Here is a 57307-nt window from a genome sequence, read left to right as displayed (position 1 = left end):
CGAATTCCCGCCTTACATTAATCCCAGGTGATAATGTAATACCTTGGGTTACACCAGGTAATAATTTAGCAGGAATTAATCATCAGCTAGCCTTCTAACGATGAAAGCCACTGAGAACAAAACCACAATGATCAGATCACACGGCAGGAAGAGAATGAGATAGCTTGTAGATGAGTTTTCCAGAAATCTGTTTTTAAGAAAGGACACAGATGCAAGGCGATGGGGAGAGAGGGTCAGTGCCAGGGACCCCGCCACCTCCACTGTCACGGAGGGTGGCACCACCCCTTGTACTCACACCTGTGCTGTGATCCAACGCGTTCCTTTGTTTACAGGTTTTCTAACCCGGTAAGAAGTAGAAGCAAAAGAACCCCTGTAGCTGGAGTTTTCTCCAGTCCTGCCCAGCTCCACAGACCCTGCGACCACTTATAAAATAATCACTCAGAAACTTATATTAATTAAACTTCTCGGCCACTAGCTCAGACCTACCACTGACTAGCTCTTATACTTAACGCAGCCCATTTCTGTTAATCTGTATGTCGGCACGTGTTCCATGGCTTTACCTGTTGCCTTTACATGCTGCTCCCTGCACAGTGGGATGGGGTCTCCTCCCGGCTTCCACCTCCCAGCCTCTCTTCTCTGTTTGCCCCGCCTATCCCATACTTCCTGCCTGGCTACTGGCCAATCAGTGTTTTATTTATCAATCAATCATAGCAACATATATTCACAATATACATGACATCCCACAGCAACCCCCCTTGTAACTACACTGTGTGTCTAATAGGAAATGTTTAAAAAACAATATTTTACTATCTCAAAATATTCTGATCAGTGCAGATGGAAAGCAGAAATGAGATCCTAGAAACTAAAGTCCCCATGAACTGCTGCCCTGTGGTGCACAGAGAATTTAATTTCTATTAAAACTGGGTGTATTTTCACCTCTGTCTCCCATTGCTTGCAGTGGGAGGAGAGACCCAGGGTGTGCTCCTGTGTTCAAAAGGCCTTACAGCTGTGGGTAGAAGTCCTGCATGTTTGCAGGTAAATGGAGCCCTTCTTCAAAAAGCAAGAAGAATTTCAAATCAACAGAGCACTAAACAAGTTCAGGGACTTGCAAGCTGGAGACCCTCTGTAATCACCCATGTCACATGGCTCAGAAAGCCGGCGCTTGCCAAGGGTTGAGCCTGACTTTAAAGCATTGGTGTGACTGCCTTAAGATTTTTCTGTCCTTTGTTTTGTGGCCAAGAGGGACTCTAAAGGGCAGTGAGAGGAAAAAGGAGAGCCAGTGACACTAATGAGCCCATAACCACCCACACTGTGCTCGCCAGTGGAGCTCCTAAGGCTGCAGATCCATCTCACAGGCCTTACTTCACTCCCATTCCCTCAGAGCTAGTTCCCAGAACTGATCTGACCCGTGTGCTCTGACTCCATAGCCTTGGAACTTGCTCCCAAGATTACTCTACTGTGAAGAACAGCAGCTGCATCTCTGTGCATTGTAGAAATATGCTCCCCTCTTCAACGGTGGGGCAAAGGGAAGTTTGTGTGCTATCCTCAGGATGAGTGCAGGGTGTGTCAGGCTTACATTGCATACACCCAGAAGGGCAGAACCGAAAAAGAAGTCCCCCCATCTGTCCTTCCCTTTCAATCTGTGTCGAACCTTCTCTTGTGGTGGCTTATTCCCATAATCCCAGCACTTGAGAAGCTGAGGGAGGAGAAGCATAAGCCTGAGGCCAGCCTGGGCTACACAGTGAATTTCAAGCCAGCTTGGGCTATGGAGTGAGCTCTTGCCTACAAAACAACAACAATAACAACAACAACAACAACAACCACACACACACTCACACACACACACACACACACACACACACACACACACACACACACGGGGGAGGGGGGCCGCATTTGAGGGAAAAGCCACCACTACTTGGGGGATATAGCTCAGTGTTTGCCTAGCAAAGTCCTAAATTCAGTCTCTAGCTCAAAAAAAGCAAAAAAACAATGCTCCTGGCTTAGCTAAGAAAAGCCACAAGACAAATGAAACGCTACAAGAGATGAGGGTGTGAGAAGTTTGGTTTCAAGGACATACATCTTCATGTGGGATTAGACAGTGTTTTCTAATGGGCTTCGTGTTTCCATAGACTGTGAATTGCTTAAAATAGGAACCTTCAGCAGGTATAGTGGTGCATGCCCTTGTTTCCAGCACTCAGGAGGCAGAGGCAGAGGCAGGAAGAGATCTATGAGTTCAGGCCAGCCTGGTCTACAGAGCAAGTTCCAGGCCAGCCAGGGCTACACAGAGGGACCCTGTTTAAAACAAAGACAACAACAACAACAACAAAAACCCTCCAGAGATGAAGTTCAAAATTAATATTGTTTTTATAAAAGATAGTTTTAGTATATTCTAAGCCTAATCGATTCTATTTTTCATTCTACTAAAATGTTATACATGTGTAAGCACAATATAGGTTTAATGTGATAGACCAAAACCATATAGTTATGAAAAGATGCAGCAAGATTTTATCATCTACCATACCATTACCATTTAAATGACAGCCTGTATATATATATATCATCACGATCCAAGCATAATTTGAAGTTTTATTATCATGGTAACTTTGATTACCTTAAAAGCCTAATATCTATATTAAAGACTCACAGAGAACAGCAAAAGCATATGTAATTCCATTTGCTTGCTCCTTGGAAGACTCCCATATTATTTGAAGAGGTCAGAGGCTGTCTGGCGGCAAAGGGTAGCAGTTGAGCCTAATTCTTCTAGTCCTCCATTCTCCAGTTTCCCTGACTTAGAGAACATTAAAATGTCCCCAATCTGAATTGAAGAAAAAGTCAATGCCAAAATGCTAATTACACATCTTCTTAATTTGTCAGTGATTGCCGAGGAACGTTGGCCAACCAGGCGCCTTTCTACTAAATCAGCAGCCCAGCTAGCTCCAGCTCTAATCAGTCTGCAAGTAAAATGTGTAATCACGAAGAATGCTACGGATTTGGCCAGAATGAAGGAGCACAGCCAAGTTCTGTAAGTTTGGGGTGGTCTGTTTTTGCTCCAGATATTTCCGCAGCCCATGTGTGGTGTGTTTTCTAAGAAGCCTCCTTTGTCTCACGCATCAGCCTTGTGTGCCACCCATCACTCCCTTCGTAGAGAAAAATTCATTCAGTGTTTCTCGTGGTTCTCTTTCCTTCCTCTTCTCTGGAGTAACACTTCATGCTCAATACAATTTTGTAAGCTGGAGCTTTCTCAAAGAGAAGCTGGTGAGGGCTTCAAGACACAGCAGGGATTTTCAGTGTGTCGCAAGGGGTTTCCAGGGAACAGGATGTTACAGCGATGGAGCTGTTTCCCTTGAGGCAAAAGTTCAGCCAATGCACAGGCTTCACATCTATGCTCCTGAGAAAGAACCTCCTTTAATTTCCTCCCTGAGCCTCAGGGGAGCGGTACCTGGCACAGGACAGCAGCTTTGCCAACTATCTGTCTCACAGAAGAAAAGCAATTGTACCTGCTCTTGCATCAAATCCTTCCCCAATCAGATCTCAACTCAGCAGTACCACTGGCGGTTTCATCATTAAGTAAAATGGAAGGCCTGTGAAAATGCCATTTACACTCCTTCCCTCTCACCAATACTGTTGGTAGTTTGAACAATATTTATTCTGAATGCAGAGCCCCAAAGCAGTTCCTGCATTCCAAGTTAGAAAACCTGAATACTGATTTGCTAAGAGATGTTTTGTGCTGGAAATACTAAAAAATAAACGTAGGCACATTAAAATTTTTGAAGAGTATTTGAGCAACTCCAGACCATAAGCAGTCCAGCACTTCCCTGGGGGTGGGGCTGAGAGAGGTGGACCAGACAAATGGAAAGGGTACAGGGTTTGAGTGGTAAGTCCCTACTAGCTGTTAGCTGGCTGCATTGTGTATGTACAGTAGCCTTTGATTTGCCACTAAGGAACTCAGGATGCTGCTGGCATGTTCTCTGCCTAATGGCCTCCCAATTAATGTCTTCAAACAGAAACAGGCAATGGAGAATTATGCAAATTCTTCTGTTTTAAATGATAATTAGTGTAATTGCTTGTTGTTTTTTTTCCCTAAAAAATAAACAGTTTGGGGAACTCCTCTGACATCACATTAAACCAGTTTCTATGCTATTTCACTTATAAGCAAATTGTTCTGGCAAAACCTTACCCCTAATCTCGAGTCTGGTACAGAGCAAATGTTCACTAAATTCCTATTTTAAAAAGTGAACTGAGAAGCCACTAATCCACCGTGTGCCATGGGCAAGCGCCTTCCCCTAACCTGCCACTGACCTCATCCTGCAGTGATCTCACACCTCTCCCCAGTGAGGGCAGAAAACATTTCATCTTGCTACTTGAAAGAAGTTCCCAGCCAGGTGGTGGTGCATGCCTTTGATCCCAGCACTTGTGAGGTAGAGTCTCTGAGTTCGCGGTCAGCCTGGGCTACAAAACAAGTTCCAGAATAGCCGGGACTACACAGAGAAACCCTGTCTTGAAAAACCAAAAAAGGAGAAAAAGGAAGAAAGCAAAAGAAGCCTCCAGTTTCAACAATTGTTTGTAATGAATCCTGGTTTTGTGTTCCTCTTTGATCAAGGTGTTCAGGGTTGTCTATCTGTCCCTAGGTCCCCTTGGATCTGGTTTCTGGTCATCTGGACTGCAGCCCTGGAGTGTGGCATATGGCCCGGCTGTCGGCTCTGACATTCAGAGGTCTGCGTTCTTCCTCATCCGCAGACTGACCTTAGGCAGACCATTTCCTACCACATGACCACTCTGGGTGAATTAATGAATTACGAATAAATGAATGGGTTCTGGAGGAATCTCGGGTTATCACTTCTATCCCTTCACCATTCCTTCCTCCTTACACACCTTTCTCAAAGTGTTCCTGTTCTGCCATTAGTCACCTAGACAGGGGGTGTGGAGGCGAGGAGGGCGGGAGTGGAGAATACGGGGTGGGCAGAGGAGTGCGATGTCACTGTCAACAGGCAGGCACCATAATTCTAATAGAATGACCCAATGTGGGAGGATATTAAATGCCATTTGTTATTTATTCCTTGTATTAGAAAACAGTATGACTGCATCATCAACGAGTCGAATGGAAGAACATAAGGAGGCCATTCCACCATCGTAAGCCATTTCTATCGACATGTTGGGTTTTTTCTATTTTCTCATTCATAATAATTTAAGTTTTCAAACATAATTTTTTAAAAACTATGTGCTATTTCTTCAGTGGAAAAATGTGTATTATTTCTCCTGTTGCGAGTACACTCAATTTTTCAACCGCCTGACATTGTACCAGTTGTATATGAACCACACACTGGGCACACTAGACCTGAAAGTTAAACTAGGCACTGCCCTGGCCTCCAGTAACTTATGGTTAGAAGAAGAGACACTGGAACCCAAATCTGTAAAAGTAGCAAGTGGTTGAGGCCACCAGACACAGACAACTGTTCTGGTGCAACTTCTAAAAAGTTGAGGAAACACTTTAGGATGTAGGTTTAGGCAAGAACTTTTTGAAAAGGAGTCCAATTAAGAAATAATTCCTCACCGGGTGGTGGCGGTGGTGGCGCATGCCTTTAATCCCAGCACTTGGGAGGCAGAGCCAGGAGGATCTCTGTGAGTTTGAGTTCAGCCTGGTCTACAAAGTGAGATCCAGGACAGGCTACACAGAGAAACTCTGTCTTGGAAAAAACAAAAAGCCAAACCAAAACAAAAACAAGAAATAATTCCAAAAAACTGACCAATGGGACTTCGTGGATTAAAAGTCTTCTGCTTAGTAGAAGGGAAAGACAGGGTTTGGAAATAGGGATGGACGTATATTTGCCATCTTCACATTGGATGGGATTAATATCTGGAATCATAAAGAACTCCAAAAATTAAACACAAAAAAATAAATATATTAATAAGGAGGAAAAATGAACAGTCCTGAAAAGAAAATACAAATGACCAAAAAAACATCTGAACAATGTTCAATATCCTTAGCCACGTGCGAGAAGTACATGAAGACGACACTGATTCCACCTCACCCCAGTCTGACGGCGACAATCAAGGAAACCATGACAACAAACACGGATGAGAACAGGGCTGTGATACAGGACCCAGACACACTGCTGGCGGGAACCTGAACTGTGCACCCCACGGAAGTCCCAGGTCAGAGACACACTGCTGGCGGGAACCTGAACTGTACACCCCACAGAAGTCCCAGGTCAGAGACACACTGCTGGCGGGAACCTGAACTGTGCACCCCACAGAAGTCCCAGGTCAGAGACACACTGCTGGAGGGAACCTGAACTGTGCACCCCACGGAAGTCCCAGGTCAGAGACACACTGCTGGCGGGAACCTGAACTGTGCACCTCACGGAAGTCCCAGGACCCAGACACACTGCTGGCGGGAACCTGAACTGTGCACCCCACGGAAGTCCCAGGTCAGAGACACACTGCTGGCGGGAACCTGAACTGTGCACCCCACGGAAGTCCCAGGACCCAGACACACTGCTGGCGGGAACCTGAACTGTGCACCCCACGGAAGTCCCAGGACCCAGACACACTGCTGGCGGGAACCTGAACTGTGCACTCCACGGAAGTCCCAGGACCCAGACACACTGCTGGCGGGAACCTGAACTGTGCACCCCACGGAAGTCCCAGGACCCAGACACACTGCTGGCGGGAACCTGAACTGTGCACTCCACGGAAGTCCCAGGACCCAGACACACTGCTGGCGGGAACCTGAACTGCGCACTCCACGGAAATCCGTGTGGCGCGATTACCACATGATCCAGCTATACCACTCATGGAATCACAACAGCCGAGACATGGAACCAGCCAAGATGCTAATCAGTGCATGAATGGATAAAGAAAATGTAATACATAGAGACAAAGGTATTTTATTCCACCACAAATAAGAATGAAACTATGTCACTTGTGGGAAAATGAGTAGAACTGGAGACCATCGTGTTAGACCCAGAAAGACAAATATTACGAAGTCTCACATATACACAATATAGATTCAAATGTAAGTATATAAATGAGATGAAAAGGTGGGAGGGGCTATCGCGGGTGTTTTAGTTACTGTTGGGTTGCTGTGAGGAGACACCATAATGAAGGCCACATAGAAGAAAGCATTAAATTGTGGGCTGGCTTACACTGGCAGAGGGTGAGCCCATTATCATCGCAACAGGGAGCATGGCAGCAGACGGGTGCTGGAGCAATAGCTGAGAGCTCACGTCTGATCTACACGCAGCAGACAGACAGAGGCAGAGATGGGGCCAGGCACGGGCTTCCGAACCTCAGAGCCCACCCCCGGGGACACACTCCTCCAGTCCTAATCCTTCCTAAAAGTCCACCAAACAGGAACAAAACACTCAAATACATGAGCCTAAGGAGCCATTCTCATTGAGAACGCTACAAAGGGGAAAGACGGGGTATAAAGCGAGGGGGGAATATGATGCTTTTTCTTATTCATAATCTACATTCAAACACACATATGTGTACATATATGACATGAATGCAAAAGTGGGTCTGCCAGAGAGGAAGGGGTCACCAAGGGGTGAGGGAAGGTGAAGGAGAAGGAGAGCCTGGCCGGCAGAGATGCACAAATATATGCACATGTGCATATGGAATGAAAATGTCACAAGGAAATCCATTTTGTATGTTAACTAAAAGTTCTAAGATGTTAAAATATTAAAAAGACAACAACAAGTGGGAGACACATGTCAACATGCTGAGTCATTAGTAACGTAAGCACTGATGCCAAGTGGTTAACAGCCATGTTTTCTACTGAGTTTTCCCGTTCCCTAGCCCCATTTTCTAGGCATCCAAAGTGTTATTCTTTAAACCAAGTCATTTAAAAATGCCAGAACATCTGTGGGATTTCCTGGCATATTTAAATGCTCTGCTGCTTTTAGATGCCAGTTTCTTAACTCATAATACATTCATACACTTCTTGTGAGATAGAGTAAGTAGTGTAGCTGATAGAGAGAAGAACTTTAAAACTCACACTCGCAGGCAAAGTGCCCAAGAACAGCTTTGTCTGGGGCTAGAACTTTCCCAATATCGCCTCCCCACAGTCTAAACAGACTCCATTGCTCTCAGAGCTCCTGTGCAAACATATTCAGTCTTCTGTGGAAGTGCATGAGCTCTCCGTAGTCTGCAAACAAAATGTCATTGTAACCATTTTGTGCAGCTCTAAATTGGGCCAAATATGTTTGATCTGAGATTAAAGAAATGTTTCATTGCATTTGCCGTTTTTTAATGCTAAATGATAAAACTGCTGGTATGTGGCTCATAAATATTTTATCAGGCTTTATGTATGCATTAAGCTTGAGAGGTGTCTTATTTTCATGAATTTATCACAACAATTTAAGTAGTAATAATAATAAAAATTTGCATTTAAATAATTCATTTCCCTTGGGAACTGCGGTGCTCCGGCCCATCAGTCAGTGCTGGATGGCAGCACTGTCCCCTCCACCATTTCCCGTCCCTCCCATGTGCTGCTTTGGGATTTGTTTCTAGCCTTCCGTCAATTACTTGGCTGGCTATTATCAGGCTTCACATTTGCCTCCCAAATCATCTTCTGGGATAATTAATTCATGAGACAGGATGATATTATACAATAGAAGCCATATGTTTCAAAGTCCTGCCTTCACCAGACACAGATTAAGTCCTGAGTGTGGGCTCACTTCCAATTAAATACTTACCAATCCATCAAGTAAAGAATTGTTACTAAGAATTTCAAAGAAGTATTTTTCTACAATTAGCCATTTTCTTTGTTTCTTTTTTTTCTTTTGATTTATCGAGACAGGGTTTCTCCGTGTAGCTTTGCACCTTTCCTGGAACTCAGTCTGTAGACCAGGCTGGCCTCGTACTCACAGAGATCCGCCTGCCTCTGCCTCCCGAATACTGGGATCACCACCACCACCAGGCCATTTTCTTTATTTCTAACAACTAAATATCTTGTGTTCTTCATGAACATATTGTTTAATTGTTGGGTAAGAACAGTACCCTTAAAAGTGTCCTCCTAAGGGATTAAATGACTGTTTAATCTCTCTGTTCTCTGTACAGGTGCTTGGGATTCATCAGAGGGCCAAATGGCTTAAGGGTGTGCGTGTGCGTGTGCATGTGTGTGTGTGTCAGTCTGCGATTCCCTAGGACCCAGAGGAAGAGAATGAAAGACACAGAGGTTGTCACCAGTTTGTCTGGACCTTTGCACCTGTCCTTCTGGGAGGGTGTTAAGTGCCTGGCCCTCAGAGAAACTTTGTTTTTAAGATCTAACCTATCCCCCTGCCTCTGTACCTTGGAGTCTTCTTTGGGAGTGGAGTGAAATTCATAGCCACTTCTCTGATCTTCCTTTTAAAACTTGAAAAAGGAGGGATTCTGTTCTGCATGATTACTTATGATGAATTCCTTTCTTCTGAAATCACTTCCTAAAGGGTTAGGAAGCCCTACCCAAGGCTTCAACAGTTTTTTGCTATTAATATTTAAAACCTTAACTCACAACTATCCCTTCTGTTTTAGAAGGAAATGATGTGAGTACAGTGATAGGGATTATCATCCCTCTTACGATATTTTAGTTACTGTTACTGCCACACACTGCAAGACGGTGAATTACTGTAACTCTAAAAATCTGTACTGTTGTATATTTTATGAGTTTGTCTTTGAAGCCAGTATCTGATTTCTGGCTAATCCAAGGAAATCCCAAACCACTGGAAATTTTAGAATGCACCGAAGTCTTGCAGTTTATAAGAAGCGTCATTTGGCCTATCTGTGCATCCTATATCCTGCCTGTCTAAGACAGGCACACAGGTGGAGGATGCAACGCCCAGCAGCTAGTTCATGTGTTCACTGGGCAGTTTAGCTCTTCAGACTAGGGGATTTTGACCACTGTGAAGTGGGCAGGAGAGGGATTGGATAGATCACTGTCAAACAAAACCTAGATGTTAGACATCTTAAAAAACTGTCTCTGAAGTTCAAATAACCTAGTTAATTCATGTGCTTCTTCCCCCAGGTTTTACAGACAACGGAAATTCAAATTTTAAAATTATATTCAAATTTTAATTTCAAAATTCGGGGCTGCTAATTTGAAAGCCCCAAATCTCAGTTGCCTTCATAATTCACCATCCTTTAAGTTTCTCAGTTGCTTTTTAAACATTTAGTATGTGCCACGTGTCTTCAGAGATGGCGTCTCTCAGCAAAGCTGTCTAACGCACCAATTGTAGTTCAGCTTCCTTACAGGGCTTCTCCATGAATTTAATGTTAGAAATACTTGGCCATCGACTTGTCCATTTTTAGACTCTAGGGATTGGATCACAATAGCATAAATGTTTACATCCTTTGCTTTAAGGATTCTCTAAACACATCAAATAACATCTGTCCAGTACATATGCTACTTGGTCACCTTGAACAAAGCCACCAAACGAGTCCATTTGAAAAGCAGAAGAGACACCTATTGGATGGCTAAAATGTAAACAACAGGTGATAACAAACTAGCAAGGCAGTGAAGCAACATAAATAACCATTCGCTACCAGTGGGTTGGTCAAGTGGTACAACCATTTTGGAAGAAGTTTCTTACCAAAGAATCTATGGTCTTACTCAGATGGGCTCACACATTCACATAAAAATTTACAAATGAAGCAAGGCATAGTGGTACATGCCTTTAATTCCAACACTTGCGGGGAGGGTCTCTATGAATTTAGGGCCAGCCTGGTATATACATAATGAGTTCCAGGACAGCAAGGGCTACATGGAGAGATAGAGAGACTCTGTCTCAAAGCCCCCCCCTGCCCCCCCCCCCCCCGTGAAGAAAAATTATACATGAATGTTTATCCATAGGCTTATCATCAAAACCAGGAAGAAACCAAAATGCTTTTAAAATGATGAGTGGATAAATAAGCTGTGGTTCAGTCACATGATTGAATATTATTCTGTGATAAAAGGAATTGCACCATCAACACCCCCAAAATATGTGGACTATACAACCAGTACCACACAACTATAAAGTATCAAAAGAGACTACTACGAAAAATTATATACCAAAAACTGGATAGCAAAGAAAAATAAATTCCTAGAAACCAAGACTGAAGGAACAGAAAACCTAAGCTGAGCAATGTGAGTGAGGAGACTGACTTACCAACTGAGATGGTGCTCCAGGAAGGGTACCCTAGGTTTCACCATTGAGGCCGGGACTGTGGCCTCTGCCCTGGCCCCTCCAGAGCCCTGCAGCCTGATGGGTCTGCAAGCTAGAGCCGGCCAATCAGAAAAGGGGCAGATCCTGCAAACCCTCCCACCTTCTCTCTGTTTTTTTTTGATACATCTCTGGGACATGTCCAAAGAAGCCAGGGCCAATCAAATTTAAACTAATGTAACCATTGCTTGCTTAGCTAATTGTGTTTGTGGGAGATGACCTAACTGTCCTTGGGGAATTCCCTTAGCTGGGCTTAAAGGAGTCTATGAGCTTTGCACACAGTCACTGCCATTTTGTTGTGTGGCTGACCCCCACATGCTGGAATTTGTTCTTGAGAAATCAACGCTCTTGAGGATTGCATGTATGAGTGGTAGTCTCTGTGGAGTGATCTGTGGACCCTAGCATAACAATAACACTTCCATGCTCTTGATAAAATACTCTAAGTCAAGGACCTGTGTCCTCTTGCAGCCTCTATAATGGGTGCCTCCACATTTTTTTTTTCTTTAAGACAGGGTTTCTCTGTGTAGCTTTGGAGCCTTTCCTGGAACTCACTCTGTAGCCCAGGCTGGCGTCAAACTCACAGAGATCCTCCTGGTTCTGTCTCAAGTGCTGGGATTAAAGGCATGCCCCACCACCGCCTGGCTCTACTTTTTTTTTTTTAATGAAGTTTCATTTCGCCACTTTGAAGAAGAAATCTTCCAATACAGAAAAGCAGAGGGCAGACGACCTCCTTTGTGAAGTCTCTCAATGCCAGAAGAATCTGCACCAATTCCTCTTAAACATTCCCTAAAAACTGAAGGGAGAACATTTCTAAACTTACCTTACAAGGTCTGCATCACCTGATGCCAAAGCTAGATAAGAAAAAAAAAAAAAAGGCAGGGCTGGAGAGATGGGCTGTGTTGTCAGCACTTGCTGCTCTTGTAGAAACCTGGGTTCTGTTCCTAGCTCACAAGCACCCACAACTCCTGGTCCGGCCCCTTCCTCACCAATGTGAGGTCTTACACACACACACACACACACACACACATAAATAAAAATAAAATAAATCTTCAAAAAAAGATTATTGACAACTATCTTTAGACATAGAGCCGAGTAAAAAAAAATTCAATTATACATTAAAATGATCATATATATGATCAAGAGAGTGTTGTCCTTGGAAGGCAGCAAAGATGGCTTAATATGTAAATTGGCTAATGTGATATCCCACATTGTCAGCAAACAAAACAAAACAAAACAAAACAAAAAACCCACCATTTTAATAGATCTGGGAACAATTTGTAGTATGGGGAAAGAATTGTGCATTCTTTCATGATCAAAACTCAAAAAAATTGAAAAACTCAAAACTCAAAAAATTTTTCAAGAAACTGAAAAAATGTATTCAATACAAAGGTCCACATACCACAGACTTATAGGTAATAACACAGCCAATGGTAAAATGCTAGATACTTTTCTCCTAAGGTCAGGAATAAGGCAAGAGTTCCCAGTTTCAACACCAGAGAACTGGAACCAAGCAGGGGAATTAGACAGACAGACAGACAGACAGACAGTAGGAAAGAAAGAATTCCAAATTAGAAAAAAAGGAGTAAAATTGTGTCTGTCTATAGAGGTCATGATCTTTGAGAAAACTTGAAAGAGGCCATTAAAATGATTAAACTAATAAAGATATTTAAGAGTTTCAGCATATAAAATGAACATATAAAAATCATCTGCATTTTGACATAACAGAACGCCTGAAAACTTAAAATAGTAAATTCATTTACAATAACATCAAATTTAATAGAACACTTCACAATAAATTTAAATCAAGGAAACCCACACGCAATGGAAAGGTGCTCCATGTTCACAGACAGGAAGTGCCTCATGTGGTCACCACCAGAGAAGCTTCCTCCTGCACGATGGGAACAAATGCAGAGACCTACAGCCACATGTTATGTAGAGAATGAGAGATTTTGGAACACTTGGACCAAAATGGGAGATCTCCAGCAAAACCCTCCCCAAAGAACTCAGGGAACACCTGGGAAGAGGAGGAAAAAGAGTAAGAGCCAGAGGGGATGGAGGACCCTAAGAGAACAGGGCCCTGTGCATCGGCATGAGCAAAGCTCATGTGAACCCAGGGACCAAGGCACATGCTCGGGTCCATGTGGGTCTTTACTAGGTCCTCTGTACCTACACCATGGCTTTACGTTCAATGTTTTTATGGACTGCTGAGTGTGTGAAGGAGTGGGTCTCTGAGTCCTGTGCCTTCTCTTGTGCTCTCTTTTTTTCTGTGGGTTTGCTTGACCAACTTAATGGGGTGGTTTTTGTTTTATCCTATTATATTCCATTTTGTCATATTTTTTAAATGAATGAATTAACACTGAACTGCCATTATACCTGCTGGGAGAGGGAAAATCAGTTTTCTCCAATGGAGTGACGCTGACTGTATCAACTGAGTATGTCAGTCATGTAATGGACTCCATAGGTTTTTGTGTACTTTTGTTTATAGTTTGTTGGTGTTTTGCTTTGCTTTTTGGATGATGTTTTTGGTTTTTGGTTTTTGTTTTGTTTTGTTTTGTTTTGTTTTGTTTTTGGTTTTGGGGGTTTTGTTGTTGTTTTGGGTTTTTGTTTTTTTGAGAAAGAATTTAAAGTTGTGTGGGTAGGAAGAGGGAGAAGATCTGGAAGAACTTGGGGGAGGAGAAGAATATGATCCAAATATATTTAAAGTTGTGTTAAATCATAAAAATATAAAAAGTCCATACTACCTGTTTTAATTAGGGTTTCTATTGCTGTGAAGAGACACCAAGACCACAGCAATTCTTATAAAGGAAACATTTAATTGAGGTGGCTTACAGTTAATGGACAGGTTTAGTCCACTATTGTCATGACAGCATGCAGGCAGACATGGTGCTGGAGAAGGAGCTGAGAGTCAATACATTTTTGATCTGTAGGCAAGAGAAAGTGAGCTGTGTCACTGGGTATAACTTGAGCATAGGAGACCTCAAAGCCCAACCCCACAGTGTCACACTTCCTCCAAGACCACATCTCCTAATAGTAGTACCACTCCCTATGAGCTTATGGGGGCCAATTACATTCAAACTGCCACCCTACCCAAAGTATAATATCAATTTAAATGAATTTATAACAAAATTCCAACAGCAATTTTTACAGAAGAAGACAAAAACATTGAAAATGTGTAGAGAACCGCAGAAATCCCCCAATAGTCCCGAGAAAGAACAAAGCCTCTTACTTGAGGATTTCAAATTATGTTACAAAGCAACAGTACTCAAAACTATTTGACTAGCATAAAGCAGACATATAGACAACCAGAGATGGCAGAAAGCTCAGAAGTAAACTTGTGTGTACATGGCCAGCTCATTTCTGACATAGCATCAAAAATGGTAGGAGCTGGAGAGATGGATCAGTGGTTAAGAGCACTGCCTGCTCTCCCAGAGGACCCAGCTCCCAGAACCCACATGGTGGCCCACACCTGCCTGTAATCAGTTCCAGGGGATCGGATGCCTTCCTCTGGCCTCCAAGGATACCAGGCACATAAGTGGCGAACTGACATACATGTCCTCAAAACACCCATACACATAAAATAATGATAAATAATAAAGATGCAAATAACATCTTAAAAGATATATACAATGGCAGACTGTGGTGGAGTGCACACGCCTATCAGCCTAGCACTGAGGAGTAAAGAGGGGCTGAAGTTCAAGGTCATCCTCAGCTGCCCAATGACTCCAAAGGCCAACCTAGGCTACACAAGAGTGTGTTTTAAAAACATAAAACAAAAAAGAGAGGTGGAAGCCAAAACTATTTCCACAACCAGTGTTTTACATCTAGAGTTCTTGTTTTGAATTTTATGGTTAGCATTCACGTATCTTTAATTGAATGCAGTAAGATATACTAAATTATGACTTAAATCCTGAGGTAGGTTGTCCTGAGGGGATGAGGTTTGTTTTGTTTTAACCTTCTGTTTCTTAGAATGCAGAGTGGAAGCAGAGATTCCTGGAACTCGGGTCATATCATCACAATTCAGTGCTCTTCATAAAGTATGCAGTCCACGTGACCAGAACACTGAAGAACCCCTATTCGATGATACAAGTGAGTGGTCTGTAACAGGCAGTTCTCTCAGAACCACAAAGGCCATCACGTGGATCTTTTAATAATTTTCAGTTGTAAAAGCAGCACACGATTATTGTGGGAAATTTGGCAGAAGCAAATGCAGAAGGAGGCGTAGAAGAGGCCGAGGCCAGCAGGGAAACGGCACAGGGAGGAGGGAGAAAACATCCATCAGCTCCTGCTCTGGGAAAGCGACATGTCGGCAGGTGGGGTCAGACCTGGGGAGCATGCCCCAGACTGTCCTGACACACTGGTGCCACCTGCCCTTTCCCACTTCCTGCTTGACATCTTTCTGCAGGAGGCACTGTAGCTAAAGGGACGGAATGCTAGAAGTTGTGTCCAGGAGTACAGCTCTGGAATCAGACTGCCTGGTTCCCGTCCTGGCTCAGCATCTCTCTGAGCTATGTAACTGTAGGTAGTTCACTCAGCCTGTTACTGCAGTTTCCTATCTAAAAAAAAATAGATATAAGAATAGAAAATTGCTTATTATAGTGACTGGCCCAAAGTATAATCTGTATCAGGAGTCAGTATACTTCTTCTGTAGAGTCAAAGAGTTAATATCTAGGTCTTGTCACTACTGTTCAATACTGCTGTTAAAGCACAAAAACGGCCATGAAAATCCACATGACTGTCTTCCAATAAAATTTTATATACTGAACTTGAATTTCATAGAATTTTCACAGATCATTAAATGTTTTCAGATCCTCTTTCAACCTTTCAAAGATAACAACAAAATATATTGGCTTATAGGCCTTAAAAAAAGTTGTGGGCTGGGCCTCTGGGCCATTGTCTGCTAACCACTGCCCTGTATATTCAGTAGGCATTACTATGATATCTGTAGTGCCTGTCTGCACATGTTCATGCTTGTGTGGTGTGCTCACTGATGTGTATGCACACACAAGGCTGTGAAGGCCTGAGGTGGATCTCAGGAATCTCCCTCGAAGTTAACACCCACTAGCTTCTGAGTGGAGGATACCTGAACACACATGGTGCATACACCAACACACACACACACACACACACACACACACACACACACACACTCACTCAGATAAAAAAATAAACAAATCTTTTTTAAAATAGAGGGAGCAAACCCAGGGCTTCCCCGATATGGCTCGTCTTACTTGATGGCTTGCTCCAGAGAGCCCCATCTCTGACTTCTGATGGTGGAATTGAAGGGGCACCTTCCCAGGACTGCTTGAGTTCTAGGGATCACAACTTGGATTTTCTCACTTGCAAAGCAAGCTCTTTAATGTCCAAGCCATCATTTCCCTGTAGCAGGCTTTCTTGGACCATCAGCCCCCAAATCATGACACGGAAACTTATAATTAATTATGAATGATCAGCCTTTAGCTTAGGCTTGTTTCTAGACTACTTTTTTTTCTTAACTTAAATTAATCCATTTCAATTCATCTATGTGCTGCCCTGAGGCATGTTTACCTCATCTACACACTGTCTATCCTGCTTTTCTTTCCTACTTCTCCTGTGTCTGGCTAACTAGGCCCTGTCTGTCTGTCTGTCTGGGCCCTATCTGTCTGTCTGTCTGGCTGGCTCTGCTTTTCTCTCTGCCTGCCAGCCCTGCCTACTCCTCCTCTGCCTAGCTATTGGACATTTAGCTTTTTATTAGACCAATCAGGTGCCTTAGGCAGGCAAGGTGAAACAGCAACACATCTTTACATAGTTAAACAAATGCAACATCTTTATATAGTTAAACAATTATTTTGCAATACAAACAAAAGCAACACATCTTTACATAGTTAAACAAATATTCTATTCCATAGCATTTCCCCAGTCCTATGGACTATTTTAATAACCATCTAGAATAAGACTGGTTGTTCTAAAATTCATTCATTCTTCCATGCTTAGAATGTAGGCTATTTCCAGTTCTCACACCAGGAACCATTGCCCAACAAACAGCCACACAGTGAAGTCTCTGTACAAGGAAGTTGACATCCATACCGTAAATGTATGTAACTGTGGCAACCAAAATGGCACACACAACATCTAGAAACTAAGAGACTGAACAAGTAGCATCAAAAACTAATTCAGACAACTTAAAGGAAATTCAACAGACAACACATATTCATACACACAGAATTTACATTGATAACATTCTAAGACCTTTGCAAGCATGATGAAATTCAGTCCTCAATACAACTCTGGAGATATGGTATACAGTTAGTAAAGCCCTTGCTGCATAAGCTTGAGGACAAGAGTTCAATCCCTAAAAAAAAAAAAAAAAAAACAAAAAAACAACAACAAAAAAAACAAAACAAAAAAGCCCAGTGTCGCCAGGCGGTGGTGGCACACGCCTTCAATCCCAGCCTGTTGGAGGCACAAGCAGGCGGATCTCTATACAGCGAGTAGGGCTGCAGAGAGAAAATCTGTCTCAAAAAAAGCTGGGCGATGGTGGCATCCGCCTTTAATCCTAGCACTGAGGAGGCAGAGAAAGGAGGATCTCCGTGGGTTCGAGGCCAGCCTGGTCTACTGAGTGAGCTCCAGGGCAGCCAGGGCTACACAGAAAAACAAACAAACAAACAAAAAGCAAAAAGAAACACCAAAAACAAGCAAAAGCCCTGCGTGGTGGCCCCAGGCAGGTTCCTTGAGGCTCAGTGGCCAGTCAGATTAGCCCAATAAGGGACCTTCTGGCCAATGAAAGACCATGTATCAAAAGGCAAGGCTGATGGTCCCTAGGGAATGATAATATAGGGTTGACCTCCGGCCTCCACAGGCTCTGGCACATGCACTCACTGAGAAGAGGGAAGAGGGTGGAAGGGTAGGAATGGGGATGAGGGGGGTGGGGATGGGGTCGGGGGACCGGGAGAAGGAGAGATATGATGGCAAGTCCAGCTTGCAGATGGAGGAAGGAGGAAAACCTCCCCTGCGGTCCTGCTTCCACCTTGTTTGAGACCTAGTTTTCTTCCTGTGCTGCTGGGGATGCGCCCCTGTCCCCATGGGAACGCCGGGATAACAGATTCCAGGCTATTTCACGCTGGTAAGCGCTTTACTACTGAGCCATCACTTCTTAAAAGATCAGTAAGGCTGGGATCAAGCTAAGCCGCGAACAGAGGCCCTTGGGGAGCGCTGCAGAGCAGACTTTACTCTGGAACAGCGGGCTGCCCCTCTCAGTGAGGGAACCCGGACAACGTGCACCTCGCGGTACTCTACAACGCACTTTACACAGCGGCGGTCTGTTTTGTACTCTGATCACTCACGACCTCTGCGAATTCTGTCACACAGTGGACTCGCGGTGGGAACTGGATGCCCATTTAACCGTCCTATTCGTCCTAGAACACCCCACCGACTTATCTACTGTCATCTTCCTGCATTTCTTACCCAGAACCGCTGACCAGTATAAATACTGATTGGAGCATACGTCCATATCCCATTTTTCCATTTCTGGTCTCAAATCTAAGTGGCAAATTCAAACGCAGCTTGGCCCACCGGAGAGGCCCCGGCTCACCTCGGGCGTGTGGATTTCGGACAAGCACTTGAGCGCGCTTCTTTGAAATCCAGCCCAGTGGCTGGAGGGGAGGTCCCTGGGGTCCGACCACGCGTCCCGCTGGGCGGCCAGGTGTCGCCGCCGCGCGACAGCTCTCCCAGCCTTGGGCAGCTCTCCGGGGGCGGGAACCAGGGTCTGTCCGGGTCCCCTGCCCTCCCCTGCGGGGGGCGATCCGCGTGCGCGCCGCCCCACTCATGCCCAAACAAGGAAGCGCGGGAGCCGGGCGCGCGCACGCGGCGGGCCGGGGCGGCGGGTCTGCGGGGCGCGGGGCTCCGCCCGCGGGGCAACCTCCGGCGGCGCGTGCGCCGTGCGCCCGAGCCGGCCGCCGCGATGCCTATTTTAGTCAAAGCCGCCGCGAGCGGGGAGCTGGCCGGCGCCGCGCCGCCCGGGGACCCTCCACGAGCCCGTCGAGCCGCCGCTCCCCGCCGCTTACCGCCGCCGTCGCAAACTGGGCGCGCGCCGCCCGCGCCCGGCGCCGGGACCCGGCAGGTAAGGGAGCCGAGCGCCGGCTCACCGCGGGAAAGTTGGGCCCCGAGCGGCCGAGCAACTTGCCGCGCGCCGCGCTCCGCGCCGTCCTTGCAGCCGCCCTTTGCCCGCCCGTCCGCCCGCCCGCGCCCGGGGCCCTCGGCGGGACAGCGCAGGGGCGCGGAGCCGGGGGACGCTGACACTGTTCCGAGAGCGAGGTGAGCGGGTCCCCGGGTGGGGTGCAGATGGCCGGGGGCCGCGGGTCCTCGCCACCGGCCCGGGCCCTCGTTCCAAAGCCGTAGAGAAACGGGGGCTTGCCCGGCTGAGCCCGTAAACCCGAAGGGAAGACTCGGCCACGCCGCGCCGCTGGCCGCCCGAGGTGCGCGGAGACTCCGTGACAGTCACAGCGAATACGTCTGTTTGCACGGCTGTTTACTCACTGCTGTTCATCTTCATTTTTGTGACTTGGTCAGGGTTTAAAGTTAGCTTCCTCATTCATTCAGCATTTTAGACCCGCGGACGCCTATTTGAAAACCAATAGATGGGCACGATTTTACTACAGTAAGTGAGGAACTAGACTCTAGGGATCTGATGAGAAAGATGATGTTTTGATTCAGTAAAAATGAATCGGACAGTTCACAGATTCGCTCACCAATCTGGCCTTCTTCATTAGATCCACCATTCATTCCCTGTGTAAGGGCAGACCAGTGTTGGCCATTTAAACCCATTAAGTAGTGATTAAGCCCAAGCCCGTTAGATTAATCACTGAATATAAAAAACTAACTGATTTTTAAAGACAGTAAACACTTTTATGGGTGTATTTCATAAGTAAGAAGACACTTTAATATGTGTATTTATATACCTTCAGCTGCCTCTATAATTTGTATAGCTTTAATAAAGTGTAGCGCATCAAACTATGTTTTACAGTAATCCTACGTTTAAAACTGGCTGTTAGGGCTGGTGAGAAAGCTCGGCTGGCCGGTAAGGCACTAGCAGGCAAGCCTGACCACATGCCTTGTCTCTTCAGGACCCACGTGGTGGAAGGGGAGATTCTCCAGCAACTGTCCTTTGGCTTGTGCGCCCACCCATCCCTCAGAAATAATAAACATGTGCAGTACGTTTTAGTGGTTTTTAATATTGTCTGGCTTTGAGACAGATGATAGTTTCCTCATCTATTTTCTTTGACCGGAAATTTAAACTAATGCCACTTTTAGAACTTCCAAGAACCTGAAAGTGAACTAAGACCGTGTAGTTCCAAGGGAAAACAGGTTGAGGAGGGAGGCACGGCTTAGGTGGCTCCCTGGTGGCCTGAGGGACAGACGCTGACTCAGCCTCAGGAATGTATGAGTGAAATGGTTTTTTGTCCGTTTTGGTCTCATCCCATTGGGGTCTTCCCCAGTGACAGTGTCATGGAGGCCTTGGAAGGCTATAGATCCATATGTACCGCCCCTGCCTCCCACAGGCATTGCGTAGCATAGCAAGCAGGAGGCCGGGATGACACTCATACTTCCAGGTTCTTGGAACCAGTCCCCCATCGTGATAAGCTTAAATTTTTATTAAGACTTTTGGAAAGTAGTTGAATTCTCTCTCTCTCTTTTTTTTTTTAACAGAAAAATCAATATTTAAGTCAACTTATTTGTGAACTGTTTGGAGTGGGTATGTAACTCCCTTGTCATATGTTTAAAGCAAATGTCACAAAAGGAAACTTCCACTTGCTCACTTCATTCATTTATAAATGTGTTTGTCATCTTAAGATATACGGAATTTATCCTCGTATCCTTACTTATCTAGCACCCTTTCAAGCTGTCCAAACCACATCTATTATTATACCACTTAAAATCTTTACTATGTTAAAAATGTGAATTTTTCTGTTTTGAAAGATGTATATATTTGTAAATTAAATTTAAAGATATTTTTGGTCCTCATTTAACTTTAAAAATGAAATGGATTAGTTCATGTCTTCTGTAAACCTACATAGTTTTTGCCAAGGACCAAATTAATGGACAGAACAGAGTGATACTTTGTATTGTTTTATATAAGTGTGTGTAAAATGTATATAACTTGAAATATAAATGTGCATTAAATGTATATTACTTGAAATGTATTTGCTGCGGTGCTTAATATTAAATACCCAACTATATTCATGAACCTTCCTACATATAAATTGTACATTTACTACTTTCTAATTTGTGAGATGCTATCAACTAGAATTATTTGAGGAATGAAAATAGAGGCTTAAGCTGGAGAAGACAAGAAACTTTGAATGCTATTTGAGTGCTCTATATGTGGGTATATGCTAGTGAAGTGTATGATTATGTACTATGTGCACGTTATGATAGGTATGTGGCAATGATTTAACAGCTTTTAAGTAATAAATATAAGGGTTTTCTTTTTTTTTTTAGAAAACCAGGGGCTTTTTTTTTTTGGTGGTTGTTGTTTTTTTACAGTTTTTTCCTGTGCTTGGATTCCGTCTCCAGGGTGAATGGTTTGAAGACTGCTAAACCAGTGTAAAAGCTGTGACCTGTGCATGTGGGTGTTAGTCTCTCGTACTTGCTGATTCTCACCCTCTTCAAGTATGTGTGTATTCATTTCTTAACACACTGAACCTGAGATATTTCATTGCAACATAAGTCAAATGGGGGATCATTATGACAGGTACAGAAAAGGACATTCTTTGTGACAGGGCTGGAGTTTGAACCTGTGTACTTCATAAGTATTGGAAAACTGTTGACTAGCATGTAATTTGTAAAAATAATTTTGGCATATTACCTGTCATAGGCATCATAAGATGAACTTTCCATTTATGACTGGTTGTGTCTATTTGTCTTTATAGGACTTTTCAACATGAATTACACAGAGTCCGGCCCATTTGCAGAATCAATTGAAGCAGGTTTTAACTCTGAGTTGGGAAGTGTAACACCTGTGCCTTCCAATGAGACCACTTGTGAGAACTGGAGAGAGGTCCATCATCTGGTGTTTCATGTAGCAAACATTTGTTTGGCAGTTGGTTTGGTGATCCCAACCACTCTTCGCCTCCACATGATCCTTCTTAGAGGGATGTTGTCTATAGGTGAGGCACCCTGGGCTTCAAATAACACTGTGCAGCTGGTGTCACGTGGACTTTGCATTGGGAGCTTAGAGTGGCCTTTCCAGGTATATAGCATAGAAGAAACATAAGCCTGTGTCAATTGCTCAGCAGTCAGCTTAGCACATAGGTCTCCACACAGCCACCGTCTCCCTTCCTTAACTGTGTAAGTGGTGTATGCTTTTCTAGACTGTGCAGGTTCTACATGTCAGAAAGTCCGTTCGTGTGCGAGCATGTGGCTGTCAGAGCCAGACCGTGTGATTCCAGCCCCAATTCCACGCCTTGCTAACTGTGTAACTTGAGCAAATGATTTTAATTTCCTGTTACTTCCGTTTCCTCTTGTATCAGAGAAAGATAAAAGTAAAGCTACCTTCTGGGGTTACTGTGAGGATTGAGTAAACGTGTGCTAGGATAGTGCCTGGCACAGAGCAGCCGTGTTGTCTCTGCCGTTATGGTTTGAAGAGACACTTGCTGTAGCCAGTGAAGGGATATGAGAACAAAATCAGTTCCCATTTACAATAATCCAAGTGTACTGTTCATATAGCATGTGGACATATAGCATAATATGCACATTTTTGGCCCTGTTAACTGATTGGGCATGTTTATTCCCATCAGAATATGAAATGATAGTTACTGTTTTAGCCAGTGATTATTGGCGAATTCTGTGATTCCGCCCCTCAATTCTCCATTTATTTAGGTGCGTTTCTGACACTTGTAATCTATCAGACAGATTAGGGAAGGCAGTCTCCACCCTTGTGAAAACAGACGGGCATCACAGTGTGTGGTGTCAGCTGGGCACTGCAGGCCTGTACCCAGTGCTCAGGGCGAACAGGAGACAGGCTCAGTGGTGATGCAAGGCAAGGTCCTGCATGATCGTACGATAGCTCTGGGGAAATGACCAGATTTCTCTTAAGTGTGAGCATGGAGTAGCCTGGTGAAGGGCGGGAGAGGAGAAGTTACAGCGTAGCACAAAGGAAGACTAGCCTTTTGTCCTGAATGTACAAACAGTGACGAGAAGAGACAGGCTAGCTAGGTGTCAGCCTTTGGGATTTCTGGAGCTCTGTGACCTTTACAAAGGTAGGGACTGCAGAGGCAGGTTGTTGGATGGAGGGAACCCATAATCCAAATTATAAACATTAAGACAGGAGTTCTGGAGGTACAACATACCAGAATGCATCTTTTAGCCTGGTACTTTCATCTATACATAAGGAAACTGAGGCCAGGAAGTAGAGGGATGAGACTTAGTCAGATGTTCCACTGTGATGAGGTCCAGCATTTGCACGTCTGACTCTAAATGTGAAAGTTAGCTCTCATGTGTGTGTGAATCTGTAAATCCATATCTTAGTGATCATTTTAAACTAGAACTATATTCTATGCTTACTTTCCCCTATAAAATTGGAAAATAAGGATATTTTTATGAGGCAAGAGAGTAGATAAGGGAGGTACAGGAAGAGACCATTTGATGAATGGATAATCACCGAGTGAAAATTCGGGTCCCTGAAAGTTTCAGGGAAGTGTTTGCTCTTGGCTGGGATATCACTCATTTGGTATAGCACCTACCTCGGCTACATGAATCCCTGGGTGAGGTCCCGAGCACCTCATCAGCTAGACACAGTCAAGCATGCCGGCACTCAGGAGGTAGGATCAGAAGCCTAGTGACAACCTCAACCACACCGAGGGCTCAGTGCTGAGCTCCATGAAACCTTGTCTCAAAACAGCAAAGTAAAGTATTTGAGTTCACCACTAATCACGAAAATACAAAAGGAAATGCAGTACGTAATTCCTTAACAGATAATGAGGTTTAAAAAAAAAAACTGGGGGTGAGGGGAGGGATAGGGTCTCGCTCTACAGACCAGGCTGGCCTTAAACTCACAAAAAGATCCATCTGCCTCCCAAGTGCTGGGACCACTGTGCCTGGATAGGAGTTTCAGACTTAGTACTGGAAGTGCAGTATTGATGTTTCCAACTAGTAGGTTTGCAAGTTTGTAGAAACCTTTTGGAATACACTTCTTCAGTGTTAATCCGAAGCTGTGTGGCGTTCATTCCCTTCCTCACCTTCAGCTCCAGCTTAAGTAAACAGCCATAAATGGAGAATTATTTCGTATATAAAGTTGCCTTTGTTAGTTACCAAAAATTGTACCCTCAAATGGGTGTGGCAGTGCATACCTTTAACCCCAGTGTATAGAGGGCCTGAGGCAGAAAGATACAGAGTTAAGGATAGCCTGGTCTACAAAGGAAGACACTGTCTCAAATGAAAATCTAGGGCTAAGGATGTACTCAGTTGTCTGCAATTCCTGCACTCCGGGTGGGATCCTGCAGAAAGAAATACAGTGAAAAAATAATGACACCCAAAGATGGTGTGTGTGGGGGGGGATGGATGGGTGTGGTGTGGTCTGGTGTGGGGGGGATGGATGGGTGTGGTGTGGTCTGGTGGGGGGGGATGGGTGTGGTGTGGTGTGTTGGGGATGGATGGGTGTGGTGTGGTCTGGTGTGTGTGGGGGGGATGGATGGGTGTGGTGTGGTCTGGTGTGTGTGTGGGGGATGGATGGGTGTGGTGTGGTCTGGTGTGTGTGGGGATAGAAGGGTGTGGTGTGGTCTGGTGGGGGGATGGATGGGTGTGGTGTGGTGTGGTCTGGTGTGTGTGGGGGGATGGATGGGTGTGGTGTGGTCTGGTGGGGGGGGATGGATGGGTGTGGTCTGGTGTGTGTGGGGGGATGGATGGGTGTGGTGTGGTCTGGTGTGTGTGTTGGGATGGATGGGTGTGGTGTGGTCTGGTGTGTGTGGGGATAGAAGGGTGTGGTGTGGTCTGGTGGGGGGATGGATGGGTGTGGTGTGGTGTGGTCTGGTGTGGGGGGGGGATGGATGGGTGTGGTGTGGTCTGGTGTGGGGGGGATGGATGGGTGTGGTGTGGTCTGGTGTGGGGGGGATGGGTGTGGTGTGGTCTGGTGGGGGGATGGATGGGTGTGGTGTGGTCTGGTGTGGGGGATGGATGGGTGTGGTGTGGTCTGGTGTGGGGGGATGGGTGTGGTGTGGTCTGGTGTGTGTGGGGGGGATGGATGGGTGTGGTGTGGTCTGGTGTGTGGGGGATGGGTGTGGTGTGGTCTGGTCTGGTGTGGGGGATGGATGGGTGTGGTGTGGTCTGGTGTGGGGGGATGGAAGGGTGTGGTGTGGTCTGGTGGGGGATGGATGGGGTGTGGTCTGGTGTGTGGGGGGATGGATGGGTGTGGTGTGGTCTGGTGTGTGTGTTGGGATGGATGGGTGTGGTGTGGTGTGTTGGGATGGATGGGTGTGGTCTGGTGTGGGGGATGGATGGGTGTGGTGTGGTCTGGTGTGTGTGGGGGGATGGATGGGTGTGGTGTGGTCTGGTGTGGGGGATGGATGGGTGTGGTGTGGTCTGGTGTGGGGGGATGGGTGTGGTGTGGTCTGGTGTGTGTGTGGGGATGGATGGGTGTGGTGTGGTCTGGTGTGTGGGGGGATGGATGGGTGTGTGTGGGGTGGTCTGGTGTGTGTGGGGGGGATGGATGGGTGTGGTGTGGTCTGGGTGTGGGGGGGATGGATGGGTGTGGTGTGGTCTGGTGTGTGTGGGGATAGAAGGGTGTGGTGTGGTCTGGTGTGGGGGATGGATGGGTGTGGTGTGTTCTGGTGGGGGATGGATGGGTGTGGTGTGGTCTGGGGGGATGGATGGGTGTGGTGTGGTCTGGTGTGGGGGATGGATGGGTGTGGTGTGGTCTGGTGTGGGGGATGGGTGTGGATGTGGTCTGGTGTGTGGGGGAATGGATGGGTGTGGTGTGGTTTGGTGTGTGGGGGGGATGGATGGGTGTGGTGTGGTCTGGTGTGTGTGGGGGATGGATGGGTGTGGTGTGGTCTGGTGTGGGGGATGGATGGGTGTGGTGTGGTCTGGTGTGGGGGGATGGGTGTGGTGTGGTCTGGTGTGGGGGGGGATGGATGGGTGTGGTGTGGTTTGGTGTGTGGGGGGGATGGATGGGTGTGGTGTGGTCTGGTGTGGGGGGGGATGGGTGTGGTGTGGTCTGGTGGTGGGGGGATGGATGGGTGTGGTGTGGTCTGGTGTGGGGGATGGATGGGTGTGGTGTGGTCTGGTGTGGGGGGATGGGTGTGGTGTGGTCTGGTGTGGGGGGGGGATGGATGGGTGTGGTGTGGTCTGGTGTGGGGGATGGATGGGTGTGGTGTGGTCTGGTGTGGGGGGGGATGGAAGGGTGTGGTGTGGTCTGGTGTGGGGAATCTTTTTAGTAGTAAACTAGAATGAAAATGTGGTATTCAGCTTAAGTATTTCTAGATGTGTTTGGTTCTAGGCAGAGGAGGATTACAGTAAGCTCTTTGATGAATCTGTATTAAGTGTCTAACACATGCTTCTGTTACTCAACAGGGTGCACCCTTTATGTAGTCTGGGCCACTCTCTACCGATGTGCCTTGGACATAATGATCTGGAACTCGGTGTTCTTGGGTATCAATATTTTGCATCTTTCATATCTTTTGTACAAGAAAAGACCGGTAATTACTAAATTTTTTTAATAAGAAAGTGACTTTAAATATGAAAGCTTTTTAAAAGAACTTCATTCAGACTTGCCAGTGAGCATCTGACAACCTTAGTCCCTCTCGAATATTCTGACTATTGAGCTTTCTGTGTGAATGCCTGAGAGAAAAGCATTTGAAATCTGTGAAATTTGTTTAACAAATGAATTTTCCAAACTTTGACTTGCTAGAGCATGAACACATGACTAATACTGTCTTTTTTAGGCATATTGTGTGATTATTTCCTGGTCTGCTGATACTCAGTTATCACTTGGAAATATCTGCTTAATTATAAAATTACTGATAAGCAACTTCCATTTCATACTAATGATTTGCAGATAGTTCATTCTATTTTCATAGTATAATGACTGTTACCTTTCTTGAGTTTAAAATATTCATGTAGAAATCAACACTTTTGGTGGATATTTACCAGAATATCAGTACTTACATTTTAATTTTTAACACTGGCTTCTCTTACAATGTCTTCTTAATACCTAAACCATAAATAGAGCAAGCCTGTGTGCCGCAGCACACACCTGTGATACCAACACTTATGGAGTAGGTGAAGTGACAGTTCAAGGCCAGCCTGCTCTACATAATGAGTTTGAAGTTAGCTTGGAGCTGTGAATGAGGTTCCATCTTAAAAACAAAACAACAACAACCAAACATCACCTCCTCCAAGAACATAAAAAACGAAGTAGAAAGCAGCTGGGTTCACAGAAATCACTGCATACATGGTCACTGACTGTCCTAAGTACAAGCATTCAGTCGCCCAAGGCTGCAATGCTCATCTTAGCTCTGATTTTAATGTAGAAAACTATTAGAAAATAGGACATTTCACACAGAAATACAGATGATATACATGTAGGTACTCCTACTCCACTACTCCATAACCTCCTCACACACAGCCGCTCAGTTTGGGCTGCTTGTCTGTATTGGTCAGTTTTTTTTTTTTTTTTTTTTTTTTTTTTTTTCCTGGGTTAGGCTGTGTGATTAATGAGATCTCAGTGATGCAGAACAACAGTGGCCTTTTCTTCTCACCCACCTTACCTGTTGACTGGCATCACGGAGTCTATCTTATGTCCCAGTCTCTGCTAAAGCAGCAAGTTCTTTTGGGACTGTGTATTCTTATGGCAGAGGAGACCATACAAAAGTTAGAAAAACATCCATTTGCTCGAGGGGCTGGAAGTGGTGTGTGGCTAAGAGGATGCTCTTGCAGAGGACCTGGGTTTAGTTCCCAGCACCCACGTGGTGGCTCACAACCATCTATACAATTCCAGGGAACCTAATGTCTCCATGGGCACTGATTGCACATATTGCAGACCAAATACCCATACATAAAATTAAAAAGCAAACAAAAAGCTGTTTCTATAAAAAAAAAATCTATGTCACTTCTGCTTACTGTTTCATTGGCCAAAGCCAGTGGCATGGCCGAGCCTGCTGATGTTGCAGATAGGGCAGAGTAACTCTCTTATGGGACAGCAAACAATCGGAGGCATTAGTGTAGTCGAACACACTAACCGTTGTAGCCCTATGCACACTGAAGATGCTCGGAGAAACTTTTGACAAACAGATTCTTCCAAAGAAGAGAATTCAGACAACCTCACAAAGAAAATGAGTCTTGAGCTGAGGTGTAGAAGAAAGACGGGGCATGTGACTAGACTGTGGCAGGTCCTGTGTTCATCACGGTGCCACAGTAGATACTGTGTGGGCTGGATGGGACAGATTTGTGAGGAAATCATGCTGCATGCTCACTACTAGAGCTGTGGAGTAGAGGAGGTGGGAACTGTAATAATGAGGATGACAGTTCTTAGATATTTGAGTCTTTTCTGGAAACCCAAGTTCACAGTCCCTGAGTCAGTGATGTTATTGAAGCACTGGAAAGAATGTCTCGCACCTAGGGCTCCTGTTTTGCTTCGTTTGGTTTTTTGCTCTATCACTTAAATAAATAAAGATGATTCTTCATCAGAATAAAATGGGGACAGACTAGAGTGACATCGGGTAGAAGCAGCTTTTGTGCTCGGGTTCTGCAGGTTTCATTGAGCTTTCACTGAGACAGAGTTCATTCACAGTGCAGTACAATTTTCCACGCACCCAGTTCTGGTGGCTCCAGACGCTGCATGCCCTGGGCCTGAGAGACTCTGAGCAGGCGTGATTAAGACCGTCGCTGTACTGCTGTCCGGGGCCAGCCTTACTCATCCGAGGGATCTCAGTGCTACGAAGCGTAGGCTGGGATGAGACCACCATGCCAGAGCTCGCTGCCCTTCTTTCTTCCTTTGCTTGGGAGTATGTAAATATGAGGCAGTGATTGCAGCCGTGAGTGTTGGCTTTCCTGCCTTGATGCATTAAATAATTACGTGGAGATAAAAAGCTTAATGCATTATTTTGTGAATTTGTTTTCCCATTCTTTCTCACTATTATAATTAAAAGTTAAGGTAATTACTTCTTTCAAAACAAACATGTTATGGACTGCTGCTAAGATTAGGAAGGTATGTGTTTTGACAAAATCCAAAAACTCAAACGTTGCTTCAGGATCAGTAGAAAGGTGTGACCATTAGAGTCATCTCAGCCTTCCCCAATAGAGTATAAATTACACTACTAACTCTCTAAGACCCCACTGACCACGTACAGCAAGCCACCGGTGTGTATCAAAGATTGTTTATTCTTACATCTATATCCCACCCTCAAGAGTCCCGTGTTTGGGGACTACAGGACCATGGCATCACTGTCTTTCAGGTCAAGATCGAAAAGGAGCTGGGTGGTGTCTACCACCGATTGTTTGAACCACTCCGTGTCCCTCCCGATTTGTTCAGAAGGCTAACTGGACAGTTTTGTATGATCCAGACCTTGAAAAAGGGCCAGACTTACGCCACAGAGGATAAAACCTCAGTTGATGATCGTCTTAGTATTCTCCTAAAGGGGAGGTGAGTGCTACGTGGAAATAGGAACCCCCAGGTTGCCTTCCATCTTTTATAGCCTCTAGGAAGGAATACAACACAGAAGTGTTGCCAGCTAATAGGGGACACAGTGGCTGTGTGTTGGTGAAGGTTATTTTGCAACTGAAATTTGTGCTGCTGTGGAACAGTGTGCCAAAGCTAGGTAGACACTGTGGTCCTGAATCATATTGATACCAAAATTTTCTACAGTGAATACTTTGTTAACCATGTTTACTTTTGTTTGAAATTAATGAGTCAAAATTGAAGTAGGTTCAAATTAATTTCAAGAAGTTTATGCATGTGGCAAAGGTGATTTGCTTTTGAATATCACAGTATATATGGAGGATCTGAATGGAGAGCCACCGAGGTTGCATGGGTATAATTATTACTGTGTTCATTTGGTGGTGGTTTTAGATGAGGTCTCAGACTCGTAACAACCTGTGGACGTGTGTCACTGTGCCCGCCTTGAAACATGGTTATTAACGCCTCCCTTCCCCTCAAAAGTCTGTAATGTACAAATTATATATTTGTTCCCACTGCAGGAGTGACAGTGATGGTAACATAGTCTGCACTGATGATGTATGCTGTTGTTTTTCTCATGTCATTTTAAATAAATTTGCGCTTCTGAAAGTGGTTTAAGTTATGTCCATTACTTGTAGAACATTTAAAAATAGTGCAGATACACTACTATACTATTTCGGTAATTAAAAAGAACGATTTTGTTTTTGTGAAGTGCTGTATGTTTGTTAACATTTTGACTTCCGTCAACAGAATGAAGGTCTCCTACCGAGGACATTTTCTGCACAACATCTACCCCTGTGCCTTTATCGATTCCCCAGAGTTCAGATCAACCCAGATGCACAAAGGGGAAAAGTTCCAGGTAGGATTTGGTTTTGAAGGTTAAAACTATTTTGTATCTCATTCAAATCCAGTGAAATGGAAAAGTGACCATGATTTCTTTTTAAAAAAGGAGATAGCCACATTAGTGTACACAGTATAATTCAATAAAACAGAATAACAGCCCCTACCTTTCAACAGTGCTTGTGCACGCACAACTGGAGGTGGGCAATGCTGGTGTGTACACAACTGGAGGTGGACAGTGCTGGTGTGCACACAGCTGGAGGTAGGACAGTGCTGGTGTGTACACAACTGGAGGTGGAGGTCCGGAAAGCCGTGCCCTGATCTAGCTGTAACACTAACACCATTATTTCTGGGTGTGAGTTTGCTTGCTTGATGTTTCAGTTTTCAAAAACCTTTGGTCATTTAAATTTCTTAATATTTCCATTGAAAACTTATTGTTTGGGGGTCTAGGTAAGAGCGCTGACTGCTTTTCCAGAGGACCTGGTTTGTTCCCAGCACCCACATGGCCTCTCACAGTCATCTGTGACTCCAGTCCCTGAGTGTCTGTGCCCCTTCTGGCATTCGTGAACTCACATAAAATAACAACACATGCAGTCTTTTTAAAAACCAGCTTTATTATGAGAATAATTATGTCATTTGTAGATAATTCATGTTCCTAAACACATCATTGATTAACTCCATTAGGAAAAACAGAAAACTGGCTTTATTCCCAAGAACTTACTGAAAAACACCCCTCCAATCACATCCTTCTTTTGTAGTTAGTCACCATGTTTAAAGGCAAAGAGGAAATTCCTCCCAGGATCGGCAGTTCAGATGTCACTGCACAGTTTAATTCTTCCCCACTGCATCCCAGCTGTCCTGCTTGTCCCGAGTCCCCAGGCCTTCTGTTGTGTTTGATGTTCTTAGGAGCGCAGCCAAGAACATAAGTTTCTGGGTAAATAGCAGTGAGGAGAGATTCTGGGCACAGGGTTGCTTTGGTACTGTGCATATTGAGTGAGAAATAGCACTGAAGAGGATGTCATCACCGAAGAAAGAGGGCCTGCTACCATCCCTTGCTGCGGAATCTTCTGGGCTCGGTTTGGGATGCCTTTCAACTCGAGCGGCCACAGGCTGGACATGGGGGGAAGGTGCAGTTCCCTTTCCTCATGAGCATGTCAGCCCTGTCTTGCTGCCACTCTGCTCGCATAAAAGGCCTGGGTAACTGGAATTGGTTAAAGTTGGGCACATTTGCCAGAAGTACTCATTTGCGCTCACTGACTGGGGATTTCAGTGAGAATGGCCCCCATTGGTGCATGTGTTTGGAGGCTTGGTCCCCAGCTTGTGGAACTGTTTGGGAAGGATTGGGAGGTGTGGCTTGTTGGAGGAGGTGTGTCACTGGGAGTGGGCTTAGAGGTCTCAGAAGCCCAGGTCAGGTCCAGAGTCTCTCTCTCTCTCTCTCTGCCTGCTGCTTCAGTCCCATGGCCTGTCTGCTCCCTGCCATGATGATAATGGACTAAGCCTCTGAAACTAAACAAGCCCCCAACTAAGTGCTCTGTACTATAAGAGCTGCCTTGGGCATGACGATAGAACACTGACTTAAGACACTTATGAAAGGGCTGGAGAGATGGCTCAGTGGTTAAGAGCACCAACTGCCCTTCCAAAGGTCCTGAGTTCAATTCCCAGCAACCACATGGTGGCTCACAACCACCTGTAATGAGATCTGGTGCCCTCTTCTGGCCTGCAGGGACACATGCAGGCAGAATACTGTGTACATAATTAAAAAAACAAAAACAAAAAACAACAACAACAAAAAACTTTGGGTTGGGGATTTAGCTCAGTGGTAGAGCATTTTCCTAGCAAGTGCAAGGCCCTGGGTTTGATTCTCAGCTCAAAAAAAAAAAAAGACACTGATGATGTAGTTCTGTTCCTGTGCTGGTCATGTTTGACATATAGGAAAAGAAAGCTGGTGCTGTGTCCAGCTGTTCTGACCTTGGTACTGTGGGGGGTCGTCTGTGCCCCAGGGTGTCTGCTTCTATTTGAGCAGTGTGTTTAACCACCATCACCCATGAGCAACCACGTCTGTCTCCTCTTTCTTCTGACCTCCTTACAGTCGCTTCGTTCACCTCGGTCTGTTGCTCTCTTTCTTGTGTGTGGGAGCAGGTGGTTTTATGTAACAACTCAGCCTCTGTTATCCTGATGAGAAGAGAGTCAGTTTGGGGCGGAAACTAAACTTTTGTTCCGGAAGCAAGTAATCCCCAAGGAACGGGTGTATAAATATGTACTTGCTTTCCATGGGGGAAAAAGTTGTATTTGTAATTAAGCTAACAAAAAAGTTACTACCACTAGCAACAATTTTCCTTCCTTTTGGGGACTGAGTTTTAGTAGTTTAGCATTGTTCTTAACTAATATGAAGATTCCAAGAACATGATGAAAACTGCAGTATCCTAGCTGGATGAAGGACGTGGGTTCATCCTTGATCATTCTGGCCAGCTTTCTTTGGCACAGGGTATGGTATTTTGTGAGTCTGTGGTATTTTGCAATTGCCAGTGGACAAGTGGTTGCCATCAAGTCTGTGCCAACCACAGAGCCAACTTCAGAATCAACCCAGGGAGATTGTGCGTTGACTGTTTACAAAGCGTTTCTGTTGGCAGATACTCAGTGAAAAGTAGTTGTTTATGTGTGTTCTTGTAGCTGCACGTCAGAGGACTGTGCATATGGCCTCTTTCTGAAGCACATTCACATCCTTCTCTAGGAGGCATTCTGTTACAGGCTTAAGTCCATTGGATTACCTTGTTTGTTTGAGTCAGGGTTTCATGTAGCCCAGACATCCATGAAGCCCTGAGTTTATCCCTAGCATTGTATAAAATCAGGTGGGGTGGCACTCATCTATAACACCAGAACTTGGAAGGCATGGGAGGTAGAGGCAGGAGGAAGAGGTTCAAGGCCAGTCGGATACCTGAGACTTAAGTCTATTGGATTACCTTGTTTGTTTGAGTCAGGGTTTCGTGTAGCCCAGACTGGCCTTGAACTCTCTGTGTAGCCAAGGATCTCCATGGACTTTGGATCTTCCTGCCTCTACCTCTTGGGTATTGGAATTATGCAGTGTTGGGTATCAAACCCAGGCGTCTTGCATGTTAGGCAAGTACTCTACCACTGAGCTATATACCCTCAACCCTTTTTATTTTTTGTTTGTTTGTTGACACATTCTTACTATGTAGCCCAAGCTGGCCTTGAGCTCATATTGTGTGGTCCAGGTTGGCCTCCAACCAGTGATAATCCTCTTGCCTCAGCATTCCAAGTGCTGGTATCCTAGGCATGTACCGCCACTCTAGGCTGTTACTTCTGTAGATTCGTTCTGTGGTCAGGGTGCTGATTGAACAGTAGTAGAAAAGAAGACCTGCAAGGCAGCATAGATCATCACTTGGTAAACACTGTAGTAATTCAAGGACTACAGGCAGACTGGTGATGCCAGAATCGGTCTGAAGCTCACTGTCCTTGGTGCCTGCTGTTGTGGACTTGCAAATCAGGCTGCCACTAACAGCTGTTGACAGGGTCTTCAGTGTCATCCTTACAAAAGTAGCAATAGTGTTTTGTGTTTGGGTTTCTCTTTATTGAGTGAGCATGTCTGATAAACATTTTTCTTTTGATTACATCTCGGGCTGCTGCTTTCCCAAGGTTGGTCCCACGGCATGGTGCTGTGAAACCTGAAAGTCAGTCTGAGGGAGAGGTCTTAGAAATGCAAGTCCCTGCTCTTGTGAAATAAAGGAGCATTAAGTTTTAACCGGTATTTAAAGAATCAGCACCTTCGGGCTGGAGAGATGGCGCTGAGATTAAAAGCAATTTCTAGTACCCACACGGCAGCTCACCATGGTCTGTAGCTCAAGTCCAGGGGTCTGACACCCTCTTCTTGCTTCCACGGCACCAGGCACAGTGGTGCACAGACATATATACAGGTAAGACAGCCATATTCTTAAACTAAGGATCTTGTCTTTTGAAAAAAAATTAATATTAACTTATTTTGTTGTGTCTGTGTGGTGTATGTGTGCAGGTGTGCAGGTGCCATTGGGTACTTCTCTGCCATTCTGCCTTGTTCCTGGAGGACAGGATCTCCCACTTAACCTAGAGCTAGCCTGGTGGCCAACCAGCCCCAAGGATCCTCCTGTTTCTGCCCTCCATAGTGCTGGGGTTACCAGCATCTAGGGCCAAACCCAGCTTTTTATGTGGACGTTGGGATTTGAACTCTGTTTTTATGCTTACGTGGCAAGCACTCCTACCACTGACCACTCCTCCATCTCCCCTTTTTCCTTTCGTAGAAAGCATCTCACTGTTGACTCAGCCTGGCCTGGTGCTCACTGTGTAGCCCAGGCTGGCTCCAGACTTGCTATCCTGCTTAAGCTGCCTGAGTGCTAGGGTTCCAGGAATAGGATAGCATGCCTGACCCCTCTTGGATCTTGTCTTTCTCAAAGATTTTTATGCAGGCATGGCTGTGCCTGTGTGTGCACATGCACAATGTGAGTACCCCTGGCGGTCAGGAGGACATCACATACCCCAAAACTGAAGTCACAGATGTGGGGCATGGGAACTGAACCCAGGTCCTTTCAAAGAGCAACAGGCTTTCTTAACCATTAGCCATCTCTCTCTTCAGCCCTGGATCTTGTCTTTCTTATTGACTGGTGTGCCTTTGGTGTCTTGGGTGGTATTGGGCAGGAAGTGCGTTTGTCATACTGTGCACCGATGAAGAGTGTCACTTGGTGTTTTGTGTGTTTCTTAAATCCAGATGTTCTTGGTTTTTGCGAAGCCTCTTCTGGTGTAATAAATGCAAACTTTATTTTTCTGGAAACATTGGCCCACTTTTGGAAGTAACTAATCTAATTTTTCAAAACCCCAACTTCAGCCTATTGGTATAAGAGAACCAGGAGCCGGGTGGTGGTGGCGCACACCTTTAATCCCAGCATTCGGCGGGGGTCAGAGGCAGGTGGATCTTTGTGAGTTCGAGGCCAGCCTGGTCTACCAAGCGAGATTCAGGAAAGGCACAAAGCTACACAGAGAAACCCTGTCTCCAAAACAAAACAAAATAAAACCAAAAAAAGAACCAGGAAGCTGGGGTTTTTCATTTTTCATTTTTTTTCTCTTGGTAGACCTAAATCCTCCTTTGACTTCTGAAAAGAAAGCTCTTTTGGAAGTATTTGTTCTGAGACCCAGATAAGGCTTCCTGTCAATTTAGTTAACTTTTACCAGTCTCCAGCTGGGACAAGCACTGGTTTAGTGCTGAGGATGTTCAATGGACCTTACTGACACCGGTGTCTGCTTCTGTCAACTCCTTTTTGTGAGTGTGGTAGACCACCGCTCTGCAATGAAGCCAGGCGTTCAGACCTGAAGACATGTCGGGGATGAGTTGGGCCTTCAGGATATGAGTCCTCCTGAGGGAAGCGGTTGCATTCTGAGTGTTGAGGAGCATTTGCCTGGTAGGAGGGGCTTCCAGGTCCTGAGCCCTGATAGCACGGGGAAGGGATTGGAGAGATGCTTGGGCTCTAGTACCGGGACAGTGCCCACCCCTGCTTTCCCGTGTTGCACTGCTTACATGGGAGGGTATGGCTTCTCAGTTCTGGGCTAATTTGAGGACCTAGCTCAGCAGGCTCCCTTGGAGCTAGCCTTGAGACCCGTGGTAGAAGGTTGCTCACCAGCTGTTCTCATTAGTAGCTTACCTGGGCCTTTGAATCTTTCAGTGTATGTATATATATGAGTCATCTGGGTAAAAGGTTTTTCATAGGAAATTTGCTTTACAGGACTAGTCTTGGGTGCTGGTGGTGTAGCTCACTGGCAGGCAGCTAGCTCAATGGAGAACATTTATGGGCCTGAGTCCCAGAGCCAGACATGCATGCATCCACACATCCTCTCTTTCTCTCCTGAGTTCATTCGCATGGAGGTCTATCTTTTAAACGTCATTGTAAACAACAACAGGCAAAGACATATTTTACCATAGGTAATATTTCCCCAGCAGTATTGACACGGCGGCCACTGTTTTGTCCTGAGACCACACAAACCAAAGCAGGAAAACTCAGAGAAGTTGCCTGGATTTAGTCCACTGATTTTGTGTCTTTAAACATAATTCTATACAGTGTGCTAGGTTATGACTAATTTGATACGTGTATCTAGATTGTGTCTGCTTGTGTTCTGTCAATTTAATAAACTCACCGTATATAATTCATGTATGCCGATGTACTTTTTCCACCTGTGTCTGCTTCTTCCACAGGTCACCATTGTTGCAGATGATAACTGCAGGTTTTTATGCTGGTCAAGAGAAAGACTGACTTACTTCCTGGAGTCAGAGCCTTTTCTGTACGAAATTTTTAGATATCTTATAGGAAAAGACATAACAAATAAACTCTACTCACTGAATGATCCTACCTTAAATGATAAAGTAAGTGCCTTTCTGATTCTTTTGGTTAAATAAATACGTGTGTTTTCCTGAATTTTCGTTAAGTATTCAAAACTTCAGAGGAGATATTTGTAATAGAGAGACTCTTTAGCAAGTCCTTTCTTGAAGGCAAGGACGTATTTTATAATTATTGCCATTGCCGTAGCTTGGCCTAACTGTTAAGGAGCACATTTATAGGATGGAGTACTATCCTTCCCAGAAGTCTTCTGTGTGGATGAAAGAGGGAGGGAGGGAGTGGGCATGGATAAGGCGTGACAAGGCTGGACTGCATGAAGTAAGACCAAGAGCTGGCATTTAGCCTTGGTGCCCTCTCTGTCCCCAGGAATACAGAGACCAGAGAAGACAGACTTGCAGAGCCCTAGGCAGCACAGTTTTCTGAATTAAAACAATTACTAAAGCAATCACAGATGAGAACTTCTAAAACATTCTTTGTGACACGGACCGCCTACTGGGAACACTGGAAATGGTGTTTCTCCTAGATTCCCCTGTCCAGGTGCTTCCCACTGTAGGTTAGGCCTAGGACTGAGGCTCAGCCAGAGAGTGCTTGCCTTTAGAGAGTGCTTGCCTGTTATGCATGAGGCCTTGGCTTTGATCCTTAACACCACAAAAGAGAAACAGTTGTGCTTACTGTTTCAGATTACTGAGTAGAGTATTCATATTTATAAGTTTTAGAATAATGTACTTAAAGGGACAGCTAGTAATAACCACAACAGACATCTCTAGAGCACTTACTCCCTTTTTGTTTTAGCACTAACTTAGATCCCCTTACAGGGGATGTCTGAGTCACTGCTGGAAACCTCAGGTGTCTGCTAACTTTGCTTTGCAGAAAGTTAAGAAGCTGGAGCCACAGATGAGCCTGTGCACACAGATCACCATGCTGGAGATGAGGAACAGCATCACCAGCTCCAGTGACGGCGAGGATGGCCTCCACCACTTTCTGCGGAGCTCCTCCAGCACATCTTCTCTCCGTGAGTCCCCTCAACACTGATAGAGGTCACCCGAACACTGCCATCACATACATTACTTTGAGGAGCTACTGTGCCCGTGTTTGGTGTAGTCCAAAGTCCAGCTCAACTTCCTTACTTCTGCTTCTGGAACTGTTCACTTACATTTGGTCCACTGGTACAATGTGCAAGGGTCCGTGTGCTTGGGTGGCTGCTTGGCATCGTGGTCCTCATAGTTTTGGCTCTAGTGAAAGACAGATGTAGCAGTGTGGGAGTTTATGAGCAGCCGACTGTTGGCTGCATCCCAGTGTACACTTGAGACTTAAAAAGTGAACAGGCATCAAGGGGTTCTTGAAGATGGCCACTCAGCACCCGTGAAGTTACACCCACACACCACTAGCCAGTAAGTTCTCAAGACTGTCCTATATAGTTTATACCATTATTAATGATATAAATCACACAGATGTTCAAATTACTAAAATGAAAGAGACTGAATTATTTTACGAATTGATTGAGTTGAAGAATCAGTTTGAAAGCAGGAGAGCTTTGGATCGGTTAATATGAAACTGCATAAAAGCAGGCGGATTTTACAGGAGCTGGATTAACATTCTAAATATTGCACAGTGAGAAGAGGTTGAAATTTACAGGCCATAGAATTGGCATTTGGGAGAGGCAGAATTTCACCTCTTCCCTTCTAGGGTTTTCTTCTGGGTTGGCCTGAGATCAAAATTGGCACAAGACAGATTAACAAGAAAAAAATATGCACATGAATCATAGAATGTCAGGTGCCATGGGAAGACCCAGAGAAGCAGGTAGGGTCAGGTGCTTGTGTGTACCAGTTGGAACAGAGATAGGAAGCGGGGTGAAGAGTTAGGGGAAGAATTCAACGTATTTACATGAGGTTTGCCCAGAATTCCAACCCAACGTCCTGTCCTTGATAAAGAATGCTGCTTCCTTCTAGCGTAGGGAGAGCCTCTTTTCCCTAAGACCTCATCTGCTCGTCAGAAACGGGAGAAAACACAGAGGGTATGCTGTGCACAGCTTCGACTCCATCAGATAGAAGCTTCCAAACCAGAGTCTAGGTACACATGTGCTGCAGACCTAAAGGGGACTTCAAGGGTAACACACACGAGGTATTAAAGATGGCTGTGTTTTATTCCAGGGCAGCTTAATTTAGAGTGTCAGATGAGACTCTCGAGAGGCTGGGCATTGCTGGTGCCAGGTCTTGGCCAGGGAGAACACTTGTTGAGCAGGAGCCATGGCTGTGGCTTGGGGAAAACCTCAGTACCACAGGCACTCTGTGGGTCCTGAAGCCCCACCCCAGAGTGACAGTGGATCCCACTTAGCCTGTACCAACCCTGTTGGCAGGCCACTGAATCTTCGTGCTGTGCTGAAGGGCTGGTGAGAGTGGGAGACCAGATACTTGGATGGTGACCTGATCCAGCTCAGTGGCAGTTAACTTTACAGATGAGGAAGCTGGCAGTGTGCAGTGCTTGACTTGCCTGGGTTCTGAGCCACGGGTGCTGGGATCCAGATTTAGGGATCTGCCCTAACTATAAAACCCACACTTGTTAGGTCAAATTGATCCTCAGCAAATGCTACTACCCCATGGGCATAGAAGCTAATGTTACAGTGCCAGGTCTCTGAAAAGATAAAGGGGATGGGATTTGTTGGAGAACTGCCAAGGAGACAGGACAGTCTCAGCTGTCGCCTGACCTGGCAAAGGAATTTAAGCAACTGGGCCAAGGCAAGATGGAGAGCTCATGATCGTCACTGTAAGTCTTGATGGAATGGTTGGCCCTTGGAGGCCAGGTCAGGTAAACCTGTAGATCATTCAGAGTGTTGGCCAGGCCTTGAGTCTAACCAGAGTGAAGCCGTGTTCTCCCTCTGTGCTTCTCAGAAGCTTGTTTCTGTTGGACTGTTGTGGTCATTCTGTCCCAACGTCCTGATAAGTAAGGCGAATAGCTTTCAGACACAGGGAAGTTGCCATTTTCAAACAGGCTCAGTTTCAAATGATTTCTTGTGCTTTGTGATTGGTGGATCTGAGCCAGCCAGAGCAGTTACTGTGCCAACAAACAGGTGTGTGTGTGTGTCCAGGCTCTTAGTTTGTGGGCTCCCTGCTCCATCTCTGTTCAACATGTTTTTACTTATCCAATATTCATTCCTTTCTTACATTCTTTTTTGAGACAGGGACTCAGGTAGCCCAGGCTGGCCTTAAGCCTCTTCCTCTTGCCTCTACCTCCCATGCCTTCCAAGTTCTGGTGTTATAGATGAGTGCCACCCCACCTGATTTTATACAATGCTAGGGATAAACTCGGGGCTTCATGGTTGTCAAGGGAACCAAGTACCAACTACTTCCCAACCCTAGGTCATTGATTTTTAAATATGCCTGTGGACCACTTGACATCGTGTGACAGCTCCTGATACTGCAGTGCAGCTTGGCAGGTCACAGTTTAACACACTCCCAGGTGATACCTATGTGGTTATCCTGCAGACAGGTTGATGGAGAGGCTGTGACCTCCCTGGATCCTGGGATTCTGCTACTCCTGTCATGTGGGAATAGTTGCGATGGTCTTGTAGGTCTTGTCTGATGTAGTACCTAGGGCAGCACTCTGGGGACATTCTTTCTAAAGGCCTTGCCGGGATGCTGTGGAATGCTGCAGCATCACACACCAGAAACGCAGTTCACAAAAAGGTGAAGAGAAACTCTGAATGAACTGTGTGAATGAAATTACTGCCTCTCTCACGTCTTACATTGTGCTCTATTTTTTTTTTTTTAAAGATTCATTTATTTATTATGTATACAGTGTTCTGTCTGCATATACACCTGCAGGCCAGAAGAGGGCACCAGATCTCACTACAGATGGTTGTGAGCCACCATGTGGGTGCTGGGAATTGAACTCAGGACCTCTGGAAGAACAGTCAGTGCTCTTACCCTCTGAGCCATCTCTCCAGCCCTATTTTTATACATGTCACGATGCCAGATTCCCAGCAAGGTCTGTACTCTACCGCAAAGACTCCATATCTTGCTTCAGCCTGTCACTTCAGGGGAAAAGGCAGTGCGACTGTCTGGGGGAAGGTTCAGGCCTGTTGTCCGGTAGCTCATAATCCAGGTAGCTCTTTTGACTCTCCTGTTGCTGCATTTGCAGTGTTTCAAGTGTCCGTGTGTAATTGTGAGATGGAAGAGAGGGGTCCAGCTAGCCAGCGTGTGTAAGTGTGTGTAACGCTGTCACAGCCGTGTGAACTGGCTCCTCTCCGCTGCCAGGTCAGTATTGCTTCATCGTAAGGGAAACCTGCCATGCTGTCTTCTGACTGCAGCTCCCTAGCAGTAGCGTCCGAGATGCTCCATCTCTCTCTTGTCTCTCACACAGGTTGATTGTATCTGGCAGTTCTGCTAGTAACTGTGGCCAAGCATAGACATTGCCATGGCAACAAGAGAGCCTGTTATATTTCCTTGAAAGTTGCAGAATTTTGTTTTAACTTAATTGGAGTTAAGTAATAGTTGCTTGGTGTCTCTGTTTTTCAAGTCATGAGATAGTTTGGATAATATCATTAGTTGGGATTTATCTTTGAATGAGTTTGTCAGTTTAAACCATTTTTCCTGAAATAGGATTAATATTTATGATGGTATTAAGATAGTTTGAATAAGAGGTTTCTTACTGAGAAAAAGCCTTTGCTTTATGTCAGGGTATTGCCACAGGCAGTGCAATCCATGAGTGAGCTGTGCCGACCTGCTTGGTTCCCATTAGTTAGTATTCTAGTCTGCAGAGACTAGCCACAGGCCTGTCGCAGCAGGCTCCTCCTGAGTGGCTTGTGAATTTATTACCTGGGCAGACACAAAGGCCAGTGTAACATTCTCAGTTTCAAGGCTGGCTTCGTGAAATAATCTGTTCAAATCTGTGTGTTTTCATGCCCACTAAGAACAAGAGCAGACTTATAAACAGGGGCTGTGTGACTCAGAGAAATACAGATGTGACCAGACAGAGGGGCCTGGAGGAAGAGCTGGGTGGGCAGGTGTGGAGGAGCAGTGCCCCATTTTGTAGACAGGAAGGTGCAGCTTGGAGAGGCTGAGTCACCTCACCATCGTATCCTGGAGCATCTCGTCCCTTAGTCACCTGATCAGCCTGATGGTAAACTTCCATGGGAGCCTCTGCCTGCTCTGTCAGCTGACATATTCTGACCATTTCTTTGTCCATTGCTGTTTGATCCTCACAGCACTCTGAGAAAGTGCTCATTGGCACTCTAGAATGGAGACACGTGATCGTTACCTCTCTGCATGATTCTCAGCCAGCCCGGGCTGTGGTGAGGCCCCATGGCCCTGTCCTCTTCAGTCCAGTGGCTGACAACTGTCCCCACACAGTATTTTTCCAATACTGTAGGATGACAATAATAGGATTTCAGATGGCCAGGCACATTTATCTCTTTAATGAAAACGTTTGAAAGAGTGATGAGGAGATGTTTCAGTTGGTGAGGTGCCTACTGTGCAGGCATTAGGACCTGAGTTTGGACCTCAACACCCACACAAAAAACCTGCATTGCAACACGTATTAGTATCCCTGGCGAGAAAATCTTATGATAGAAAGTTGATCTCATCCAGTTTTATTTTAGGTCTGCTCCCAAATAACAGTTGTTCAAAGTGCTCAACAATGTGCAGTTATTTATTTATTCATTTAAACCCTCTTCTAGCCTGATTTGGCTCACTGCTGACTTCCCGTTCTCTTTCTGCTCAGCTTGGTAATGTCACTAATTTTTATTGTTCGGTGTTCATCTTTGGAACATCAAGTGATACATTCCAACTTCCCTTTCCTTCTCCCTCTACATATTTAAAAACATGCAGACATTGGCATCTCTACCTTTTATGGTTTGAATATGAAATGTCTTCTAGAGGTTCAGGTATCTAAACACGTGGTCCCCAGCTGATGCTCAGGTATGGAAGTTTGCAGAACCTGTAGAGCTAGTGCCTCACTGGAGGAGGTGTGAAGTTGGAGTGCAGCTGGAAGTTTTCCTGTGTCCCGCATGGTCCACAGTCACTCAGACCCAAGTAAACACACAGAGGCTTATATTAATTAAAACTGCTTGGCCATTAGCTCAGGCTTACTACTGACTAGCTCTTACACTTAAATCAGTCCATTTCTGTTCATCTATATGTCACCACGTATTCCATGGCTTTACCTGTGTGCCATTACATGCTGCTCCTGGATGGTGGGCTGGCATCTCCTAACTCAGCCTTTCTCTTCCCAGAATTCTCCTTGTTTGCTTATCCCGCCTATACTTCCTTCCTGGCTACTAGCCAATCAGGGTTTTATTAAACCAATGTATGAAAGCATTATTCCACAGAATTTCTCCTTTTCTATTTAATTAAAAAGGAAGGTTTTAATTTTAACATAGTAAAATTACATGTAACAAAACAGTTATCAAGCAAGAATTATAATTATAATATTTAGTCTATTTGTATTTGACAAAAATCAAAGAAGATATCCTATCCTTATATTTGTGAGTCTAAGGTTTCATATCTACCTTAATTTTACCATAATTATAACTCTCTAGTCTTTAACTACATCAAAGACCTCAGAAGGATACAGTATTATCTAAGTAAACAGGAAGTGCATTGTAAGCAACTTCCAAAAATCTAGAATGATGGAGACAGCTGCCTGTCTGGGCAGTCATCCACAGTTCTTCTGCAATGTTGAGAAATCCATTTTCAGCCCATAGGCCTAGAGTCTGTTAGTCATTTCTCTCTGTGTCCTGTAGAATGTCTGGCAGTTTCTTCTGTGAAGCAGGAACCTGAAGGACCATCTTGCCTTGCAAAGTTCAGTGGTCACTTTCCTATGGTCCCACATGTCCAGTCAATACAACATTTTGTCAAGCAATCCAGGCAAGAACAGTCTCTTGCCCAAATGGCTGTTTTTGCCAAGAAGAAGATAAACTTCATATAGAGTGTCTTCAGTGTCTATTCTTCTCTTTTAAGTAAATCAGTGCTGCCAGGAGCAGGCATGTCTCATTGTCCAGAAAGTCTTAACTTTTTAAAACATTTTAAATGCCATATTCTGTAGGTCTTTGAAGTGTTTGAAGATTACCTACCTAATTGAATTATATCTAATTGAATTATATCTATGTATATCTAGAAAACTTAACATGACTATAGGTTTGACTATCATAGACTAATTATAATCTGTATTTTAAAATTATCCATTACAATTTAAATGAGCTGTACAGACATAATATCTTAAACAAGAATAGAAATATGCATGTAGTATAACAGAATTAACTTTAATTTTAATTTAATTTAACTTTGTAGCAATAAACTAAAATCTATACCAATATAAAACATTTTAAACAAGTTGTTCTTTAAAAGTAGGTTCAACAATCCATCCTTTTATCCCATCATATCTATATCCTACATTTCCGTATTATATACCCCTCTCTTCTTTTAGAAAGATATTGACTATGACCAGTAACAATTTGTTACCAACAACCTAAACAAAGACAAACATCCATAATCCACATTTTAGGAATGTTGGCATAGTTTTCTAGGCTACTATCTGCTGATAAAGGGCACTGTATTCTTATGGGGATCCTGAGAAAATTAAGAATTATGGTCAAGTCCTGACTGAAATAGTCTGTGAGTCTGCATTGTTTGAGCCAGTTGCCTTGAAACTGTTCTGGATGTTGGATCATCTGGGCCATGGTGTCACTGGAGACTTTTCAGGGCGTCTTGGCTGGTCAAACCATAGTAGCCTGGAAGTAATCCACAGGTTCTCATCTTCTATGGAAACAAAAGCAGAACCTCTTTTCCAAAGCAACATATCCTTAGACATAGATTTTGAAATCAAGGTATCTTTAAAATATACATATTGATTTAACTCAGCAACTTTTACCATCAAATGTCTTTCTTCAGTTAAAAATCCCCAAGACAACACAATCCAGATTCTCTGTGTAATATCCAAGACTTTATTTTTTAAAACTATTTCTTTATGTAACATCTATATTCCTTTTCCTCTCTCTTCCAAGCCTACATACATTTTTACACATGCCGTAAACCATTTAGGGGTTTATTGAATCTGAATCTGACTTATTGTGAATCGATTGTTTTAAACTGCAGCATGACTAGGTCTGAAATGGCAGCTTTGGCTGCTGGCTCTGCCCACCTCAGCTTCCCAGCATGGTGGAACTACATTTACCACCAGCTCTGGGAATCATGCTCACCACCGACTATGGGAGACAGTAGGTCTATGTCTCTATTAAAGCAGCATGTAGCCCAGAAATCTCTCTCTCTCTGTTTGTTTTTTTTTTTTTTAAGTAGCAACATCTATATCCACCATGTACCATGTTGCGCAGGTTGCAGAAACCTCTGTGTAACTGATTGGGAATCCACCATGCTGTAGCTCCAGCCCACATACCATGAACCCACCACAGCCAGGGGACACATCACTGTACCTTGCCCTGCCATGAGCGACATGAACTAGGAAGTTGCTCTTAGCTACATTTATAATCTCTTCTTAAGCTTTCTCAGATTTTAGGTGGAAACTCTTGCCACCATGTGTGGGTGCCATTTGTAGCTGGTAGTTTTCCTGTGTCCCGCCTGGTCCACAGTCACTCAGACTCAAGTAAACACACAGAGGCTTATATTAATTATAACTTCTCGGCCATTACCTCAGGCTTACTACTGACTAGCTCTTACGCTTAAACTCAGCCCATATCTGTTCATCTACATGTCACCACATGTTCCGTGGCTTTACCTGTTGCCTTTACGTGCTGCTTCCTGGACATCGGGCTGGTGTCTCCTGACTCGGCCTTCTTCTTCCCAGAATTATCCTTGTCTGCTTATCCTGCCTATACTTCTTGCCTGGCTACTGGCCAGTCTACTGTTTTTATTAAACCAATGGTACAAAAGCATTATCCCACAGCATTGGAGGTAGGCCCTGAGACTTTACAGAACCTGTAAGAGCTAGCACCTCATTGGAGGAGGTGTAGAGTTGGAGGTTGGCCCTGAGAATCTAGCCCAGTCTCTGTCTGTCTTCTCTCTGCTTTCTGACTTGGCAAGCAACTGACCAGCAGCCTCACGCTCCTGCCACTGTGCCGTCCGCACCACAGTGGACGTGTCTCTTCTTAAGCAGGAGTCCAGACAAGCCCTCCTCTCCTCACTTTGCTTTTGTTAAGTGTTTCCTCGTGGCTTTCCTCACTGCAGCCCTCCTGGTCCTCCAGGACTGCTGTGGTTCTTATGGAGACTCTCACGGTTGTTGCATGTTCTCTGATAATGACGTCCACCCCACTTTGGAACACTGACAGTGTGGCTGATGGAGTTTGGATCACGGTTGTTCCTAATATTAAGTACAGATGTATTGTCTTCCTTTTGTATATAACATGAAAGTTGTCCTATAAGCTTTAAAACATCTGGATAGTTTGGAGGGGTCTGGGTTTGTTTGTTTGTTTGTTTGTTTGTTTGTTTGTTTGTTTGAGACATGGTCTTTATGTAGATGGAGTTGATCTCTTGATGTACCTCTGCCTCTCAAGTGCTGGCACTGAAGGTGTGTGTTATGTAAGATTTATTTTTGATTGACATGTAACAGCTGTCCATGTTTATGGGCAGTGTGATGTTTTGATACATTTGCATAATGGGTAACAGCTTTTACCATAAGTCAGCAGTTCTCAACCTGTGGGTCACAACACGACCCCTCTGGGGTTCATATCAGATATCCTGCGTATCAGATATTCACATTATGATTCATAACAGTAGCAAAATTACAGTTATGAAGTAGCAACAAAACAATGTTATGGTTGGGGGTCACCACAACATGAGGAGCTGCATTAAAGGGTCACAGCATCAGGAAGGTTGAGAACACTGCTGTCAGTAGTTACCTTGTGTTTCTTTAGGAACTTCAGTATCCTCTCTTCTGGCTATTTGGAAATGTGCAGTACATAGTAACTGTAGTTACTGTCCTGTGCAGGAGCATCAGAAGCTCATTCGTCCTGCCTCTCTGCTCCTGCCATGCCCCAGCTCACTTGGCATGTTGACTCCGAAGGAGTTGTGTTGCTTTGCTTTCTTTGAGGTGTTAGCAGGGATGTGAGGGTCAGAGCCTGAGGCCTGGAAGTAGCAAGCGGGGTTCACATCCCTGCCCCCCAGGCCAGTTAGAGACAGTACCGAAAAGCAGAGAGGATGTCTCAGTGTGGCTGCACTGGGAAGAGGAATGGACGCGGGAATGAACGTGGCCCTCAGAGCCGAGCCACCCGACAGGGCGTTTGGGGTTCTAGAGAGGGCAAGAAGTACGCGTGGCTGTCAGCCCAGGTCAGAGTGTGCGATAATCATCATCGCTGTTCACTCCAGTTCCTCCTGCAGCATTGTCAAATGTGTGAAATCTCCTTGTTCTGGCTAGCAGGGCCACACAGCCTTTCCCCAGCATGCAATCTCTGGGACAAGTCCAGTGTCTCCCTGGTCTGTCAGCCAAAGGTAAGAGTGTGAGGGTCCAGCCTGATGGAGATAGGAGGAAAAGCACACCAGTCTCCAGTGCCTTTCAGCTTCCCCATTGTCTGTCTGTCCTGTGGGAACTGCTTCTCGAAGCCTCTGGGAGGGAGTCATGTCTAATGTGGCAGTCCTGTGCCTTTTACCTTGTCCCCCCTGTAATCCCCACTCTCCTCCATGTCCTTTCTCAGAGACCTTGTCACACTGCCTGTCTCCAGCTTCCTCTAGGACAGGTTGTGTTTGGAGCGGTGACAGGACTGTCATCCTGGAGCCTGCCTTCTCTGTCCTCCTGGACTGGTCTGTTGTCTCCTCCTAGGCAGAAAGGGGCTGTAGGATTCCTGCTCTTCACCCCAGGTGCCGTGTGCCTGGGGACCTGACTACCCATCCAGCTGGTCAGGGAATAACCTGAGAAGGACCCTTTTGGGCCACAGCAAATTTTCCTGAGAGCCACCAGCCTGTAACTGCCCTCGCTATTACTCCCTAGTCTTGGCTTTAGTTCCCTGGTGTTGGTGTTGAGTCATTTTAGGGAAAACTGGGTGTAAAGGTAACAACTACATTTCGGTATTATTGTCCAGAAAGCTTCAATTCAAACTCAGTTTCAGAGCACTTGTCCAGCGTCAGACCTTGGGTTTGATCCCCAGCCTAGGAAGGAAAGGGGACAGAGAAGGTAGGGAGATGGAGGAGGAGGAAGAAAAGGAAGCAGTGTCTATAATAATGGAGGCAGGAAATGGATGATAACTCTTACAAAAGAGCCTTTAAGTCCTTCCTCGTCACTATCCATCAAAAATGGTAAAATCTAATTAAAGTCCTAGCCCCTGTAAACTTTTTTAATTACTTGACTTGCTAAAGCAGTTAGCCAGATGGTTAGACATAATAATACCTTGAAAAGAATGAGGAAAAAAGTCGCGAGAGTCTACAGGGGAAGGAAAACACCGGAGAATGTGGTTGGAGGGATGACAAAAGCCTTATGCCGTAAAATCGCTCTGTTTCTCAAGCCAGGAGTCACGAGACACACTTCCCATCGCAGAGCGTCACTTGCTGGCAGCTCAGACTTAAGGCGGCTTCCTCAAGCCGGGCAGCAGGCATGACCTTCACTCTGATCTAAAAACAGCTAATCGTCTGTTTACCTCGTCCTAGGAGAGGCCCTCAGGCCCCGGTGTAATTATAAGCTCACAGAAATAGAAATGAACTTCATAGCATGGAGTTCTCACTAATGGACTTTCCCTTGCTGTTTTCCTCCGCAGTGCATGAGTTTTGACTGCCACGTCTGATCCATGGGTTAAAGGGCCCCGTGGTTCTAACGCTAGACTTCTGGAAGACAGAAAAGGGTCTGTGGAGGGCTGAGCCTCTCTCCACAGCAGGTGTCTATTTGTAGAGCAGGCAAGGACCTGTAGAGACCCATTGGTCTCCGATCTGTTGACGGGCAGTGGCCACAGTCTCAGCGGCTCTGCTGGGAGATGTTGCATCATCTTCACGTCTGGCACAAATGGAGGTGCCCACGGTTGCAGACAGGGTACGACTGGGCCCCAGTCCTCCGCATTTGCTGCAGGAGTACAGCCCAGTTCTCTCCTGTCACCTGAGCATCTGTGAACCTGGGGGCCAGCTCTGAAGAAAGAGTGCTCCTCTAGCTGCCCCTGCTCATGAACTGGGTGTTTACGGGAAAGGCTGTGGAATTCTGTTGACAGAGATCTTTTGCTGCTGGGTGTAACGTAAAGGTAACTTCTTAACAGTTTTGTGCCCGGTCTGGGATGCAGTTCAGTTGGAGACTGTTTATTTCATAGACTTTTTATAAGAAATTGCTAACTAGTAGCCATAGCCATAGCAAATTAAAAGGTAATTTTTTTTTTATAATTATTATGAGGTACATTTTTTTAAGATTTATTTATTTATTATGCATACAGAAGAGGGCGCCAGACCTCATTACAGATGGTTGTGAGCCACCATGTGGTTGCTGGGAATTGAACTCAGGACCTCTGGAAGAGCAGTCGGTGCGCTTAACCTCTGAGCCATCTCTCCAGCCCTAAAAGGTAATTTTTAACTAATAGTAAAAATAATGATAATTATAATGATCTCTTCCTGACCATAATACATAGTTAAGCTCTCTGTCTCCCAACTATGATTGTAGTTTAAATAAGAAAATGCAAGGATCCGTTTTCTAGAAATTTAATGACTGTGGAAGAATTACTTGCCCTCCCCCACCCCACTCCCCAACTTGGAATAGAAAAGCATTGTAGAGATGTCCTGAACCTCAGAGTACCGTCCTTAAAGGATGCGGACACTAGAAAAAGCACTTGAGTGAGGATAAACCCCATTTCTCCATAGCATCTCATGCTTTTACATGTATATAAGGCAGACGGGACTTCTGGGTAAATGCTTGGAACGCTTCAGTGCGTGGAATTAATGCAGAACTGGGCAAGCTGGTAGGAGAATGTATTGTGGCTCAACTTCTTGAAATGTGGGGTATTCCCTTATGTTTTTTGCCTGTACTCCAAAGTGGTTCTAGATTCAAGGGGCAAGGAAGTAATTTACAGCTGTGTCGTAACTGTGTGATAATGGGATAGAGCCTGGAGTTCTCCCAGTGGATCTGAGTCCATCTAGGGACCAGGTAACCTCCTCACTCTTCAGAGCCAGCCTTCTTGCAAGTGTTGACTGTGGTGGATGTTTAGGCCAGGTCAGGTGACCCCCATCAGACTGCTGACTGTGACATTCTTTGAGCCTCTGGGGCATGGGAAGCCTGGGTTAACTGGAATGGTTGCCAGGACTGGGTATGGCTTTGATTGCTAGCCAGGAGTCAGGCAGCCAATTATTGCTGGTGGCAATAATTGGCTTGTTCCTCTCCTTTGCTTGTCTGCCCTGGAGGAGACAAAGTCAGGGACGTGGCATTGCTGGAGGACTGAGCCACGGGAGCTCCCAAACCCGGCCACAAAGTCGGGGACAAGTACATCATCATTCTCAGCGTTGAACCCCGCCAGGGTGTCAGGGCGCCTGCTTTGTCCTCCTGGATGTCTGTCCGAAGGCTCCCTCCCTGGGTGAGGAGTGCAGCCCTGAGCTGCTACCCCTTATGTCTGTCTCTCTTGGCTCTGGCCAGTTGTCTGAGGATGAGGCAGAAACTCTAGTGTGGTGATGTCACATCATCCTGAAGCGTGGTTTGGGTTCCTGAGGAATAGGTAAGTTAGATTCCCTGTGTGTGTATGGGGTCGGGTTGGCTGATCACATCCTCACCCGCATTCCAGGTTGACCTTGCACTGACTGCAGTCCTCAGCCTCAGCTTCCCAGGTGCTGGAATTTCAGGCATGCGTTACCCAACACCCAACCCCTTCCAGGCACTTGTTTGTGCTGAGAAGACAGGAGAGCTTTAATAGTTGATGGTACTAAGCAGGCAGAGTTCTTGGCTGTGTGCTGAGCAGTGTCCTGTCAGTCTTCCAGCAGCCACAGGGGTGAGGCCTCAGCAACCAGATGTGAGGGTGAGTCCCTAAGCACCCAGCTGTGATGGGCAAGGCCCTAAGCACCCAGCAGCAAGGGACAGGATTCTCAACACCCAGCTGCAAAGCTGCAAAGCTACAGCCTGTTCCCTGCCACCGTACAACACAGGCTACGTTGTAGTAATCAAGACTGAAGACTTAAGGATGTTTCTAGAGTTGGGATGAGCTAGAGTCCCTGTGTCCTAGTAAGGTTTCCCAGCGCCGGACTCTGGTACTCCACCACCGGGGCTGGCCTTGACTGGGAATCAGTGAGGTGACCGGGGCTGGCCTTGACTGGGAATCAGTGAGGTGACCGTGTTTCCCACAGCTTCAGCCTGTCTTCTGACAGTTCCAGTGCTGCAGGGGAGGGAACCACCACACACTTAGGTAATTCCGAAGGGCCTGCCCTCACTGTGCGCAGTAGGCTGACCAGAGGGAGGTGGTGGGTAGGGCTCTCAGCTTGCTTGCTTCCAGTAAGGAAGGGGAGGCTCACATCCCCCATGGTGTGATGCAGAACGGAGGTGAACACTGGGGGGGGGGGCGTGGGAATTAGGGAGGATCAGACTTGTTAAGTTTCAAACCGGGACTAATGGCTGAGATGTCTAACACATCACAACAGACCTGGCTGCCAGGTTCTCCCAGCATCCCTCAGTCCCCACAGTCACAGGGAATGGCTGGCATATCCCACCCCCTACTCTGAACTCCCCATGGGGGTGGGGGTCTGGGCTGCCCTTCCCCCAGCTGCCCTTCTTTATATAATCCAGACATTTTGGCTACCTGGCCCTTTCGGACCTTTGGCCTCCTGGCTGCTGTATGTGGTTCCCATCTCTCCACATGGCACAGCTCAGCCTGGACTCTCCCTGACGTCCCTGTCCCCGCCTCTACCTATGCTCCCCCTTTATCTACAATAAACCTTCTTCTCCACCATCCCTAGGAACAGTCCTTTCCTTTCCTTTCCTTTTTATTTCTTTTTTTTGCTGAATACTGAGGAGTTGTACAAAGAATGGGTAGAAAGTTGACAGCGCTCGGCATTCCAGGTAGAAAAGCAAGGAGAGAAAGGCTAGGCTGGATGTGGAAGGCAGTGAGTTCCCAGGGGCGGGGGAACCCCAGGGGCGGGGGAACCCCAGGGGCCCGGAGTGTTGCCCCTCCTCATCCTTTTAACGCTACACAGTAAGTATTGCAACTGTTTTTCCAGGAAGACGCCATGGGGACAGAATAAAACTCTTTCCCAGAAGAGCTGAATGTTCTCGGAAGGTTTTCCTTGACCATTTCCAGTTACATTGGAACATTGAGAGTTACGGTTTTTTTTTTCTGTCTAAAAAGATAACAGATATTGGGTTGAATAGTTGAGAGACTCATCCCATGTAGAGCCCAGTCTCATGGACCAGAGACTATCATCCCTGGTTTGAAAAATGGCCTTGAAAACTGCAGATCAATTAGCCCCACTTCTTCTATCCAGATGAACTGGGTGTGTTTGTTACACGCCTCCACAGCCATGGCTGGACGGCGTGTGATATTGATTGGGTAATGCTCTTAGGCATGCTGTCCTCAGGGTTTTATGAGATTGTGAATTCTCAGCCTGCGTGAATATTTTATGAGATTCAGTCATAACTAGAGGCTCTGATGGAAGCCACGGCAAAGGCAGTTGATATTGAGAAACACAATCTGCTTTTTGAGCACAAACCCCATTTCTGGTTAGGCAGTGACGGGGTTTGGTAACTATCGATCAGTGTTCTCACAAACATGAACAAGGTGATCATTCTATTTCCCATGCTGATGTAAGAACTTAGAAATTGCATACGCCTCCTAAGAACTTGCCAGGTAGGCTCCATCCTTACTAACCCTGTTTCACGGGAGGAAACAGGCAGCAAGAAGTGAGGCTCCCAGTCACACAGCCAGAGGGCAGCGCAGTGGGAACTCAGACCCTGGAAGTGTTTGCCAAGCTTGCCTGGAGTTGGCCACTGTCATTTATGGAGCTGCCTGGTGTGACTGAGGGCAGCACCCTCCGCCTGGAGCAGCCTGAGGCAAGCCTGCCATCCCCCTTCTCCTCCATAGCCGCAGTTGCCCCCCCCCCCCCGGGGAGGGGTGGGGGGGGGGCGGCTTGCTGTTCTGCCCCTCTGGTCAGCAAGTGTCAGTGACCGTGTGTAACTTCTGTGTGGCCAGTCTGCTGCACAGCTGAGATCCGGAAGTGTTGGTGACACCCATTGTTCTCCCCACCACAGCTCAGCACTTGCCTGCCGAGTGCCACCAGCCCTGTGGCTAGGCATAAGGGGTGCACAGGTGTAGGGAGGGTGAGGCAGGGAGAGACTCACTTACATACAGGGTGGATCTTGACCTGGAATGCAGTGATGAGAAGAAGGGAATTCAGGCTTATGTTGTTAAGGTGAACAGGTCATCACACATCTTAAAGTCTACTTTATAAAACCTTACTTTTAGGGCCTGCAAGATGTCTCAGCAGCTAAAGGGACTTTCGCCAATCCTGACAGCCCAAGTCCAATCCCTAGGACCCACGGGAGGGTCCTAGGAGAGAGAACCAACTCAAGAAGGTTGTCCTCTGACTTCCACTCAAGCCATGGCACAAATGCGTGCACGCACACACACGCACACGCACGCACGCACGCATGCAGGTCTACAAGCATACCCAATACACAGAATTAAGATTTTGATTTATTTTTTAGTTGGTATGCTGTCCTTGTTGGGCACGAGGTCATTAGGGTGAATGTACCATGAGCTTTGGGTGAATGAGTAAGCGAACGAATTGTCTCTCTGGTCGACTAGCATCTGCAAATGCCCTTCATATGCCCTTCATATGCCCTTCCCCCGGACTGCATTTCTCCCACCTGATACTTTGCTCTTCCATGCCCGAGCTCACTCTCACCTCAGTCCTGGAAGTGGCTGGAAATATCCTTTGAGGTTCCAGTCTGTAGTTTGGAAACAGAACTGTCCTTAGGGAAGGAAATATGAGTTAGAGCACCTTTCCAAGGCCAGTGTTAATTAGATGGAGTCACATGAAAGATACCGATGTGGAGCGTGTATGCAGAGACAGACCTTGCAGCGATGCCCGGGACGTCTGCACCTTTGTGAGGTTCATGTTGCTCAAGCACACGCAGCAGGATCTGTCCAGGTCTGTTCTCTGACCGAGTCTCCTCCTGACTCAGCTGCTCAGGGGACCACTTGACTGCGACATGCGGGGTGCTGCGTCCCCCGTGGCTTCGTCTGCAGGTGTGGGGCCCACTGTCACCCAGCAGTTTGCTCTTTGTGCTTCTTTACAGCTGTGTCCCCCCTGCAGCATCGAGCCCCTGCCAAGATGAAGCCCATAGAGGAAGGGGCAGAAGACGACGATGACGAGGTCTTCGTGCAGGTGTCCGCTGGTACCCTTAGAACCCATCGGTTGTACTGATGAGCGTTTAAGTGACCAAGATGGGTGCTTCCTGAGGAGAAGTACCACGCTCTGCCCTGACTTTTAGGTGGTTTGCTTCTGTCCTGCCGGATGGGAAGTCGGGAAGGGCCGTGGTCGGAAAGTGTGTGCTGCTGGTCCTGGTGGTCAGCTCCTTAAGTTAGCTGAACCTTCTGACTAGGCCTTGCTCTATTTTGAGATACGTATTTTCTCAGTAGATATATTAAAATTATTTTAACTAATCTTATAGCTGTCAACACTATATGCCTTTTCACTTATTTTTCTAAGTGTGGCTCTTTTTCTCACATGCATTTTTTTCTCTGTCATGGTAATTTAGAACGAGTTGTTCTTTTGATCATTTTAACAATGTAAGTCGAAATTGAGGCTGACATAACATTAAAAATTTTACCTTTTGTTCAGTTGACTTTTTCGTGACAAATTTTAGAGAAAGTTTGATTTGTCTGCTTCTGTTTCCTGCCCCGAGACCAGAAGTGCCCCCCCTAGGTCAACCTTGTTTGGGTTGCAGATTGGTTGGTAGTGACCACCCTCATTCCTGCCTTTATCGCGACTCTGAAGCCTGCGCCTGTAGCGGCAGTTAGGGTGAGCATTTCTGAGCTCAGTGCCGACTAGAGCTAAAATCAGCTTTCTGCCTTGTAATCTGGAGCCATCTTGGCCACATGCTCAGCTGTGAGGAAGGAGGGGAGATGGGCTGAGCAAGGGCTGCGGTTAGAGGACGTGAGAGAGATAGGCTAGGGTCATTAAAAATCAGCTTTGCCCTTCAGTCTGTCTCTGTGATCCCACATTGCTCCTCTAGAAGCAGATGTACTGAGCCAGACACAGTGGCTCACACCTGAGATGCCAGCTCTTGGGAGGCTGAGGCAGGAGGACGGAGAATTTGAGGTCCACCTGGGGTCCCCTAGTGAGACTTTGTCTCAAAACAACAATATTTTTTTAAGGGCCAGATAGTTCCAGAGCTGTGGTCAAGAGCACAAGGCTGTGTCAAGGCTGTGCCTGACAACCAGGAGACATAGTCTCCATTAGCCCATGAGAGATGTGATAGTGTGGATCTCAGTTTCCATGAAACGACTTAGCGGGCCCACACATAAGGCTAGTTTACCGTTACTCTGGAAATGACACCCCCCTGAGGAGACAGGACTATCAGGTTCCACTGTGGCCGCAGTCTGCGTGTGTGGGACTCCACAGACTTTGCAACCCCAGATGGTAGGACAGGTGACCTCCACCCATCGGCTTGGATCTAGTTGATGTGTCTTGAGTGCTGGCAGTGAAACCCTTTGAAAAGCACACTGTTAAAAGTGGGTCGTCCAGAGTCATTTACTCTTCTTGTGGCAATGTGGGCGTATCAGTGTAACAAAGATCATAATCTCATGGTGAGGAATCTTCAGAGAGCCACTTAGTCTGAGTAAGAAACTTGAAACTATGTTTAAAGCCGTACCTCCAAGGAAGACAAAGCCTTGAGAACAGGAGCCTGAAGCCATTGAATAGCCCTCCGGTGTAGGCTTGACTGCAGGGGAGCAGGGAAGAGAACAGAAAGAGTTCTGTTAGGTCTGTGGACGACTTTAGATTCCTTTACACAGGTGAGCAAGTGTATTTTTGTACAAAGCATAAATTAATAGATTAAAGGATGTTTGTACCAGTCTCCAAAGAGATGCTTCCTCTGATGTTAATGTTCAGTCAGCTCTGAGATCAGTGTTCAGAAAATGCTCTGCAGAAATTAGTCTTATCTATATCTCTGATCTATGTTTAAATGTTGTATGACCCTAATATAATATTTATACAAAAATGTATTTGTCATTTAGAATATTTTGAAAGCCCTCAGAACATTTATATTTATAAAACAGCAGAGATATAATACAGATCCGCAGTTAAATTTCTCTATCTTATATTAGTTATAATGGGTGCTATGCTACCTTCTAGTGCTTCTGAAGCCCTGATTCTCGCTGTCTCCCTGTTACATGCTAACAGACACAGTGGCTACCCTCTGTGTGTCAGAGGCTCTCCGGTGTCTGAAGAGTTGGTGGGTTTTTTTTGCTTTGTTTTTTCTTTTTTTAACTCGGACATCAGTCTCTGCCTCCTGATCCCATTAGGGCCCTAAACACGCATTTGGATACTGGAACCGTCTTTAGGAAAAGCTGGTGGGATCTGCATACTTCTGTGTCTCCAATGTACTCAGGTTGAGGCATGCTCTCCAGTCCGGCCCTTAGGGCTTGGTCTCCCCACAGATCCCTGGGCTGCTGCTCCAAAGGTTCATTTTTGATTTTAATTCATTTGTTTTCATTTCTGCAACTGCTCTGTGGAGACCTTTGATCCTGCTTGTTTCCTTTCCCTTCCCTGGTTCCCTGATTTCTTGTCACCATTCTAGAGCGATGGAACTCCCACCTCCTCTGCTCAGTCTCCAGGGTTCACAGCTCTGCTTCAGCTCTCTACCCATAGGACAGCTCTGTCGCCGCCGCCGCCGCGGCAGCGTCCATGTTTCCATTGTCACAGCCCCTCATAACACCTGGGGGACTACGACATAGTGCAGGTGTTATAATGGAAGGAAACTGAGGGTAAGTGCCATTTGTGGGTTTTCTGTTAAACTTTCGAGCTAGTTTTGAGATGAAGGATTTCATGAATGCTTTCCACAGACACATTACAGGAAGCTTCAGGTGCCATTTATATTACCATTCACTTTATATTGAAGGTGTATGTCTGAGTATAGTGTTATTGTTCAAATTAACTTCATACATTGTCATTTGATCCAATAAATTTTTTCCCTAGGGAAAAAAAAATGTGTGTATGTCCTGTTCCATGCCTCTTATACTCAGGGCTCGGTCTTAACTCTGTGCACAAGAGCAGGGTTGGGCCTAGTTAACTGCAGAGCTATGAGAGCCACTGTCTAAGGAGCTCTGCGCCGCAGTGCTGTTGGGTTGGTGCTGCTTTATTAAGTGACCCTGGGTC

The 57307-nt window shown here is 45.7% G+C and overlaps 1 protein-coding gene across 2 annotated transcripts; it reads left to right on the top strand.

Annotated features, from left to right (window-relative positions):
- Window positions 1–19234: 19234 nt before the first annotated feature.
- On the top strand, window positions 19235–57057 carry Bves (blood vessel epicardial substance). 2 transcript variants are annotated; one of them, XM_036168996.1, is made up of 9 exons: window positions 19235–19281; window positions 20868–20913; window positions 22091–22327; window positions 26727–26851; window positions 29609–29796; window positions 30580–30688; window positions 36902–37069; window positions 37914–38055; window positions 54225–57057. In XM_036168996.1, exons 3-9 carry the CDS (start codon window positions 22102–22104, stop codon window positions 54350–54352), a joined length of 1086 nt encoding a protein of 361 aa, XP_036024889.1. In that variant the 5' UTR covers window positions 19235–19281; window positions 20868–20913; window positions 22091–22101; the 3' UTR covers window positions 54353–57057. The 2 variants fall into 2 exon arrangements, with proteins under 2 accessions (XP_036024889.1, XP_036024890.1); XM_036168997.1 differs by lacking the exons at window positions 19235–19281; window positions 20868–20913 and adding an exon at window positions 21821–21830.
- Window positions 57058–57307: the final 250 nt, after the last annotated feature.

This window comes from Onychomys torridus, chromosome 19 (assembly GCF_903995425.1).
Source record: "Onychomys torridus chromosome 19, mOncTor1.1, whole genome shotgun sequence".
NCBI classification, from domain to species: Eukaryota; Metazoa; Chordata; class Mammalia; order Rodentia; family Cricetidae; genus Onychomys; species Onychomys torridus.
This window is presented reverse-complemented; position numbering and strand designations above follow the sequence as displayed.

What these genes read in the sequence shown, in the direction of transcription:
- Bves (XM_036168996.1), top strand. Translation starts at nt 22,102, where the DNA reads ATGAATTACACAGAGTCCGGCCCATTTGCAGAATCAATTGAAGCAGGT. An exon ending in TAGAGGGATGTTGTCTATAG is followed by an intron (nt 22,328 to 26,726) that starts GTGAGGCACCCT and finishes GTTACTCAACAG; the next exon opens with GGTGCACCCTTTATGTAGTC. An exon ending in ATCCTACCTTAAATGATAAA is followed by an intron (nt 37,070 to 37,913) that starts GTAAGTGCCTTT and finishes TTTGCTTTGCAG; the next exon opens with AAAGTTAAGAAGCTGGAGCC.